We start from the raw sequence: 71,630 nt of genomic DNA, 5'->3' as shown, positions 1-71,630 counted from the left end.
TGTAGAGGGTATTTTATGCTTGAAAGGGTACCAGGAAACTCATTTAGATTTTACTCTCTTATGCCTTTTTTGTTTTTGGATGTTATTTATGCCTTAAATATTTGTCACCTTAAAGCTATAGCTACAATCCAGTTTCTCCGCCTCCACAAATCTGGGTGCCAGTTCTCTGGCATTCAGTGTCCAAAAAGTAAGCAAGAAACAATTTGTGTGTTTTCCTGATCTTTGCTTCTGCGGTATGCTGAGTGGGTGAAGCCAGTAATAAACTATACAGGTTGACGCAGCACCTTTGTTTTCTGCAAACGGTGCTGTTGCAAAATTATTAACAATATTAACAGGATAATGTGATATAGTATCAATCAAATTTTTTATTTTATGTATTCTAGCATAATTATTATATATTACTGAATAATTACTATGTATTACATTTCTTAATTTACAATGTTATTATATATAAATTATAATAACAGAAATAAGAACAAAGATCTTCTCGATTCTGATTCCCTGCTGATCTTCCCATACTTCTCCTAGGTGTATTCTGAATCTACTTCTATTTTCACTTGTATTCATTGGTACTAATTTAGGCCATAGTTCAAACTTCTACTGTTTAGGCACATGAAATGTACACAGTCTGTACAGGCCTCAAGTTGTCATTGCAAGTAGAGGCTTGTCTTAAAAGTTTCTTGTCTTAAAATTTTCGTTTGTCTCCTTATCCAGCATATTGTCAAATGGAGGGAAAAAAGTCAGAAATGGGGAGATGGTAGAATTAAAGCAAAAAGTACAAACTCTTCCCTCTTAATCATTTATATGAGTCTTTCATTAAATTCTCACAAACTACTCTCTTACAGAAATTCTGTTTTATTCAGGGCTCTGGGTGGATGCTGTTCACATGAAAAGCAGGTATTGAATATTTGGTTTTATCTGCAGGCAGTATCTTACTTACTGCCTTAATTGCTCAATGCTCTATTTGAAGCACAGTGGTCAAGTTCAGACCAGAAAGAATAACACTTAATTTCTTGAGTCTTTTCTGTTTTGATTATCATTATGACATTTGATTTGAAAACATTACTGGGTATTACAAGTATTACATGTTTCAAAACCACAGAAATCTGAAAGGATATTCCTATTTTAGAAGAGCGTATCTGGCAATGTGTACTGTCTGACAAATTTCTGCTGCACAACTCCAGCCTTACCATGGGGTGCACAAGTGACCTCTTGGCCCAGCTTTGGCTGACCCCTCACCATGGACCTGCTCAGTGATCCCTGGGCTTGATCCTCACCTGATGGTGAACCTGCGGACTGACTCGGCGCTGACATCTGCCCTACGCCATCACCATGTTGTTGCCATATGGTCTGCACAGGGGGTTGGATCTGCCACCCTCTCTGGGCCTGCCCTTCCTGTCTCACGTAGGGTCCTGTGGACCTGGGTGCTGGCCCTGTGCTACCAGGCCTCTTACACCTCCACTCCCATTGCAGCAGAGAAGCCATCCCTCCCTTTTCCCCTAATGAAAGAATGACCCTAGCTGAAAACATCTTTGGAAGTGACTTTGGAAGTTACTTTACCCAGCAACTTGCTAGCAGAGCCAGATCCAGCTCTCCAGCAGAAGCAGCAGAAGCTGTGTCAGCTCTTGTTTCTCTTCCTGCATGCCCATGGCTATTTTGCTGAGCATTTTCTGTAAAAATGAAACCAATGAAACTGATCATATATATCTTCACTGCATAGCATAACTTCATCCTAAAAGCACTTCCAAAGCAAAACATGAATCTAGTGTTTGCCTGAGAAACTCCTAATTCCTGAAATCCTGGCCTGCAAGGATTCGCTGCAATACTTGCAGCATATTTAGTATCTTTCTGTGTGTATGTGTTACGTGATACCCTAATCTTGAAAGAGGTTAGGAAACAAGTTCCAAAACGCAGCATCACATTACATTGGGCTGATCACTGGGAGGGTGAGAATAGGTTCTATCACTTGAGTTACCGAATGAATTAATTCACGTTGTATTTCCTCATTTTTATGTGGAGTGGCTGTGGGCACAGATTCAGTGCATTTTGCCAGTGCTTCCCACAAACATATCCTGGCAGCAGAGGAACAGTGTGACCGATGGATCCTTTTCAGACTCTGGAGGGAGGTGTGTTTCAGTGGGCTTTTTTGTATGTCACCTACCATCAGGTTCTTGAACTCTTCACATCTGTCCCTGTCTGCTCTCCATACTCCAGGTACATGCTTATCTGCTCTTATTTTCCATTCCACAAGTTTACTGTAAAGGATTGGTCATGGTTAGTTGCTCTGTGGAGTGGCAGCGTGCACCGTTCATTCATCATTAGCAGACTGAATCAGTAAACAAAGTAGCAGTTAAACCCCACTGAGCCTCTCCTGAGAATGACCAAATGTGATCCCTCATTTGGAATGTTTGAGACAGTCTTTACTTGCCTGAGGCAGACAGATAGCCAGCACGAAAAGTCATGTCCAGAAGATTCCAACAAAATAGCTAGCTAGTCAGAGGTTACACTTCATCCTCTCATAAAAGGGAAAGAGGAGAGAAACCAAATGTTTTGTTTTGAATTGAAAAGACTGTTTTGGCAATTTTGTATATTTGTTTGTCAGGACAATATTGCAATATTTGTTGATCTGAAGAGTTCTTTCTATGTTTCTGTTTAGACAACCAGTTCAAATAGATTTAAGTATTTTGCTGCCCATTCTGATTTATTTTGTTTACAGTTTAATGTTTTGCCACTGTCTAATTTCTTCTAACTGTGAAATTATGTAAATTAAAAAGTTGTCAATTTATGACATAACTCTGTGAGGAAATTCTCTTTTTACTTTAAGTGACATAGAATGAATATCTGACTGACCACAGAATGAAGCATTTTTCAGTGTTATTGTCCTGCATAATAGGAACATATGCATGTTTATAATATCAAGTTAGGAAACAACCCTGAACTACTGACTAGGTCTTGCTACTTTACTCATTATGTTGCATATGATGAATGCAAGTGTATTGCATTTAATGGTCTCTAGTTGCCTTTCTGTATTTTTAGCCTTGTCTCCCTAACTCTGTCAATTAAAACTATTTTAAATTACATTTAATTGAAGTTATTTATGTTTCTGTGCAGAGTAAAAATCGGGGAAGGAAGGCAACAAGCAAAACAGTTAAATTCAATAAGCCAGATTCTCCACTGCTTCATACTCTGTATTTGTTCAGAACAGATAGAAAATGCTGCTAAGTCATAATGATAATATTTGGACCATTTTTCATTCACTTTTGTATTGACTCTATAACCTCTCTGGACAGCCTGGATCAGTGTGTCCCAATGTGCCAAAAGAATATGTGATTGAAAAAGCTAGAGGCCTGCATCCATTTCAGCATAGGGAGGATATGCTCATCTGCTTAGTAATGTATCTGGATGTTCCTAGCCAGGAAACTGGCCCAGAGGAATTCAAATAAAACAGTTCACTTTCTGATGCACATGCCTTACAACTGCAAAAATAGCATTGCTAATCATAGATATGTAAAAATGATGGATATGAAAATCCTAAAAATTTCCCCTACTTTCTGCCTAGTCTGTTTTTTTTTTTTTTTTGATTTCCAGTCTTCTGAAATAAGATTGAAATTTGTATCAATAATGCTTATCAGCAGCCCAGCACAGGGCGTGGAGCAGAGTTTGGCCGCGCGGTCTTCACCCCGCTCCATCCTCCGTTACTCCCCTTTGCAGCTGTGAGGAGGGCAGGTTGTGCTGCCCAGGGAGCCGTGGAGGAGCTGAGTCCGTGCGCACCAGCCATCCTGGAAGTGACAACTGTGTTATCACCCCAAGCAGGCCTCTGTAATGCCAAAACTTCTGTTAGGCCCTAGTTTTTCTCAAAGTTCCCCATTTTCAAGCAGTTTTCAAGCAATTCTTCCACAAGGTGGCTTGGCTGGACATAGGGCGTAAAACCATGAACTTCTAACAGGAATTTTGAAGAGAGTAATGGGCTTGAGCAGGTTTAAACCCATGTATTCCCTCTCAGCAACTGGGGACACCCATCATCATGACAGTGAACATATAAAGACCAGCAATGGCAATCACATTGGTACCATGATTGAACTGTACAGGTGTTTACACTTGTGCTGTGATTTCAGTGCATAGCTGAATCATGCTGCCGAATTAAAAATCCGATCTTAACATCAGATATCTTAATATAAAAACAAACTTTTGTATTAAACTTTACACTCTCCTTTTGCTTGGAACCTGATCAGAGAGCACTGGACTGACATAGGGTTAAGTGCTCAGTTTTCTGATTGTCTTGCAAAGATCTGGTTATAAATGTGTCTTAGGAGAAATAATCGACAGTCACTGATTCCTAAACATAAGTGTTTTTGTGTATATAATTTTTACATATATACACGTGTATATATATATATATCCTTTTGCATTCTGTTTGCTGTTCTGAAGATTTCATTCTTCACAAGCAGACCTTGGACTTGCCTGAACAAGGTCTGAACAATCTCAGACCTTGAGATTATAAAATACTGTATTAAAAGAAAACAATCCTATTCAGAAACCCTGCTAGCTTCAGGTTACATTCCCAATTAGACCACTTTTCCACAAGATGGTGTAGTAACATTAACAACAGGCGTGTGTTTTGCTGGCAAATTTCTTCCAGACCAGAGGAATGAGAAAAAATCCTTTCCACTCTGTGCAAAAAGATAATTTTTACACTCCGTGATTTCGATACCTAGTACAAGACATAGCAAGTCATAGAAATGGAAAAGATAGTGATAAAGCAAGTCATATCCCTGAACTTGTAGTAATCCACTGGGCTACATATGGCATCCCAGAAATTTCCTTTTCATGTATTGCATCAATATTCCGATCATAGAACTTTGCCCAAGATTTTTTAATTCCTGTGTATAAAAATATCAGATTTTCAGAATAATATGTTTAAAATCAGTGAATAAATCAATCGTTCAAAGAAGTCTAAGCATATAGATGTGTTTATATATATACCTATTTAAATTATTAAATCTATTAAATGGATAAATATAAGTTTTAGGACTCAATACTGTGCTTAGCATTAAACTTATACTTAACACATTTGTTGGTTTAAGGCCAACAGATTTTAAAATAATCTCCATTTTGCCTCTTCATGGTTTGCTGAAATGTGGGATTGTTAGTTTCATACTTAGAGAAGATCATTTCTAGTGATGTTTGTTTTAAAATCTCATTGTTAGCTAACAGTAATTGAACAGCATGAAGTTGAATGTGTTCTTCATCTCTGTGCCTTTTAATCTCTTTCTAAACAGTATTTTAGACAATTAAAAAAAAATTTCTGTAAGTCAGGTTTTACTTCATAAGTGTTTTCTGCTGAAGCATACAAAATCTTGAAATGTTTGAATAATATGGAAAATAAAAAAAAAATGAGACTATCTCACTTAATGTTGGCACGGATGTTCACTCTCTGTTAGTGACATTTTGTGGTGGGTGCTATGCAGCCACCATCCTTCACAGCACTCTCAGGTGGTTGATGTTGGGCAAATAAGTTGGCTATAAGTTGAGGCAGGCTGTGGGCACGTCTGAACTTCGTAGCCAAGCAGCTGAGAACTACCCTGGAGCTGTGATTGGAGTTACAGTAATGTGAGCACACACACAGCGGGTGATGGCTGCAATAGTTCCCGTAATGTCTGCTGCAAATAGGTGATAAAAATTTGCATTAATATTTTCCTTTATAATCCAAGTATTATTCCATTTTATTGTATGTGTGGAAAAGTTTATAACTGTTATACTCACTCTAGTAAAGTCAGTGAGTCACATAAATTCCTGAAGTTGGATATTTCTAGATGGAGAAATGAAGTGAAATAAGGATATCCCAGTAAAGATGACCATCTCCTTACTAATCATTAAAATTCAGAATTCAAAGTTATTCTGCAACAGAAATGTGAGATTGTCCCCTGCCTCTGCTGTCTTCCAGTCGTGAAAGGATCTCGCTGCAGACACATAAAACTAACTAGAAAATGAATTCCATACTAATATGCTTTCTGAAGCTGCTATGTATGAATACTTTTCTTAGTTACAGTTTTTGAAGCTAATAAAAACAATTCAAGTTCTTTCTGGGTTAGCTAACTTGGGTTATTAGCACAGCAAAGAATTGGTATAGACTTAGCATAAATAATCAGAAGTAACTTTCTGTTTTTTTTTTTTTTTTTAAAATAGAATGGGTAATGCACTGGGATTAAGAAAGCAAATAAATACTCTTCAGGAAGGTAAAAGCTACTGTGCTGAGCAACTGTAATATCCATTTAGTCATCACTGGTAGCTTTCCCTGCCCAACTTGAACACCGCAAAGAAGACTTCTTCCTGATATCTGGAGTGGTATACATGGCAGAGGTGCTCCAAGATTATCCTCTGTCTTAGATTTCTTTTGACAGCAGTTTTGGGCAATCTGTGAACAAGAGAAAACAAATCTCTAATGAAAATTGAGAGGAAATTAACCTAAAGTGTATGTGATTCAGCATTTTTTGTTACATACAGAAAGTAATTTTAAAATTATTAAAAGACATCATTAGTCTGTGCATTTTTATTGCATAGTCAAGCTGGGGTGTTATTTATATTTTAATACTTTAAAACAGAGGCTGTTTTTCATCTTTTAATGAGATAGTCATGTCCTCCATTTATTTAACTGGAAAGTTAAAATCCAAGATTCTTCATATTTCATGGAAGAAGAATGAGGACTTGTGTGACTAAAAATTATCAGAACTCCAGAATATAGCTGCATAGATTATATGAATCATTTAATCTGAATGCTGTACTAGTTTTCTATTCTTCAGTAATATATCTTGAAAATAACTTCTTGATATTTTGGCATTTTGTATTGAGTTTAGATATAATAAGCCAAATGCTCTTGCTCCAATAAATCAGTTGGCAGCAGGACCTATTCTGAAACAAATCCAGCTAGAAAACTAAGCTCCAGATTGCTCTACGTGAACATTAAAAAAGGACAGGATAGAAACATGCATGATAATACTGCATGATACAAAACGTTGTGCGAAAATATTAGAAGCTGTAATTGTCATGGTTCTACTGGATTCAAACATCATTGCTTCACTTGTGTCTCTTTTGATCAGACACTTTAACAGTGTCTAGATTAGAAGAGATGCCCTATCTGAGACAGCACTTCGAAAAACAGGGAAAATGAGTTTTGAATCAGTACCTTGCCTCTGGGTCTAGCTGTTGCTACAGTATTTCACAGCATATGCCTTTCCAACTGACTGTTTTAGCGGTAATTCATAGCTATTCAGTGAGTATTGATATAAAGCTACAAGCTCTCAGTGAGCAACGTGCCTAAGCTGGCAGTAGTTGGCAATAGTTTATTCTGGCTCAAAGGTCACTTTCCTGTTCAAATTCTCACTCACACTTGTATGGGTAGGAGGAATACTATACGGGTTGCAGTTTTGTTTAGCAGAACCTTTAATTGCTTTTATCACTATCACTTTCTGGTTTGTTTGTTTGTTTGTTTTAGGGTGTAGTTTGCCTATTAATCATGTTAAATAATATTATTGTTGTGGTCATGATTTGCAACAACTGTTTCTATTTTTACTGCATTTTTTACTTGCAAAAAAACCCTAAAGACATGGTAAGTGATGGATTTGCTACTCATGTTCCTTGCAAAAAGTAAATGAACTGAAACATTAGCAAGGCAAGAAAGATGATGACAGATCATTTCTAAAGAAACACATTTCAAGAGAAGTACAAAGAAATCACAAGATTTCTGTGATTTATGGGCCTTGATCTTTTTCCTAGAATCCAAATGTTCTTGGAATTCGAGGCTGTTCAGTATTGTACATTGTGGAAATGTTTCAAATTCAAATATATTTTCAAAACAAAACATGTTAAAATCTGGTGCTTAAGCTTTGTAGCTCAGATACGAAGTTCTCAAAACACATGATTTCATCTCAAACGTGTTTATAGTACTTATATTTGCCAAACAGTGAGTGAAATCTTAGACACCTTCTTTCAAGATGTTTAATGCATCCAACTTCTATTGTTTTCTTTCACTTTCTCTTTATCACATTAGATAATCTATAAACATAAACACTTGTAAATAAAAAATCCTGAATAAAAAATACAACATTTACTTTTTCACTTTCCCATAGTATTTACTCCAGGAAAGATTATTTTTACTTAATTCCTCCCTACATTCCTGCTGTAAGAGTCCACAAAGAAATCATGGAGACAACATTTAACTTGGAATGACAAGAGGTTTTAAAATATCTATTTGCCTTGTCCTTTGTTGGGTCAAGGACAGTGAAAGAACAAGACATATACTTAAAATTATGACTATACTCACACTTTTTTTTTTCCCCTATGGTGTATATTTTAATATTGTGATCTTAAAAGAGAAGGAGCTTCTTGAATAATGCACCTACTGAACGCCTGTGGTTCTGGGTCTCTTGGCTGACTGGCAGTCCTTGACCAAGAAGTCAGCAGCTGGGACTGTGTCTTTCTCTTCAACCAGAACACTAGATGAGTTCTGTGTCTTCTATCCAGCAGCCTTTACAATATCTGTATAAACCTACTGCAGGAAGTCACTGTGCTTCTGGCAATTTCAATGAGCTGAATTTGAGGAGGAAAGTACAAATCGCTCATGTGTAGAGGACATGATTACATACACCTTGTTTTGATAGGAGAACAAAGTCAATTTTAAGTAATAATATATTATATGAAAATGATATTTCAATTATATTTTCCCTCCCTCCCCCAAAATGTAAAGGTTTGTAATAATATGAAATCCTGGTTGATATTACAGTCATAACTAAACACATGTTATCTTAAACATTTTTATTCCTTGAAATAAGAAACACGACTGAACCTGAGCTTATTTACCTGTACGATTTATTCCTTAGTTAGAAAATAATGGCAGTCACATCAGATAGTTTTTTTATATGTATCCACCCACTTAGTGTATTGTAACCAAAATTTCTCACAATGAGTACTACATGATATAAACATTATTTCAAATGCATCACAAAAACATTTTTCAGCTTCTAAGAACTCATTTGCATTTCTCCACTGTAAGAATTAGGGATCTTGAGGTGCACATGAGGCAGCGAGCCGGTGAGCCAGGATTAGTTGCACGGCATAAGTTAGTACATGAACCTTCGTCATTTTCTTGGAAGAGAAAATGTAAGGATTTCTTATGTATTTTAGGGTTATGTAATTGCTTTCTGTTCTGTGATTCTGTATCTTTCGTGATTTGTTAGTTGTAGGGTGAGCCTATCTGCAGTGTGCATGGAACATTGAAGAGATCATCTCTAAACAGAGAAAAAAAAAGTACTTTTTTATTTTATTTTATTTACTAGAGTCCTAGATTTCTGATAGACCACAATGGTAGGTTTTAGGTTCATATCTGGCTGAGATCCATAAGCTGAACACAAAAGCATTCAGTAGCATTGAGTATCTACATAATTGATATAATTATATATTCAACACACAGGATGGAAGGGATGAGGGAAAAAATGAAAACCTTCAATTATGGAAAAAAAACGATCTCTCCTACCCTTCTTGTACCTCTTTCCCAGGCCAGGTGCAGAGCTGACTCAGCCTGTCAACATCTCAGCCTGATCTTGAACCCACCTCAGTACCAGGTCTGGTGCGGTGAACACCCCCGCTGCTGTCCTGGTCCTGTTCTGCCATCAGCCTGCCCCACTGTCACCCTTGCCTCCCGCTGCCCCATTATAATGTCTTCTTGTCTCTGTTTTATTTCCAAAGTGTATTTGTTGCTGTAAGGGACAGTTCTGCAATTTAAGAGCAAGCTGGAAAGGTCAGGAATCCTATAAGGAAAGCATATCTCTCATCTCATTTCCATTATTCCATTATTTGTTCCTGTACTGGAAATTTATTCTACTTCTTCATGCTGCAGTAGAATACATTCACTCACTATCTTGGAAAAATAAAATCTTTACTTTGAAACCTCTTTGGATCTCTCAAGTTATGTGTACTTGCTTGACTTTGAAATATTGGTATAAAGCTTAAGAAATAAGTCGTTAAAACATTAATTTTGTGAGATCTACTGTGAGCAGGTTAGGTGCTCCTCTGAAGGGTCATTGCTCTTTCAAGTGAACTTCAGAGGCTCAGATTAACAATTGGATCCTAGAGATGATATTCAAAAGCTGACGTTTGTGTGTGTTTTTTTAATTCTCCATAGCTTAAGGCTGTACATATTCCCTCTTTGTCAAGAAAAATGTACTGTGTTGTGAAAAAAATGCATGCCCTTTTTTTGAGCTGCAAGTTAGAAAGTGTTTTGTTGCTTTGTGTTCGAGTAGAATTAAAATATCTATACAGATTTAAAAGAAAAAAAAGTCATGTCATTTATTAGTCACAGAAACTGCTTTCTAACTAATAATTCTGTCTGTGTTATGAAGCACATTTTCATCTTTAGGGCAAGAAAACAGGGAACAAGCCGCAGTCTAATAAATTTTTGTACTGATGTTTGTTGCTAGTCTACAGTATGAAAAATTAATTTGATAATGCTTACTCATCTTCACAAAGGACTTTGAATTATGTGAATGAAAAACACCACAGAAATCAACCATAATATTTCATAAAACCCTTTCTCTATATGCTCTGCTGTTTTCTAATTGTTAGTTTAACCAAGAGCAAATTGAGCTTGTTTAACTCTTCTGGAAAGGCAATGCTGTGTTTTTTTTGTTGTTTTTGAAAACTTCAGTTGCATTTTTTAATACAAGGGTATTTCGGATAGCTATTTTCCTTAATATAAAACTTACATGTTGAAATATATTTCCAGGAGAGCATTCATAGGATTTTAGTGTAGTCAGAGAGAAAGCCAAGGATAAGGAATATGGAAAGATCCTGTATAAAATAATCTCAGATTGGTTTTTGCAATTTCTTGTGGTTCAGGAGAAACTACTGTGAAATGTGAAGCATTAAATAGAGAAGAATATTAGTTCTCTGCCATCTCTCACCCCCTCCCGTACAAATATCACACTGTGCAATGTACCCATCTTTTCGGCTTCCCTTAGGCATTTTTGTGATTTATTTCTTATACATTTCTTATGGATAGACCAGAAATTTCTGAGTAATGAATTACCGCTTCCATTGTTCATTAATTTTGTTTTTTAGTTTCTTGAGGTGTTAGTTGTTTTTAAGTTTTTTTTAGATTTTCATATTTAAGAAATTGTGCTGAATATGATTTTACACTTACATTACTGAGGTGATGTCTCTTTTTTGAAGATACTATTGTCTTATGAGCTGATGAAATGTTGGAATACTTAAAAAGCAAATGATTTCTAAGTAGACTGTACTTGCATTGCAGCCAGATGTTATCAGTGAAGTAGATCTTTTATAGCAGATTGCTATAAAATTTTCTACAGCTTATATTTCATCAGATGTATTTTTGTGACTCAGCAGTTCAAGTGGGTCCTGAAATACCTCAATAAATGAGTTACTGCATTTCACAGTGAATTTAAACACACAGTATATGGGCCTGGCCCCCCTCAGTTAACCCTCCGATCCCTTTATAACATTTTATCAAATGAAATAGTATTGAAGCACCAGTCAAGTTGCTCACTTCAGTGACTGTCAATAGTGTCATACATGTCCAGATAATCTCAAGTCCTGGATAATAAGCCATTTTTGTGCCAGCATAGTATGTTGGAAGAGGAGAAAGTGAACATACGCAGCCTGCTGGCAGTAATCCAGCAGTGTTTAGCTGCACTGAATACCTTCAGAACTGAAAGGAATGAGCACTGAGCAACGTCCGTGGATTCTGCTATACTTGCAGGGATCCTGGGGTGCTGTGCAGTTGAATAGATTTTTTCTTTCACAGGCTCAAAATTTACTTTGTTAACATTTCAGAGGAGCACAGCTCTCTCTGTCTTGAGGTGCTTGTCCTCCTTAGTGCACAATCTGCTAACATAATCTAGGTGTTGTTTCAAAAGGATATATGCTGTTTCACTCATTAAATGCCTTAAACCAAATCAGAGTGAGGAGAAACTGCTGATAATAATAAGCTAGAACAAATGGCTTCTATCATGCCATTTGAATGTGCTGATTCTAGACAAAAGGATTCCATGCAGATGTATTCCATGCAACTCATATATTATTAGTAGGATATTACCACTCTTGTGTGTCACAGGGTTTTCATTAGTGTCAGTTTCTATTTTTTGCTGTACCTATTCACATGCGGATACTTTTAGGTGCAATTTATTTGCTTAGGGCCAGATTCTCCCCTTGGTTGCACTTTCTGTTTAGTTATTCAGATGAATGCAGAGCTTGTACAAAAGGTCTTGGTTCTGGTTGCTTGCTTTTTAGCAGTGCAGATGACAATGAAGAACACTACTTTTCCAGACCTTTATTTTTTTGCATGGAATCTGAAATGTTGCTGTGCATTTTGTACCAGATTAATAAAGTGACAGAGTCTTTGCTTGACAGGGCTTGACAATTTAGATCCTTCTTGTATATGGAAGAACGTTGTTTATTCTACCTCAACTTCATTATTAAAGAAGATACTAACTTGTTTTATGTATTATTTCCTCCTTTTTTTATACAATTCTCATAATATATTCCAAACTGTAGCAATTATTTTTTATTTGTCCTTTAAAATGTCTTCAGCACTTTAAAGTAATAATCTCATCTAAATGAGTTTAGTATCTGTTGCCTCAGTATTGTAAACTATGTCCACAAGGATATATAAGTAATAAAAAGGATTCAATTTGTATTTCATTGCTTTCTTGAATAAAAACAGTAAACACAGAAGTCTAACAACCTTTATAATCATTGTTGTCAACTGTAGGCATGAATATATTCCTGTCAGAAATTTGCACGTTGTTTAAATGATCGTAGTACTATTATTTTTCATTTAATTACAAGCCTTAAGCCAAATTGTTTTTTCCACCTGAGGTCTTATTCTATGGAGTATTGAGAGGCTTTTATGTCCTCAAAATGGTATTTGTAGCAGCAGGTATTCTTTATCAATGCAGACTGGGACAACTGTTCTGAAAATGCAATTCGGTTATGCAGTGGTTCTGCGCTTTCTGATGATTCAAAAGGGCTGGAGAGTCACATTTGAGAGCTACATTATTTTGTACTGATGAGTCCTCAGCGCTTGAGGAAATCTGGCAACTAGAACATTTTAGCAAGTTGTATCTATACCTACTTGCTGCTTCGCTTTTCTAAATTCAGGTGTTTAAATGTCTTTAATGATTTCCCTAGAGAGAGACTAACGATCGAGACAGACAAACCGTAGCAATAACAACTGTGCCCTGTGCTGTGGGTGTCCCTGCTGGAGCAGAGGGTTGGACTAGATGATCTCCAGAGGTACCTTCTGACCTTTGGGGAATATTTGCTATATAACCATCTAAAACTCAATTACAAATTTAAATTTTGTTTTATACTGTATACATGTATCTTGGGGAGAAGAGATGAGAAAATAATGTAGCAGAGAGACACAGTAAGTAGAACACCTGCTTCATGCTTCTACCCTCCAGCATCAGCAAAGAAATATGCTGTTACCTTCAGGCTGTTTCCATATTTTACTCTATCCATTTTGTATGAATGAATCTTATATTAGAAGGCCTTTCGAACTATAATACTGCCCTTACACAAAAGTTACATGTTTTTTATTGCACGTTTTGTATGCCATTTATCATCCGGTGGCAATACATGAGCAAAATCAGGAATCACTGGTAATATCAAGAGTGGTAACTGAGTCAACAGATTTGGAAATCTGTCTTGCTCGTTCTAGGATAATAGTTGTTAAGGAATATACTTTAGTGTAAATGGGAAAAGGGGAAAAAAAAAGCCCTTAAGACCATCTGGAGACAGCTAAGGCTTTTGTAGATTTATCTCTGGAAGTGCTGAGCATTTACAGATGCAGCTTTTAATTGTTGTGGAAAATAACCTAGTAACTTAAAAATCAGAGAAGAATTCCATCACCACTTTTTAATTAACTCCTTTAATTCATACCCCCCTTGTACTTACCGTTTAGCTGATTTCTAGTAAGTTTTCTTTCGTGCATTTGACTGCTCTAGTCAAAAGCAAGTAACTAAGTGATATGTCCTTTACTTTTCTTCAATGTGATGTAATCTATTGTACATCAAAAACAACTTGGTGGTGTTAAATTATTTGATAAAATTATTCTGTCATTTCATCTGCTTAGTTGGACTAGATGATCTCTAGAGGTCCCTACCAATCTTAATGATTCTGTGATCTGCTTTTATTGAGATCTGTGAGATAGTAAAATATTTTCCTTGCGATGCAATGCCGTATGCTCTAAATTTCCAGCAAAACTTACAAATTGAGAAGAAAAAAGAGAAGTACTGTGTATAACCTTCGCCACAAATCTTAATTTAACATGGGGAAGCTCTCTTACCTTTTCTGATTCATCAGTCGGTCTTGAGTCAGTGAAGCACATTGTTCACTCTGTTGTATTCTTGGCATATGCTAATGTATGATAAACCTTGACAAGTTGTCTTTTTTTTTCTTCAAATAAAAAAGGGAATACTGTATAGATAATACATTTACATGTACAGATAATAGAGTATACAGCAGGACTTTCTGTCTAGCTGTGGGAATAGCAATATTATCATACCATAAGCAGAGTTTCTTTTTGAATCTTTAGACCACAACCAGATTTATGCATTGCGTAATTTAGAGAATGGACAAAATCCAAGGGAGTTGAAGGTAGGAGATGGAGAAAGTCTGGCATAAGGAAAGCAGAAAGCGGGCAACAATAATAAGTAACCTCCAGTGATCCCCTATTCAGAAATATCCATTGCTAGACAAGTATCAAAAGTCTCAGTCAGACACCCTCCCAATTCTATACAAGAACATGTGCCAGAATTTGAATTTGAAATAAAATAAAATGACCTTTTTCATGGTGACATAGATTTCAATAGCAAACAGTATTTATCAGTCTAAGAAAGAAGCAGTGAGCTTGAATATTTTCTCCTCCTTTTCTTTTCTTTATTTGGTGAACTCTCAAAAAATCACCAGAAACTCTGTTACATGAGTTCAAATACATTCCAAGAAAAGAGAAGCAAACAAACTCTTGAGACAAGGAAGTGATTCTTCAACTCTTAATTGCAAAAGATAGGTAAAAAGTTTTGGAAATAAAAAAAAATGAGAAAGAAGGAGACCGAGGAGAGTAAAGGGGTAAAGGAATGTAGAACCTGAATAAAGCTGTAGGATGATGCCTATTAGTATAGCGCAATAGGTTACAGTAGGATCCTATTTTCAGTGGTAAATCTTTGTCTTTCATTGGAGCAGATGGCTACTTAAAAGTATAAAAGGCACCTTAATCATATCTTGCACCTGAAATGAAGACTGACTGACGAACCAGAAAAAGTAAGAGAGCTTTTTGACACCGTCCCTCACAACATCCTCCTGGGCAAGCTCCGAAGTGTGGGATAGATGAGTGCACAGTGAGGTGGATTAGGAACTGGCTGGATGGCAGAGCTCAGAGGGTGGTGATCAGCGGTGCAGAGTCTAGTTGGAGGCCTGTGGCTAGTGAGGTCCCCCAGGGGTCAGTCCTTGGTCCAGTCCTGTTCAATTTATTCATCAGTGACCTGGATGAAGGCACAGAGTGCTCCCTCAGCAAGTTTGCTGATGATACCAAACTGGGAGGAGTAGCTGATATCCCAGAGGGCTGCGCTGCCATCCAGAGGGACCTGGACAGACTGGACAACTGGGCAGTGAAAAACCTCATGCAATTCAACCAGGCCAAGTGCAAGGTCCTGCACCTGGGGAGGAATAACCCTAGACACCAGTACAGGCTGGGGACCGACCTTCTGGAGAGCAGCTCTGCAGAGAGGGACCTGGGCGTTGTGGTGGACGGACAAGTTGACCATGAGGCAGCAGTGTGCCCTCGTGGCCAAGAAGGCCAATGGGATCCTGGGCTGCATTAAGAAGAGCGTCTCCAGCAGGTCGAGGGAGGTGATCCTGCCCCTCTACTCAGCCCTGGTGAGGCCGCATCTGGAGTATTGTGTCCAGTTCTGGGCTCCACAGTAGAAGAGGGATGTGGAGCTGCTGGAGAGAGTCCAGCGCAGGGCCACAAGGATGATCAGGGGCCTGGAACATCTGCCCTATGAGGAGAGGCTGAGGGAGCTGGGCCTGTTCAGCCTGGAGAAGAGAAGGCTGAGAGGGGACCTGATCAGTGCCTCAAGGGAGGCAGTGAGGAGGATGGTGCTGGCCTCTTTTCAGTGGTGGCCACTGACAGAGCTAGAGGAAATGGCCACAAACTGAAGCACCAAAATTTCCAGAGGAACTTACGGAAAAATTTCTTGACAGTGAGGGGTGACAGAGCACTGGAACAGGCTGCCCAGAGAGGTTGTGGAGTCTCCTTCTCTGGAGATCTTCCAAACCCGCCCGGATGCAGTCCTGTGCCACGTGCTCTAGGTGACCCTGCGTGTGCAGGGGGGTTGGACTAGATGATCTCTAGCAGTCTCTTCCAACCTTAAGCATTCTATGATTCTATGGTTCTATGATTCCCCATGTTAAATTAAGATGTGTAGCTAACGTTATACACAGTACTACTATTTTTTCTTCTGAATTTGTAAGTTTTGCTGGAAATTTAGAGCATACAGCATTGCATCATAGAGAAATATTTTACTATCTTCTAGATCCCAATAAAAGCAGATGAAATGACAGAATAATTTTATCAAATAATTTAACAGCACTAAGTCATTTTTGATGTAACAATAGGTTACCTGATATTGAAGAAAAGTAAAGGACATCATCAACTGAGTCTACAAAGATAGCAAGTATTTTTCTGAGATTACAGAGGGAACACCTTGAGTTAGGAAAGAACTGTGATATTGATGAGACATGAGTCTTACAAAATTCTGCTTGATCCGTACAACTGATCTAAAAAATTCACTGAAATACTGTTTCATTTTTTATGTATTCAGTAAATAGTGTGAGCAGAATGCCGTGAGGATCTTCCAAGAGTGTAATAAATGAATATCATAGATACAACTTAGGCTGATTTTGTTACTGGGACTTGTACTGGCCAATAATCTAGGAAAAATAGGCATGGCACATCATTTCCTACACGTAATACATAGAGCTGTCTCAAAACCCACTTTTTATAAATACTGTCATGATCAGTAAAGTAATACGTGTTTTTACAGAACAGGTAGTGCATCATCATGCTAACATTCCATTTGGTGAGCCTGAAGGATAGCTATGATAGAGTGCATGCTGTTATCTCACCTTTCACATCTGCTTAGAAAATGAAATTTTCTTGAGATTCTCCTGTTTAGGGAACAGTTGCATTCATTCAATGCATAAGCTGAATATGAAAACATAAATCAAACTGACATCAGTCAAACATGAAAACATAAATCAAGCTGACGTGAATTAAGTTACAATACATATATATGCAGCCTCAGACTGATTGTAATTCTTCACTGTTCTTTTCTAAATAACGGGATTCAAGGTGACATGGCAACATAGAAAATTTCAGTCGGCAGCAAACACAGATTTTTCCCTATAGTATTTTCTCTCCACAGATACTTGTTTTTTATAGTGGCTCATGGCAGTATCTCCAAGTGCTCATATATTCCTTCTTTAGATTACATTCATAGATACCCAGGTTTAAAACAAGCTGAAATGGGAACCTGGAACCCTTAGCTCCCAGAGTTTGTATCATGAGAATCCTTTCTTAGTTCCCAAAGATTAGATTTGGCTGTATGTTACTTCTTGTTTAAAAGGCAAGAACACTGTCAAAGTCACTAGAGTTGTCTCTATTTATAGTAACAGTAAAATTACCTAAAAAAAAATCTCTTAAAAAATAATTAGTTCTTGCACTCTTCTGTTATTGTGCGTGTTTACTTTTGGCTCCATCCTATCTGTGACATCTTTTTTTTAAGATGGATCAAAAAATACCAAGCATTTTAAAAGATATCTAAATATTTAGAATTGCTGTTTGCAAAATAATTGATATTCATCAGTAAGTATGATCTTATTAATATGTTAGTGTTGAAATCTTTAAATATTTGATCATTCAAACTATCATTTTTATGTTAGGAGGTTGGGTAGTTAGGACCATATGTAGACAGCATGGTTCAATGTGTGAAGTAGAGTAAAAAAGCCCTGGGCATTTCAGGTTTCAGTGTTATCTGAATGAGTCAGAGGACTCATTTAACTTAGAGGATTGGCCAGCTCCTTTTTTGTCAGTTCCTACTTTCACATTCTGGCTGCCTTACCTGTTTCTATTTTAAAATCTTTGGTGTATAGACTGTCTCTTAATACTCCTAATCTCAGTTGAAAAAAACAACATAATAATATGGCATGGTAAGGCTTTTAGGCCAGTGTATCGATTACATAGTCTGAATGGATAGTTTATGATTAATAGCTACAAAGAGACCCAGGAAAATCATGTCTGCAATGGGAAAGTGGTCTCTTGATTTCTTTATATCTGTGTTACAGAAGGACATGATCACTCAGGTGTCTTTTGCTTACTTTCTCTGGCAAGTATTTTTACATTTCCGTACTCAGGTAAAACTTATTTCAATAACTTAGTAGAGTGTGCTTTGGCTTAGACTCAGAAGAATATTTTTAGGGAGAGGAGGAATTTGTTTTGTGCACAAGGCCTAAGTGTCTTGAAATCTGCGTATCTACAGAATGGATGGTCTTACTAGATTTATAACAATTGTTTTTGTTTTCCCCCTCAATAAAGACTGAAATTTATTCTCTCTGACATGCTTTGATTTTAGGAAAACTCCTAACTTGACAATATCTGGGCAAAGCACATCCTTTATTTGAGCTAGGCTGAAGGAAGCAGACAAAATACATGCATAAAAAGTATGCTCAGAGAGTCTCAGATTGCTTTTTTATGATAAAGAACTTAGCTATTATCTCACAGTAAACTAAGAATTCAATTTTAAAATACTAAGAGAGGGAAAGAAATTACACGAAGTGAACAGAGTGTAAATAAATAAAGATAGTAAAGAAAGGTGCAGTGAAGATGTATGGTGAATACTACTTTGTCATTTACAAATTGGAGTATAGAAAAGTAACAAAACCAAAAACGATCAAAAATATCATTCACCTCATATGAAAATGTGAATTACATGGTAGGTGGTACATGTGCATAATACAAGTCTGGTTTATTCTAATACTGAACCATCGGGAGCCCAGCCGTCTTCAAGTGCTTTAAGTTTTGTTTTGCCTTTCCATCCCAAAATAAATAATTTAGAATTAGCAAAAGTACTTCCTCAGAAACGCAGAGTACAGGAGCAACTCTCTTGCTCTCATAATAATTTGCTGTCCAAATTTAGCCTTTAAGTGTAGGTTAAAGGGTCCCCAGGGCAAGTAGTTAGATTACTGGAAACTGTGAGCAGAGCTGAGAAATACTTGCAGCTTATGAGTGAAGGTGATAAGGAATATGAAAGGCCCGGACATTAAAAGATGTACGTTATCTACGAGGCTTTCAGAGTGGAAAGCATGGGGAATATCAGCTTGCCTGTGTCATGGGAGATTTCCTGAGCTTTTCGCTTCCTGACACTAAATAAAGCGCTTGTAGCCTAGTGGATAACGTTCACTCTATTCTTTTCTGATTTTTTTGTAGACATTAGTATTGATGTAGAGGCAGAGGTCTTAGTGATATATTTTGGAGCAGAAAAAATGAGGAAGTATTTTTGGTGGAGAAAGTGTCTTTATGGTAAGTTTAGTTATGTTAAACTTAATTTTTCACATTGCAGATGGGGTGCATTCAGAAGAGTGTTGATGGGGGTTGATGGAGGTGATAGTTCTGGTGAATTATGTGTTTTAAGGATAATAACTTCAAAGGGAAAAATAACTTTTTAGCAACTAAAAAAGATGCTATACATCTATATCAAAATCAAACTAATATGATTGCTTTCATTATCTGTGTATTAAAGCTGTTTGTAAATGTATTGAGATCCTACGATTACTTTTAGTGTGCTCAGATGGCATTTGTTAAATGGAGAAAATAAAAGTGTGATTAGAAAGTTGGTAGATTTGAGATGCTTCAGTGAGGTCCTGTTGTATCACGTAGAACACTTCCATAGACAGGTCACATTGCATTGCCTGCATCCAGCCATGCTGCTTTTCCAGCAACTATCAGAGTGGCTAAAATCCCTCATAAATACTAGGACCTTCAGTCATGAGGCTTTGTCTACTTCCTTTCTTGATCAAGCAGGCTACAGCGGATGCCGGCACTCATTTCGGTGTGTCCCCACATTCTTACCCATACGTTCCTGACTGACTTGTCACTTCCTTTAAGAGTGATTACCCTTATCTTTAAGTCACACCACTCCTTTGCACAGAGCTTATCCGCTCTTTTGCCTCGCAGTCTGTTTCCCATGCAGAACCTGTATCCATCCATTTCAGCAGTCAGATATTCCCAGCACAGCTCTGTAATTGAAATAAGATCATACTTCTGCAACTAGTTGTAATTCCTCCTCCTTGATTCTTATGCTCTTCCCTTTGTGCGTGGGCACTCGAGATGAACCTTCTATCCTGCTGCCTTCTCAAGGGCAGAGCAAGACTCCCTCCATCGTGTTTCCCTCCCATCCAGACATTTCCTCACCACACTTGCGCATTCATTTACATTCATTTTACTCATTTCTGTAGTGTGGGGACAGAGCAGAACACCGAAGTGTAAGGAGACCAGTCCTTTCCTAAGCATTGGTAACTGGTAGTTTTGTAGATTACTCTTGATGTTATCTGGTGGCACCCTTTTCACTTAGTTTGAACAGTGCTTTCAGACGAGTGAGATCCTCACTGGTGTGAATGCTTCCAAGCCTTCACAGCTTATCAATTGAACAACTGTTTTGAAGGAAAAAGGTGAACTGTCAACAGAAAGACACAGAGTTACAAAAACATTTCGAATAACACCTTAGTGTATATAATGAGTTTATACACAGAACAATATTCTTCATTAGTAAGTATGTCAGAACTGTACTTGCAGTAGACATTTTTGAGACTTCTTGATAATATTAAAACATTTTATTTAGTATGTACCTAGGGCTCATAAAGAATGTGCAAATGGTCTTTTGCCATCCTCAGTGAAGATAATATTATCTTGTAAATAATTGCCATTTAACTACCTAACAGGTCCGTTCTAGTATATTTGTTGACAATGTGTGTCTGATGAATAAGATCTTATTATGTACATTCCCGTCTTTTCTGAGTGTGTGAGCATAAGTATTCAAAATGGAATACTGTTTTTACACAAGAAGAGAAAAAAAACAAAAGGACATCAATGGTGAATCTATTTTAGTTATACCTTTGATAATAAAAGTCTGACATAAAAGAGATGCTATGTTCTGTGTTAATTCTGTACAGAAGTCCTCTTAACTTAAGGACTTTTAGGTCGTAATTTGTCAGGTAGCAGTAAGGACAGACAGCTCCCTAAGAGACGGAGCGGTGAGTGTGATAACACAGCCAGTAGGACAGACCTGAAGATCTGGTTCAAATTCCAGATCCCCAAGGAGTTTGTGGAGATGAGGCAGATCCATGTTCAAGCTGTTCAAGGCAAGCCATAAGTCAGGATCTGATCCAGTGATGAAAACCAAGGTCAGATGCAACTCTGCATCTGTGGTGGTAGGCCTGTGGTGACCACTCAGGTCCAGAATCATGCCAGAACATGAGACTGTAGTCTGTATCCAGACTAAGGAGGTCATAGGCAAGCTAGAGGCCAACAGTCCTGCTGTATGTCCAGGAATGATATTAAAGGAAGCCCCTGTCTCTGGGTCCATGGAAAAGAGAGGGTGTGGGTCGAGATCCCGAGTACAACAAGTGTGGGCCACTAAGGGTTATCTGTCTGCTCAGGGCCCTGACTTAATCCCTGGGGTTAATAATGGTAAATTGTGGAGGAGTGGCATGAAGTCAGTATGTAAAGAGCAGTCATTCTTTTTTTCCTTCCGCTACAAAAACTCAAGGGCGGCAGTTGCTTTCTTGGGGAAGATCATCCTTCCCCATCCTCCAAGAGGTTAGAGTTTCAGATGAAGGATTGCTGCTTTGCCTGATAGGTAGGAGTGAGCTGCTGTCCAATGAGGGAAGGTGAGAAGGAGCCAAGGGTGACAACGAGACAGCGGCTTTGTTGCTAACGGACAAAGTCCCATGTGATCCAAACAAGAAGAGCAAAGTGGTCTGGTGGCACTCATCATGGTCAGGCAACAGTCCAGCAGCCACCACACAAGCCTGTAGTGAGGAGCCAACGGGTCAGGTCCAGATCTGGTCAACAAGGTTGCACATTATCAGCAAATGCCCAGCCGCGGCATAGCGCAGGGCCAGGGCAATGCACCGGCTGAAGAGCAGTTCCTGAATGAGGTGGCATAAGGCCCTGGGCTCTCACAGCTCTTTCTTAGCCAGCACTCTCCTTCCAGGCCCCCTAGCTGCATCAGTATGAATTTAGCTTCAGTACAGGCAGATAATCCTCAATTACAGGACCCCAGCAAACTTACTCTTAATTTTTTTTTTTTTTTTTGCTGTGAATAGTTACAGATGCTTGGATTTGTTCTAAAAATATCTGACATTTTCTGTAGTAAGTCTGAGTGCTGCTAGCTGTAGCCATTAGTCAGGGTCCAGTAGTCTCCCTCTGAGTGAATACATGTAAGAATTTTCATTTACATGGGCCCTAATCTTGTTTTCATTTATACAGTGTCTGTTCTATGTTTGAGACATGATGTGAGACTCTGTAGTCCTTCTTTGTAAAAAAAGGCTGATTGATTGCTTTTATTTTTTGCTGTTATTTGGAAAAATATATTACTGTTAAGGTAAGCTCTGTAAAAGGTCAGTCTTTCCATTTTATGTAAATTTGAAAGTGTCATTTTTTTAAAAAATTAAATAAAAAGCTATTTAAAATGTTACAGAACTGCAGACAGAGAAAGTGACATTCTTCGTTTCTTTAGTTATATCTTGTTTTCCATGTGTGCAGTATTTTGAAGTATTTTCTGATATTGTACTACCTATGGATTGAATAATCAGGGTAGTAATCTGTCTTTTGCTTTTTATACACAGTTATGCACTGTGAAACTATAAAAAAAAACAAACAGTGAATTAGTTACAAATAGAACTTTAAAGGGGTTTTATGACTATTTGTTTTAAATAACATTTATACCCTGGGTGACTTCATAGTATAAAAATTCTTATAAATTCTTATTCTAATAAAATAGCTTATATTCATTTACATCTTATCACATAAGATTGCCAATAAAAGCAATACTGAAGTAGACTTTTAGACTATTATAGGTACAGAGATGGCTTTTTTTTTAAAAAAACAGAAAGTGGATCTCTCATATCTGTGTCCAGAAGAGCCCTTTGGAGAGGAGTAAGCCACCAGGAATTCAATGAGCAAATCCTGGAATATTTTTGGAGAGCAGATGAGTACATATTATATGGCAATTTATAAATTAAAGAAGATTTATAAAAGAAACTTAATGAAATTTATATCTTTATAAGCTATATAACATAATAACTATATAATGTATGAGAGAAACACACATTTATGTATAGGGGATTTTGTTAAATTTCAGTAGACACAGCAGCCAAATAAAGGTCCAGTTAATACTTCTTCCATGAAGCTATGATAGTGGTGCATGAGCTGTAATCACGTATACTTGCTATGAAAGTGTGTATTATCTTTGTATGTAAACTTTATTTTAAATTTAATTAATTCTGATATGAACGGAATCCGTAGCATGTATAAAAGTTGTAAATCATCTCTTCTGATACAAATCATAATTTCAGTCCCATTGTGAGGAGCTGACAAAGCTGTATTTGCGTGTTTGGCAAAGGATAATCAGAAACGCTTCACTAAGTGCTGAGAGACATGTAAAAGTGCCTGAAGTGTCAGAAAAACTTTCTCCTATTCTTTTTCCTTCAGAAATGTGCCCTTATTGGGATAGACAGACTTTTGTTTAAGTCTTAAAATGCTATTTTCTGTGATAGGTGGTGGTGTTGTAAAATGTCAGCTTTGTACACCTGTATCTGAACCAAGTGCTTGTCTCTGATCCAAAGGAATCCTGGCAAGCAAGAGTGGTGCAAAATTCAGATTTTGCTGTTTACTGCCTGGGTCTGCAAAGGAGTAAATCATCAATGACTGCAAAAGTAGCATTCTGTAAAGGCAAGAATAGTGAAAGAACATTTGAACTTGTGTTATTTTTGTTGCTTTTATGTATTCTGATGGTTAAAAGAGTAGAGACATGTAACACATGCTCTGCAGCGCAGATTTTTTTGTTTCTAGGTTGCCATTGAAGCTATTACACTAGCAAATGTCAACTATGGGAAGAAGCATTGCTCGTATAGTTCTGAAGTGCTGTATTACAGAGGGGATCAATAATTTTTAAATGCTGCTTTTAAGGCCTCTCTGCATCACTTCCCCCTCATCCAAATACACAAGCAGTTTTATAACATTTTCCATCCTGATCAAATACTTTGATTTTCTTCATGAAAATACACAGTTCGAGCAATTTTGCTCCAAGAGAAGAAGTCTAAAATTTAATTTATATAAAATTAAGTTAAACCTGCATTGTGGAAATGGTTTTACTAATCATTTAAAAATAGCATTACCGTGAGACTCATTAATGAAAAAGGTTATGTTTTCATACGGAGTCTTACAATACGTATTTTTGCTCGTCTTTATGTGTAATGGACTTCTGAGGTAGCATTTTGCCTCTTAATATATACTTCTCCAATTTGCAGAGTTTTCTACTCAGTTTTTAAGTTCTGTAATTTCTAGGGAAATCAGGCAGTTACAAGTGAGTTGCTTGCCCTCTGAGGTTCTCATTTATACTGATCTGTTACTAAGCAAAACTTGGAAATGGCCCCTGTTGCAGTAGAGGCTTTTAGCAGTTCGAGTTTAATGACATAAATAATTAAGAAATGTAAACTAGAGAAAAGGAGTCTTTTTGTGTATGTGAGGAAGTGTTGTTTATTTCTTGACATTTCATGTGTAATTTGAAATTAATGGATCCTCTGAAAAGGAGTTAAGGAGATTTGAGAACTGTTAAATATTTGATCTTCAGGTAAGGAATCTGGGTGCAGAAGCTGTTTGGAATGTTATGTGATGGAATTTTTCCAATGAATCCAAGTATAACGAAATGAAATTAAAAAAAAATTAACTTCAAAATAATGTTAAATGGAAATTCACTCTAACAATTTGATCAATTTGTTTAAACATGTAAGATATTAATGATTACTTAATGATCTGCAATCATGTAAAATCTTAAAAACATTATTGTCGAAAGAGATACCAATAAAAATACTTGAGTTGTAGTCAAAAGTGTTGAGTCCCCAGCCGAAGATTATATGACTACTTTCATTTGCACTTCTAAAACATTAATTCTTATCCAGCACATGGCGTTTGATCCCAGAACCAATGGGAGCAGTTTTCAGAATAAACTAAAATATTCACAGTCTTTTGGCATTCTCCCTCTTCTTCGTATCTTTTACTTCCCCTCTCCGTTGTAGAGAGCTTAGCTTTAGTTGCAGTAGCTGACTCAGGGAGAACCTGCAGAATGGGGCAGAGCTGCAGTGTTGAGGGCAGCGGTGTGAGGCGCTGAACATGCGCGATCCCTTCTGTGACAAGTGCAGCTTGCTGGCAGTGGCTCAGTGCTGGTAACAACATGCCTCAGACAGGATTTTCTGCTAGATGCTTTGCAATTCTTTGGGGTTCATTAATACATTTTGGATAACTGAAAGATCTGAAAAAGTTCCTATTTAGATGATTAGAGTGTCTGCATATTTTAGTGCTAAAGGCTTTGAGATGAACTCCTCCTGTTTTTGTTTGGGTATCTTTCAGTTCAGGCAGAAGAAGAGAGAGGGAGAAGAGAAGAAGAAGAAAGGTAGGGAAGGAAGACTGGGTATCATGGCAGTGGCATATGTTTGTTATTGTACGTATGATGAATCTCTTTGAAAATTAATAACATGAAAAAACAGTGAAGAAGTTATTCTTTGTAATCATTATTGTGATTTCAAGATAGTTTGTGTAGGTGAGACTGTCTTGTTTCAGTAACAAATGATAAATATTAGAATGAAGGCTTAACCACCACTAGTAAAATGTACTGAATATAGAATAAGGTACCTTTTAAAGTTTTTAAAGCTTACATTTAGGAAAACTTCAGGGAAGTGTGCAAGATACTCTCACACTGTTACAAATGGGCGTTTCACAGTATTGACCAGTTAATATGATTGCAGGCCTGTTTTGGGCAAGCTGCCCAAAATATGCTGCCAAATGAAGTGGCTTTTTTAAAACCGTGTTTAAAACTCATTAGACTGCACAATGACTTCTGTAGTTGGTCTGTTAAAAGTTAAACATGAACTGGGAATGAGCTTGGTCCATAAATTAGAGAGAAAATAGGAAGTAGGTGATTTGAATGTTATTGATGGATTTATCATTCACACTTTGATGTTTCGGTTTTGGACTTTATTTCCTATGTCCTCTAGTGTTCAAATGGAGTTAAGTGATGGTAAGTTTTGAGAGAATCTCTTAATATGTTTACTGAGGGTAAGTACATTACACTGGTTTTTGTGTTTTTCTAAATTTATTTTTGCATGGACTTAAGTTAAATAGGCAGAAGAAGATACAGGAGTGAGTGAAAGAAGGAAAAAATGTAGAGTTTGTCCTGCGGGAATATTCTGTTTCAAAGAACTTGATCTGAGTTCAAACCCAAATTCAATTTCAAACATTTTAAAACTGAAAGTAGCTATATGTTAACACAAGTCCAATTGTCTTATAAACGTTTTCTTGACGTCTACAATAACAGTGGTTCTCTAGGTCTTCCGTAAGATGCTGTCTTTCCAAAAGTTAGAGCAATTACTTCTGTAAAGAATTAATATTAGGAAAACCTCTCATATATTTTAAACTGTCTTTTACTGTATTTAAGAAATGAGCGTGATCTTCTGATGAGCTAGTTCACAGCAGATCATTCTTTGTCTCTATAGCCTATTAATGCTCTACTGACTGTCCTTAAAAAGTAATTTTAGGGTCAAGCTTTCTGATGGTTAAAAATCATTATCCTTCAAAATACTTTGTGCAGTTTCCCGCTTCTCCAAGAAGAGATAATACATTTGCATTTATTTTGTCAGCTTATTTTTTTTTCCTTTAGAGTAGGTAAGAAAAACACATAATGGTTCCATAAGATGTTGGATGTTGTACCCAGAAAGCCTGCCAGCATAATGTGCCTTTTTAGCAAGAAGGCTGTTATGTTGGAGCTTCATTGACTGCAAGTATCTCTCCAGGTCACTGCATATACCTTTTTCAATATTGAGTTTTATCAGAGATAAGTTACTTATAAAAGCTACTTAAAACCAGTATGCTTGAATATAATTTAGTGCATTATTTTACCACAGGGATGACAAATCCCTTAGGAACAATAGAAACATTTCTTCAAAGAAAAAAATGATTTGTCTTTTTCCTTTCATGAAATGTTTGTAATTAGTTTCATTATTTGCTTTAAGTTGAAATGATATAACATCAGTTTTCAAGTCTATGTATTTTCAGGTCTATTTATGTTACAAAAGGAAAAATACTTTAAAGCGAGTATTTGTTGTAAAGAAAACCATTTGATATTAACTGAAAGAGAAATGCAAAGATGCCCAGTTAAAATCATTTTAAAGAAAGAAATACGGGCATTTTAGAACAATTTACAGTAAAGCACTAATAATTTTTTTTATTTTAGTGCCTGTAATACAGGTAACTTTTGATCGTAGAGTTTAAGGATGATTTTTAGAATGTTATCAGTTATATTAGCAGACCAAATATCTAAAATCATGTATATTAGATCTTTACTTCAGAAATAGAGATGTTTTGGTTTTAGATGTTTATGGCATATACAATTCCTTTTGAAGTCAGTGCACGTTGTTTGTCTACATCTGTGAATAATTTGTTCAGTCTTGTCACCTTGTCTCACAAAAAATCAATCTACTGAAAAATATTCTTGATATACTTCGATTTTTGTGAAATTTCTTCTTGAGCTAAAAAAAAATGTCTTATTTATCAAAGTAGTTTTTTAAAATTAAAATATCCCAATGTCGGGAATATATGGTTAATATATGGTTAGGAAACTTTTTCATTGTATTAAGTGTTTTAAACTGATAACTCGTTACAAGTTCACCTGTACATTGTTTCCAAAGTTAGCTCTTGCAGCAGAGCAAATTAGTTAATGTTGAGCCTAATACAGCTGCACAGAGTTTGTAGAAGTAGTCTTGTCAGAATACTTAAAGCTAGTTTTGACATATCTAGAATATACTGCAGCAACTTTGGAGTACCTTTAGCCTTATGTTAAAATATGTTCTGTAAATTATTACATTTAATATATGAAAATATTAATAGTATATAACTAAGCTGTATGAATATAATTTTGAGGCTCTCACATAGTGAACTCTCTGTAACAATTGATTCCTGTTAAGTAAAATACTTTATTTCAGAAAAATCATAATTTTCTTCCTCTAAAAAATTCCCAGTCCAACTTCACTGTGGTTATTCCTGTAGTGTTTTAAAAAAGGTGTTTGGAGAAATGTTTAATGACTCTGTGCTGTGCATACCACCTCCCGCATCTTCACGTCTTGTACAAGAACCTTGTTGTTGATGTAACAACCTGTGTTGTTGATGTAAATGGGAGAAGGTTGGTTTTTTCCTACCTCTTGTCTTCTGCCTGAAAGAAAATGAGAGATGAGATGCAGTTCTTTCAATTCCTGTGTATAAGATTGAATTTTGTTGTGCTGAGATACTAAGTCACTAAGCTGAAGAACTAGAAAAAATGCAAGAGGATAAAGCATTCTTTGGGAAGACTTTTGTAATGATTTAAATGCTATGCGATAAAGTGGAATACTAGGTATTTCTGAGATATATTTCTTAAGCTGTACTCTCTTAAAAGGAAACCCTCTAACCCTCTTAAAGCCTTCTGTAATATTAACAACGTATGGTAGAATATCTTGTTATTTTAATTGATAGAAATTGATAGACATGTGAGATAATCATTTTTTTCCATTTTCATTTTTTTCCATTTTTTGTAGTTCTGTGATAGCCTGACTTGTTGGCAGTTGTTCTGCTTGGTTTTGTTAGTTTAGGATTTTTTCTTCTTTGGAAGCTTAATTTTTGTACACAAGGAAATGCTGCACAAAGTCACAGGAAGAGTGAGCTGCTGCCTGAAGAGAGAAGGAAGCTCAGAAAACTAAAACAATTTTTCTCAAGTGCTCTTTCTTCCTGAGAGAGGGATGAAAATTGAATGGTTTTAGAAGTTACCATTCCCCTAAAGTTGTCTATCCTGCTTTTCTTCTCAAGTGTTCTAGAATGCTGGGGTGAAGTTTTGGTATGAGAAATAAGGCCCTGAGGAGTGGAAGGAGATGCAGGAGAAACATACTGCTGTATTGCCTGATCTGCGTGAGAGGGGGCAGGGGTGGAGAGCTGTAAGTTGTAGCTTTCTCAGCTATTTTATCACAGCTACACTCATGAACTTGAGCTTGTTTACTTCCTTAGTGAATGGGTTTGTTGTCATTTAACTTGTAGTGTTCATGTGCTCTTTACAAGATCTTATCCAGCTTTCAACTATTCTGGCTTCCATGTGAGTTATGTTATTTGTAATACATGAATAAACTTTAATACTTCTGTAGGTAAAAAATAATTCTTGAGGATGAAATTATATGTTAAGTGTCTTGAATGGTAACTAAAACTACAAAAAGATATTCGAAAGAGACTGATGCTTTGAGTGTTTATACTTTCCTAGTTGCTAACACATGTCTTAGAAATTATGCGTTTAATAGCTGAGATAATGGATTGTGTTTCAAAACTGTCTGCCAGTGAACACTGTGGGGAGATTGTGTTCCAAAGTGTAAGGTAGTCTGTTGTCTTCTGAATTAGTTCTTTAATCACTAAACTAAAGGTGCTAAGTACAGGTATGTCCGTGTGTATGCCAGAGTGGCTGCTGATAATTGATCAAGTCGTCAGATGTCTTACTTGCCAGTGTAACACCTTAAATCAGAATTTGTCTTTAGTCTTTAAAAGGCTGCTTTAAAGCATCACATCATGAGTGTGTTGTAACTAAATTAAACAGTAAGAAAAACTCTCCTCAAGCAAGTCAGTCCCTCATCCATAGGTCTTCCTGAGTGCTGAGCCTTACCAAGGAGTGAAGCAATAGAATTCTTTCCCATTACTGTTGTGATGGGTTTGGGTGTATGTAGAGGCACATACTTCGTTATGATTTACAAAAACTTCACAAGCACTTTAGGTCAATGCTACAATAGAAAGCAGTAACCCTTGCCTTTTCGTGTCTGCCATCTACACTGCCTCTTCTCTATGTCTATGCGATTAAATGATTAATTCAGTCAGGCGGAGGAAGCAGGACACATTAAGAATATCTTATCCTCCCACAGCTTTAATTCATCTCAGTGCAGCTAATACTTGCAAACTGGCTTATCAGCTGATCTCAAAAATCCTGTCACAAGATGGAAAAAGAGAAAGAATCCAGTGTGAAAAGACCTGGAGATAGAACAGGTCTACTATTTCTGGTGGTAGGAGTTTCCACATGGTTGGTATTTTTAAGATGATGGGGAACTGTAGTTTAGTAATGTTCCATAAATAAGCTGTTAACCTCTTGCTGCCATCTGAGATCAGAGACATTTTGGTTGCAGGTGTTTATTGCTGTATGGTTTGGGTGCCCTGATACAAAAGATGCAGAAGAGGCAGAGTTACTGCATGCCTTCCTTGCTTCAGTCTTTACTAAGGCCAGGGAAGAGTGTTGCCAGCAGCTCTGCTCAGCCCTGATGGGGCCACCTGTGTCCAGTTCTGGGCTCCACAGTACAAGAGGGACATAGAGCTACTGGAGAGAGTCCAGCATAGAGCTACAGTGATGATCAGGAGTCTGGAACATCTCTCCTATGAAGAGAGGCTGAGAGAGTGGGGCCTGTTCAGCCTAAAGAAGAGAAGGCTGAGAGGGAACCTTATCAATGGCTACAAATATCTTAAGGGAGGGTGTCATGAGGATGGGACCGGACTCTTTTCAGTAGTGGCCAGCAACAATACAAGAGGCCATGACCACAAACTGGAACATAGTAAGTTCTGCTTGAATTTGAGTAAAACCTTCTTGACTGTGAGGGTGACAGAGCATTAGAACCCCAGAGAGGTTGTGGAATCTCCTTCTCTGGAGATATTGGAAACCTGCCTGGGTGCAATCCTGTGCAATGTGCTGTCAGTGACCCTGCTTGAGCAGAGGGGTTAGACAAGATGATTTCCGAAGATCCCTTCCAACCTTAATCATTCTGTGATTCTGTGACTGTAGCACAAAAGAGCTAGAGCTAGCACTAGTGCACCAAAATAAATATCCTTTTTATTCATGTATGCCCTGATACTTCAGAATGAAGGCAGCCCATTCCAGTAATAATGAAAGCTTGATAGGAGTCTGCTAGGAATAAGAAAGATGATAATCAGTGGAAATCTTCCGCTTCATCAATGCTGCTTTCTTTGATGTTCTAAAATCAGAGATCATAATATTCAACATCATTAAAACATCATTAAAACCTGGAGGCAATGCATGTTTTGTTTTTGTTCATATATATGTACTTTTATATATATATATATATGCGCTTTTTGTTGTGATTTGATAAATTTCTAAACTTCCCTTTTTAGGACAACTTAAAATGTTATCATTTTTATGACAACTAAGGGTGATAACTGTGTTGCTAATTTGACGCTAATGCAAATAATTCATTTCATCATAGACTGAGAGGGTGATGTGATCTGCAGAAGGTAGTGCAAGTGGATCTGTGCCTTTGCATACATGAGCATAGCACTTACCGCATGAAAATGTCTTACCATTTTGACATTATGCCTTCCTGCTGAAGCCTTTTTGTAGTTCCTGATTCTTTCTCCTAAAAGCTTGTGAGTTTTTTTTTTTTTAATGTGAAAGTCCCATGTTACAAATGGCAGTGACTTGCACTTAGGCCTGTCCTGAACTTGCAGAAGTTCGTGGGGATGATCACCAATGAAAGGGCTTCCCTATGTGAGCTGCTCTGCGCAGACAGTCTTACGTGTTTCTGTGAACTCTAGGGCTAGAGTGGGCCACAGGATTTTGTTTGTGGGCTAGGGGAATAGTCAACATGTGCAAAGTGGTGATGTTTGCCTTGCTAAGAGTTTTAAGACTGCATAGTAGCCACTGTGCCACTCTGTTTTAAGCAGTGACAGCATGCAAACATTTAGAGCTAAGAGTAAGTAAAGATATTATGATTAATAGAACCACCAGGAAAATTCAGTTCCCTGAACTGAATTACTGAATTAATTACTGAATGATTTCAGTAACTAAATTGGTATTTGTATAGGTTTTGTGGCTAATGCACATATGTAATTTTTCACACATTGTATATATTGATCTGTTTGAAGATTACTGCTGAAATGCCATGCCCAAGCACAAAAGATTTCTGCAATGATGGAGTTGAGATGGCAAGTGAAATAAGAAAAGCAGGTGATTAAGCTTCTATTGCAGTTTTGCCAGCAGCTTTCATAAATAACCACGTCATTAGCAATATTGTGGCTTTTTTGACTTGTTCTTTTCCAAAAAATCAAAGGTAAGCTAGATCATTATGTTTTGATCAGATGTGTAGTCATTTGGGAGAGATAACTTATCTTGGCATGTTGCTGATATATATGGTGCTGATTCATTACTATTAGGAGTGAGCTTACAGAGAGCTCATTGAGCTAGTAAGTTGTATGAATTAAACATCACAGCAGAGTTGCAGGAAAAAAAATGATCCATCATATTATTGGCCCCAGATTAACATTATGGAGCTGTGAACCACGCCTCAAATGGAGAGGGTAAATGTAGCTTTACGGGAGAAGTGAATGGAAGAGAAAAGGATAGAGTCTGTCTGCTACTGTTGTCTGAGGCTTTTAGGTACTTCACATGTCATCACACGGTGGTAGCCTCACTACTGAGCAGATCCCTGCCATCACTACTGTACAGCTGGCTCTACAGACGGTCCTATAGGTATGCTGGTTGACCTTTGTGTCTTATGTTCTTCACGACAGTTACAAAACAAAGGATGGAGCTCGGTTGTGCCAAGTAGTGTGCAAGGACAAGCCTTTCTTACATATACCGTATATACTTTATTATGGCTTGATCCACAGAAATTAATGAAATGCTTTCTGTCTGAGAAAAAAAGTTTGATCTTGGCATGGTAAATAACTATCTCTCTGAATGCTTAAGATACAGGGGTTGGGGAATGTGAGGGTTGGAGAAAACAGGAGAGAAATCTGGGAGACTTGGGAAGGAAGAGATAAGAAAGTGGAAAAGATAAGAAATGTAAGATAAGACTGTGTTCATATTTGTAACTTAAACATAACTATTCAAGATCTTTCTTTAAAAAGATCCAATAAGCTGTGAGCCCTGGATTTTCTGCTAATGGAAGCTTTGATCTGTAAGCTGTTTGGTCATGCTTTATTCATCAGCATATATAATTGTCAATTGAATAAAACTGGTTAAATGGTTCTTTTGCTGTAACAGTTGTTTGGTTTATGCTTAAAATTAATTTGCTGCTTTTTCCTTAATTAGCAAAGAAAAAATATTAGTTACATGTTTATGCCTGAATTCCTTAGTAATGCAGAATACAATTGAGTGCAAGACTTCCTGTAAAGAACAATTAAAGATAGAGTATTGACTCAGTGCTACACTGAGTCAAAAACATCAAGTAGGTAGTAATAGTGTTTAGACTTTGAGGTCAGTCAAATATGGTAGGATGACAAAGAAAAGGCTGTAGTTATGAGAGTATGCCAATCAGTGTTCAAGAAGCGTTAGGAAGCCTGTTACAAAAAAGACAGTGGATTGGAGACATGCAATCAAAAAAGTGTCTCTTCATTGACTGAATGATAGTTACAGCTGATGATTAGACCAATGAATCCAAAGAAAAAGTCACATAAGAGTCTTTTCCAGCTTCCAAGTATGGTTGCTAGAACATCAAAGTTTGGCTAGGGAACAAACATTTGCTGGGAAATAACTATAAACTTACATAAGGTTGCAGTTATTAGGCTATTGTACTTGAGGACAGCAAAAATGCTTATTGCATTATCCTCTTAATCTTCTTCTCTGGTATACAACAGTACTTTTTTTTTTAATTGCAATTTTCTGTGGCTTAACTTATTTTTAATTTCATCTCATTTTTTTTTCCCACTAAGAAACACTATCTTTAGATAATGAGTAAGACATGCACTGTGCAGTGACTTTGCTATGCTACTTGAAGGAATTGACAATGTTTATGCTTATTGGATCTATTTGTTTCCTCATGTAACTTTTAATTAATGCTGTTACGTTTTTTGACCTGTATACTTTAAAAACTGCTGCAGAGTTGAGGAGGGAATAAAGTCATGTGACAAAGATGACTTGGCAGTTTTATAAACTGGTAATTGGAAATCAATGTACTTTAAGCTGTGGGCAGAAAATGTAATAAACAATCGAGTCTAGAGGGACAAAGAATTATTTGTTAATAGTATAAAAAGGTCAGTGCTACAGTAATTAAATTAAACCTACAAGGCATTCTAAGCAATACCTCTGAATTGTAATGTCGCAGAAGGAAATGAGGTACTTGTCAATCGTTCTATTGAATCTACCATGGGTCATGCCCTATAGAAATGAACATGTTTAAACAACCTTCTGTTTTAACACTTGATCCTAAATTTACAATGTTTGTTCTGATAATATGCAATACTGAAAGGGACCAGCTTGCAGCTCCCTACATAGTTGGTGAAAATATTGTTCGTATTTCAGTAACACACGCTTTGCCTACCTACTACACAAACACATTAAAAAGCGAATGAGCATTGTGCCTTAGGTAGAACTGCTGAGCATCAGTGGGCATTCAGGATGGCTTTTGCTGGAATTAAACTAGATGTGTTGTGCTGTCCTGAACTGAAAATTTGTTATGAAGTATTGCTTGAGCACTTGAAGCTTTTGCGGAGCTTGGAGTTTACTTTATCTGCTACTAATATACATGTGATAAGCAAGTAACTTAATGAACTGTAATGCTGGTAGTGAGGAGTTAAAGGTTTTTTTCTCCTTTTCCATCATTCATTGTACACTTGTTGTAAAGCTGCATAGGTCTGCAGTTTAGCCATAGAAATATTTAAATGTAGCTTTATAGTTTCTGAAACTCAAAAAAAGCACTTCAGGAAATAGATATAATTTGCAGTAAGGACTGTGTGAGATCACTCATTTACTTTTAATTAGTTGTCTCCTAGTTAACTTATCACTGCTGACTGCTCTAAGTTAATGAAGTCTGTTACCATAAATAAAATGAGAATGCATTTTTAACTGGCCAGTCCAAAAAGATAAAAGAGCACACCTACAAATGATGCATGTTTCAAGTCTTGGGGGTTTTCTTACTGGCAATGGGAGAGCTCAGACAGGGTTTTACATTTTTTCTCATTATATAATGGATTGGGTATGTTCTGTAAACTACACAGTGCTACAGGGTTTCTGAAAGCTTCCCCGATTGAACAACTACAGCATTCTACCAGTCTCTTATACAGTGCATTTGGGTTTTGTTGACACAGAGGGAGCATGCTGAGAGGGATCCGATTTATGCTTTTCCAGTTTTCTAAGACTGAGCAGTGAAAGGTCCTCCCAAGTTCTGTGTTAGAGAGTTGTCCTCTGGAGTGTTTTTTTCTTCGTTTTCTTTTACAGTAATAGGAGTAAAAATTCTTGCCTTACTCTTTGTTAGAGATTAATGGAGAGAAGATGGAGGGAGGAAAAGGTGCTAAATAAAATTAGCTGTTGCTGCTATCAAACTTGATCTCTCATTTGTTTAATTGTTTTCAGTTAAGCAAATGAGCTTTTGAGTTAATTGCGTGTTATTGAGGATCTTGCAGTACCTATATGAGATTTGTTGCACCGTTCGGAAGACTTCAATGCCTTTTTTTATTAACTTATTTTCTCTGATGTATTTTGCTAACTTAAAAGTGCATTACCATTATAGTAATTGTGACAGATGTTTAGGAAAATACCAGTCAAGGACAGATTCTTAACTGTGTGCTCAGATTTCTGCCACCCGGACTTCGAATTTGTTAAAGCATCCAAGGACTTCCTACTCAGTAGGATTTAAGTCTATGAGAGTGAAGAGAAAAGCAGCTCAAAAATGCACATTTAATGAAATTTTGAATGTTTTTACTTAGTCTTGATATGTAATAGTATATCACTTCTTCTGTGCCAAAACACTTTGTAAATATTGGAGCTGAAGTTCATCCTTTTCCTTGTATGAAAGGAAACATTTAGACATAAGCATAGCATAATGCTGAGGTCGCTTTCACTTCCGGTTTAGTCCCTTTCAGTCCTTGCTGCTGAAGCCTACAGAGAATGATTGGATTGTGTGTTGTTCACAGTTTGAAGAAATGCTATGCAGAAGCTGTAAGCATGGCATAGCCATGTAGTGCCAGAGTAATATTCCTAATGTAAAGTACAGTATTGTGGATAACTTTCGTTTTATTTTGTTCTCATATTTTTATATTTTTTCTCTATTTCTGTCAAAAAAGAACAAGAGATCAAGAGCAAATGAAAATGCTGAATCTAATGACAAGGAGATGGAGCTGAAACTGGTTTACTTGAGAATCCAAAGAAGCTTTTAAGTGTCAGGTATAAATTACTTTCTTATGAATTAGATAATTTGTCTTCTATAAATCGGTATGGTATATGATTGCTGTGTTTAGGATAGTTTATGATGGTTTTGATATAATATCATGCTTACAATACATACTTAAAATCTAGTAAATAGAATGAAACAAGAAATATTAACATCATTCAGATTATTTAAGGTTGCACTATGATGTTTGCTAGACTGAACTTTATAATGTGATCTCAGAGACCCGATTTTTACAAAGTTTTCTATAATAAATGGAAATATTTTTACAATTTACAAAAGGAAAAGCTGTCACTTCCAATTCTAAAATTATTTCCCAGTCTGGATAACATTAAACCTTCTTGATTTGTTAATATTACATTTTTAAAGATTTCAAGAAAAATGTGATGTGCTCATTCTGCTAAACTGCAGTGACAGACCAGGCTGCAAGATAAACTATTCAGGGCTAACCTCTCTGCAGATAAAGCTACTGTTTTCCTTTTGGGAGCTATCAAGTTCATTCTCTGTGCTACACTGAAACAATTTGGTGGAGGCAGCAGGAGGAATAGTGAGTTAATATATGTTGAGCCTAAATGTTACACGGAAACAAATGCATGTAGGAGGATGGAAAAAAATAAGTTTTCTTTCACCTAGGATATGGCTCTGTTATTCTGTGATTTAAACTGCGTGCGCCAAAATTTATATTGAAGCTACTGGCTTCTGATATGCTTTTTGATTGTGAATTAATGAGACTGTGGGTTCGAATCCCACCTCGGGTGACGCCTCCTTTTTCCTTTCTGCCAGGGGGAGCCTGTGCCGGGGCCCCCCCTCTCCTCTTGTGGCCACAGCAGCCAGACAGCTCAGGAAGCGGGGCACGCGCCTCCCTTGGCCGGCGCCTTGACGCCTTGGCCAGCCTGCTTGGGAGGCCTTGAAACCAGGCGGGATGGGGCAAAGGGAGAGGCAGGCTAGTGTGGGCAAAGAGCGGCCATGCCCTGACTACGGAGGGCCCTTCTGCAGCCCTCGTGGGGAACGGCTGCGCTCCATGGCCTCCCCAAAAGGCCTGGACACCAAAGCACGCAGCATGGGGAAGAAGCAGGAGGAACTGGACATGTGTGGGTGGGCACAGGGCCGTGATCTTTTTGCAGCGGCGGAGACATGGTGGCAGAGCCGCCGTGCCATGGCGGGAGTGCTCTCACGGGTGGCTACTTGCTTCTGAGGAAAGACAGGCCGGCTGGGGGAATTGCCTTTACGGGAGAGAGCAAGAGGAAGGTGGGATTGGGCTCTGCCTCGGCGTGCGTGAAGAACGAGTGCAGAGCTTAGGCGTGAGGCCTAAGGGGCAGGCTGACATGGAGGACGCTGTCGTGGGGCTTTCCTGCAGGCCACCTCAGGAGGAAGAGGAAGTCCAAGAGGCCTTCTGCGGACGGCTGGAAGTAGCCTCACAATCACAGGCCTGCTTCTCGTGGGAGACTTGCAGCATGGCTTCCCTTCTTGGTGGGGATGTGTATGTGTTCATGTGTGTGTGTGTCCTCCATATGAGTCCCATGCAATGGCCTTTTCTGCATCATCCCTTCTGTCTTTCTTGGAGTGAGGGTGGGGAGGGAGAGAAGCAGTGGAGCTCACAGTGTAGCAGACCAGAATGCTGCCTGGCTCTTTTCTAGCATCAGTCTTTGCTTTGCACTAGTCAGGCGTTATTTCCTGCAGTTCTTTCTTGAGAAGACGGAAGAGAATTCTGTCTGATACCTAGTCCACATATTCTACGCAGCAGCATAAATTTAGCTTCTTTGTTTAATTCTTCTTGTATTTTTTTTTTCATTGTTCAGGTGTAAGTCCTCCAGAGCAGCTATTTCATTGGGAAAGCTAACCCGACAGAGCACCGAAAGCACAGCAGGAAGTGTCCGGTCGGGACTGGTTTCCAAGAGCTCATCACTTGGATTTACTCCTACCGCTTGGGCTTAGCAGCTACAAGGTAGGGCAGGTGTTTCTTTTGTTAACCAACGCTTTTGCACCTGCAGTCACATCTCCTATGCAGTGGTCCTCTCTGCGTTTGGCTTTTTTCCCCTTGTTTTCTTGTAAGGAAAAGTATAAAGAGCAACTAGTGTAATGGCTCTTGGAGTTACGTTAACGTGGAAGCAATGTCATGTTGTGTGCAGGTCATTTGGGCTGAGGAAGTGTTCCTGTGCTGCACCTTGCTGTTGGAGATAGGGGATGCTCCCTAGCAAAGAGGGGACTTACTGCATTTTGCATTTCTTTCCACTGTAAAGAGCAGAGACCCGATGGCAGAAGGCATCTGCAAAGGCCTGCAGAGGTCTCCGCGTGCTTCTCCTTCCATTTGAGATCTCAAACGAGTCTTCAATGTCGTTTGGTACCTTTGGTCTTTTGGCTCACTCCTTTGCTTTCTTCTCTACACTAAGGCTCCGCCAGCCAAAGGTCAGGTCCCGCAGAAGCGCAGAAGGCTTTTCCTTTTGTGCTGCCTCGTGCTCACGCCCACGCGCCCCTTTTCCCACGCTTTCTAGCTAGCATCTCTTTCCTCCTTAGGCCGCTCCAAGTATTCCATCAGTTGAGAAACCTCAGGCAGCAGGTAAGATGAGATGAGGTGTCCATCTCCCGCCATTCCCTCCTTTCTCCTGGCTCCCTCCTCAGTGACATGGTAACTCTTAGTCCCGCATGGCTTAGAGTAGCTCGAGAGTTCCTTGCCTAGCCTGCCGTGCTGCTGCTTGCGATTGAATCATCCTGACTCCGTACAAGCCATCAGATCCAAGCAGGAGGACTTGAAATCCTAATCCTTATGGTTAAATTCCGTACAATCCTTGCATTTCCGTTCAGCGCAAGGCCCCAAATGTTTTCTCCGGGAAGTCCAAGCTGTGTGTCTAGCTTGGCATTTTTGGGAGTGAAGAGGCGCAGGCTAATCCCACCATGCTCCCCATGTGCTCTCCTAGAGAAAGCAGATGGTTTCAGAGTGGAAGCTTCCTTGTGACCCCAGTGCCAGTCTGTGCTTCTGCTGGTGAGCTTCATGCCCTGCAGTAGAGTCCCTGCAGATGCAGACCTTTGGTGTGACCTCTGAGGCTGCCACGAACACCACACTTCATGGAGGCTCCCGCTCTACGTGGGGAAGGCATTACCAGGGCAAACACCAAGCCAGCCACAGTCCAGTGGCCCCAGCCATGTGAGTAAGGAACGTCTGCTGCTCTCTCTGATTTTCTGCAGGAGGTAGACGTGCCCAAAGTCACAGGTCTGAGAAGTAAGGAGCTCTTTTCCTGACGTCTGTAAGGCACTGCCCACGTTAGGAGGCTGCTGTCCACACTCCGGTAGGGTCCACATGTCCCCAGATGTGTGACTGCCTAGGTGGGCCATACCTGCTGCTATGTAAATCACTGCATTTCTGTTGGGGCCCTGTGATGTCTCCTCTCCCAGTCAGTGCCTTGATGTGAGACTGCAGGCCTGCAGTGGCCTCCTTGTGTGCCCTTCCCTCCTAGAGTGCATCCTAGGGTGCAGGTGTTGTCGTGACTGTGGCCGAAGGGACAGATGGCCTCCAGATGGGGGAGTCCTGGCATGCGTTTGCTGGCGAAACCTGCGAGTTGGAGATGAAACAGGTTCCCTAGCGGGGCTCAGCGGGTGTTGGAAAAAGCATGCGTAGGGCCCCCGCCTGGTAGCCGTAGCTGTGAGAAGAGTTTGGGCCGCCTCACTGAAGCTGCCGATGTGCGCTGCGAGAGGCGCCGCTTTTATCCCGGAGGCCGCAGTTGTGAGCAAGCTTTGCGGCAGCGCAGGGTGTCCCTGCGAGCGCTGGCTGTGCCTCTAAAGGCCACGGGGAGCAGCAGTGGCGAGTGTGAAGCTGGAGCCGGTTCCTGGCTGTGGGCGGAGCTCTGGGGGAGAGGGGGCGGGGATAAGGGGCCCCTGGAGCGCCCCCGTGTGGGCGTCACCCCCGTGGCCGAGGGGTTAAGGTGTGGCCCCCCTGTAGCCTGGGGGCGTGGGTTCGAATCCCACCTCGGGTGACGCCGCCTTTTTCCTTTCTGCCAGGGGGAGCCTGTGCCGGGGCCCCCCCTCTCCTCTTGTGGCCACAGCAGCCAGACAGCTCAGGAAGCGGGGCACGCGCCTCCCTTGGCCGGCGCCTTGACGCCTTGGCCAGCCTGCTTGGGAGGCCTTGAAACCAGGCGGGATGGGGCAACGGGAGAGGCAGGCTAGTGTGGGCAAAGAGCGGCCATGCCCTGACTACGGAGGGCCCTTCTGCAGCCCTCGTGGGGAACGGCTGCGCTCCATGGCCTCCCCAAAAGGCCTGGACACCAAAGCACGCAGCATGGGGAAGAAGCAGGAGGAACTGGACATGTGTGGGTGGGCACAGGGCCGTGATCTCTTTGCAGCGGCGGAGACATGGTGGCAGAGCCGCCGTGCCATGGCGGGAGTGCTCTCACGGGTGGCTACTTGCTTGTGAGGAAAGACAGGCCGGCTGGGGGAATTGCCTTTACGGGAGAGAGCAAGAGGAAGGTGGGATTGGGCTGTACCTCGGCGTGCGTGAAGAACGAGTGCAGAGCTTAGGCGTGAGGCCTAAGGGGCAGGCTGACATGGAGGACGCTGTCGTGGGGCTTTCCTGCAGGCCACCTCAGGAGGAAGAGGAAGTCCAAGAGGCCTTCTGCGGACGGCTGGAAGTAGCCTCACAATCACAGGCCTGCTTCTCGTGGGAGACTTGCAGCATGGCTTCCCTTCTTGGTGGGGATGTGTATGTGTTCATGCGTGTGTGTGTCCTCCATATGTGTCCCCATGCAATGGCCTTTTCTGCATCATCCCTTCTGTCTTTCTTGGGGTGAGGGTGGGGAGGAAGAGAAGCAGTGGAGCTCACAGTGTAGCAGACCAGAATGCTGCCTGGCTATTTTCTAGCATCAGTCTTTGCTTTGCACTAGTCAGGCGTTATTTCCTGCAGTTCTTTCTTGAGAAGACGGAAGAGCATTCTGTCTGATACCTAGTCCACATATTCTACGCAGCAGCATAAATTTAGCTTCTTTGTTTAATTCTTCTTGTATTTTTTTTTCATTGTTCAGGTGTTAAGTCCTCCAGAGCAGGAATTTCATTGGGAAAGCTAACCCGACAGAGCACCGAAAGCACAGCAGGAAGTGTCCGGTCGGGACTGGTTTCCAAGAGCTCATCACTTGGATTTACTCCTACCGCTTGGGCTTAGCAGCTACAAGGTAGGGCAGGTGTTTCTTTTGTTAACCAACGCTTTTGCACCTGCAGTCACATCTACTATGCAGTGGTCCTCTCTGCGTTTGGCTTTTTTCCCCTTGTTTTCTTGTAAGGAAAAGTATGAAGAGCAACTAGTGTAATGGCTCTTGGAGTTACGTTGACGTGGAAGCAATGTCATGTTGTGTGCAGGTCATTTGGGCTGGGGAAGTGTTCCTGTGCTGCGCCTGCTGTTGGAGATAGGGGATGCTCCCTAGCAAAGAGGGGACTTACTGCATTTTGCATTTCTTTCCACTGTAAAGAGCAGAGACCCGATGGCAGAAGGCATCTGCAAAGGCGTGCAGAGGTCTCCACGTGCTTCTCCTTGCATTTGAAATCTCAAATGAGTCTTCAATGTCGTTTGGTACCTTTGGTCTTTTGGCTCACTCCTTTGCTTTCTTCTCTACACTAAGGCTCCGCCAGCCAAAGGTCAGGTCCCGCAGAAGCGCAGAAGGCTTTTCCTTTTGTGCTGCCTCGTGCTCACGCCCACGCACCCCTTTTCCCACGCTTTCTAGCTAGCATCTCTTTCCTCCTTAGGCCGCTCCAAGTATTCCATCAGTTGAGAAACCTCAGGCAGCAGGTAAGATGAGATGAGGTGTCCATCTCCCGCCATTCCCTCCTTTCTCCTGGCTCCCTCCTCAGTGACATGGTAACTCTTAGTCTCGCATGGCTTAGAGAAGCTCGAGAGTTCCTTGCCTAGCCTGCCGTGCTGCTGCTTGCGATTGAATCATCCTGACTCCGTACAAGCCATCAGATCCAAGCAGGAGGACTTGAAATCCTAATCCTTACGGTTAAATTCCATACAATCCTTGCATTTCCGCTCAGCGCAAGGCCCCAAATATTTTCTCTGGGAAGTCCAAGCTGTGTGTCTAGCTTGGCATTTTTGGGAGTGAAGAGGCGCAGGCTAATCCCACCATGCTCCCCATGTGCTCTCCTAGAGAAAGCAGATGGTTTCAGAGTGGAAGCTTCCTTGTGACCCCAGTGCCAGTCTGTGCTTCTGCTGGTGAGCTTCATGCCCTGCAGTAGAGTCCCTGCAGATGCAGACCTTTGGTGTGACCTCTGAGGCTGCCACGAACACCAGACTTCATGGAGGCTCCCGCTCTACGTGGGGAAGGCATTACCAGGGCAAACACCAAGCCAGCCACAGTCCAGTGGCCCCAGCCATGTGTGTAAGGAACGTCTGCTGCTCTCTCTGATTTTCTGCAGGAGGTAGACGTGCCCAAAGTCGCAGGTCTGAGAAGTAAGGAGCTCTTTTCCTGTCAGCTGTAAGGCACTGCCCACGTTAGGAGGCTGCTGTCCACACTCCGGTAGGGTCCACATGTCCCCAGATGTGTGACTGCCTAGGTGGGCCATACCTGCTGCTATGTAAATCACTGCATTTCTGTTGGGGCCCTGTGATGTCTCCTCTCCCAGTCAATGGCTTGATGTGAGACTGCAGGCCTGCAGTGGCCTCCTTGTGTGCCCTTCCCTCCTAGAGTGCATCCTAGGGTGCAGGTGTTGTCGTGACTGTGGCCGAAGGGACAGATGGCCTCCAGATGGGGGAGTCCTGGCATGCGTTTGCTGGCGAAACCTGCGAGTTGGAGATGAAAAAGGTTCCCTAGCGGGGCTCAGCGGGTGTTGGAAAAAGCATGCGTAGGGCCCCCGCCTGGTAGCCGTAGCTGTGAGAAGAGTTTGGGCCGCCTCACTGAAGCTGCCGATGTGCGCTGCGAGAGGCGCCGCTTTTATCCCGGAGGCCGCAGTTGTGAGCAAGCTTTGCGGCAGCGCAGGGTGTCCCTGCGAGCGCTGGCTGTGCCTCTAAAGGCCACGGGGAGCAGCAGTGGCGAGTGTGAAGCTGGAGCCGGTTCCTGGCTGTGGGCGGAGCTCTGGGGGAGAGGGGGCGGGGATAAGGGGCCCCTGGAGCGCCCCCGTGTGGGCGTCACCCCCGTGGCCGAGGGGTTAAGGTGTGGCCCCCCTGTAGCCTGGGGGCGTGGGTTCGAATCCCACCTCGGGTGACGCCTCCTTTTTCCTTTCTGCCAGGGGGAGCCTGTGCCGGGGCCCCCCCTCTCCTCTTGTGGCCACAGCAGCCAGACAGCTCAGGAAGCGGGGCACGCGCCTCCCTTGGCCGGCGCCTTGACGCCTTGGCCAGCCTGCTTGGGAGGCCTTGAAACCAGGCGGGATGGGGCAAAGGGAGAGGCAGGCTAGTGTGGGCAAAGAGCGGCCATGCCCTGACTACGGAGGGCCCTTCTGCAGCCCTCGTGGGGAACGGCTGCGCTCCATGGCCTCCCCAAAAGGCCTGGACACCAAAGCACGCAGCATGGGGAAGAAGCAGGAGGAACTGGACATGTGTGGGTGGGCACAGGGCCGTGATCTCTTTGCAGCGGCGGAGACATGGTGGCAGAGCCGCCGTGCCATGGTGGGAGTGCTCTCACGGGTGGCTACTTGCTTGTGAGGAAAGACAGGCCGGCTGGGGGAATTGCCTTTACGGGAGAGAGCAAGAGGAAGGTGGGATTGGGCTGTACCTCGGCGTGCGTGAAGAACGAGTGCAGAGCTTAGGCGTGAGGCCTAAGGGGCAGGCTGACATGGAGGACGCTGTCGTGGGGCTTTCCTGCAGGCCACCTCAGGAGGAAGAGGAAGTCCAAGAGGCCTTCTGCGGACGGCTGGAAGTAGCCTCACAATCACAGGCCTGCTTCTCGTGGGAGACTTGCAGCATGGCTTCCCTTCTTGGTGGGGATGTGTATGTGTTCATGCGTGTGTGTGTCCTCCATATGTGTCCCCATGCAATGGCCTTTTCTGCATCATCCCTTCTGTCTTTCTTGGGGTGAGGGTGGGGAGGAAGAGAAGCAGTGGAGCTCACAGTGTAGCAGACCAGAATGCTGCCTGGCTATTTTCTAGCATCAGTCTTTGCTTTGCACTAGTCAGGCGTTATTTCCTGCAGTTCTTTCTTGAGAAGACGGAAGAGCATTCTGTCTGATACCTAGTCCACATATTCTACGCAGCAGCATAAATTTAGCTTCTTTGTTTAATTCTTCTTGTATTTTTTTTTCATTGTTCAGGTGTTAAGTCCTCCAGAGCAGGAATTTCATTGGGAAAGCTAACCCGACAGAGCACCGAAAGCACAGCAGGAAGTGTCCGGTCGGGACTGGTTTCCAAGAGCTCATCACTTGGATTTACTCCTACCGCTTGGGCTTAGCAGCTACAAGGTAGGGCAGGTGTTTCTTTTGTTAACCAACGCTTTTGCACCTGCAGTCACATCTACTATGCAGTGGTCCTCTCTGCGTTTGGCTTTTTTCCCCTTGTTTTCTTGTAAGGAAAAGTATGAAGAGCAACTAGTGTAATGGCTCTTGGAGTTACGTTGACGTGGAAGCAATGTCATGTTGTGTGCAGGTCATTTGGGCTGGGGAAGTGTTCCTGTGCTGCGCCTGCTGTTGGAGATAGGGGATGCTCCCTAGCAAAGAAGGGACTTACTGCATTTTGCATTTCTTTCCACTGTAAAGAGCAGAGACCCGATGGCAGAAGGCATCTGCAAAGGCGTGCAGAGGTCTCCACGTGCTTCTCCTTGCATTTGAAATCTCAAATGAGTCTTCAATGTCGTTTGGTACCTTTGGTCTTTTGGCTCACTCCTTTGCTTTCTTCTCTACACTAAGGCTCCGCCAGCCAAAGGTCAGGTCCCGCAGAAGCGCAGAAGGCTTTTCCTTTTGTGCTGCCTCGTGCTCACGCCCACGCACCCCTTTTCCCACGCTTTCTAGCTAGCATCTCTTTCCTCCTTAGGCCGCTCCAAGTATTCCATCAGTTGAGAAACCTCAGGCAGCAGGTAAGATGAGATGAGGTGTCCATCTCCCGCCATTCCCTCCTTTCTCCTGGCTCCCTCCTCAGTGACATGGTAACTCTTAGTCCCGCATGGCTTAGAGTAGCTCGAGAGTTCCTTGCCTAGCCTGCCGTGCTGCTGCCTGCGATTGAATCATCCTGACTCCGTACAAGCCATCAGATCCAAGCAGGAGGACTTGAAATCCTAATCCTTACGGTTAAATTCCGTACAATCCTTGCATTTCCGTTCAGCGCAAGGCCCCAAATGTTTTCTCCGGGAAGTCCAAGCTGTGTGTCTAGCTTGGCATTTTTGGGAGTGAAGAGGCGCAGGCTAATCCCACCATGCTCCCCATGTGCTCTCCTAGAGAAAGCAGATGGTTTCAGAGTGGAAGCTTCCTTGTGACCCCAGTGCCAGTCTGTGCTTCTGCTGGTGAGCTTCATGCCCTGCAGTAGAGTCCCTGCAGATGCAGACCTTTGGTGTGACCTCTGAGGCTGCCACGAACACCAGACTTCATGGAGGCTCCCGCTCTACGTGGGGAAGGCATTACCAGGGCAAACACCAAGCCAGCCACAGTCCAGTGGCCCCAGCCATGTGAGTAAGGAACCTCTGCTGCTCTCTCTGATTTTCTGCAGGAGGTAGACGTGCCCAAAGTCACAGGTCTGAGAAGTAAGGAGCTTTTTCCCTGACAGCTGTAAGGCACTGCCCACGTTAGGAGGCTGCTGTCCACACTCCGGTAGGGTCCACATGTCCCCAGATGTGTGACTGCCTAGGTGGGCCATACCTGCTGCTATGTAAATCACTGCATTTCTGTTGGGGCCCTGTGATGTCTCCTCTCCCAGTCAGTGCCTTGATGTGAGACTGCAGGCCTGCAGTGGCCTCCTTGTGTGCCCTTCCCTCCTAGAGTGCATCCTAGGGTGCAGGTGTTGTCGTGACTGTGGCCGAAGGGACAGATGGCCTCCAGATGGGGGAGTCCTGGCATGCGTTTGCTGGCGAAACCTGCGAGTTGGAGATGAAAAAGGTTCCCTAGCGGGGCTCAGCGGGTGTTGGAAAAAGCATGCGTAGGGCCCCCGCCTGGTAGCCGTAGCTGTGAGAAGAGTTTGGGCCGCCTCACTGAAGCTGCCGATGTGCGCTGCGAGAGGCGCCGCTTTTATCCCGGAGGCCGCAGTTGTGAGCAAGCTTTGCGGCAGCGCAGGGTGTCCCTGCGAGCGCTGGCTGTGCCTCTAAAGGCCACGGGGAGCAGCAGTGGCGAGTGTGAAGCTGGAGCCGGTTCCTGGCTGTGGGCGGAGCTCTGGGGGAGAGGGGGCGGGGATAAGGGGCCCCTGGAGCGCCCCCGTGTGGGCGTCACCCCCGTGGCCGAGGGGTTAAGGTGTGGCCCCCCTGTAGCCTGGGGGCGTGGGTTCGAATCCCACCTCGGGTGACGCCTCCTTTTTCCTTTCTGCCAGGGGGAGCCTGTGCCGGGGCCCCCCCTCTCCTCTTGTGGCCACAGCAGCCAGACAGCTCAGGAAGCGGGGCACGCGCCTCCCTTGGCCGGCGCCTTGACGCCTTGGCCAGCCTGCTTGGGAGGCCTTGAAACCAGGCGGGATGGGGCAACGGGAGAGGCAGGCTAGTGTGGGCAAAGAGCGGCCATGCCCTGACTACGGAGGGCCCTTCTGCAGCCCTCGTGGGGAACGGCTGCGCTCCATGGCCTCCCCAAAAGGCCTGGACACCAACGCACGCAGCATGGGGAAGAAGCAGGAGGAACTGGACATGTGTGGGTGGGCACAGGGCCGTGATCTTTTTGCAGCGGCGGAGACATGGTGGCAGAGCCGCCGTGCCATGGCGGGAGTGCTCTCACGGGTGGCTACTTGCTTCTGAGGAAAGACAGGCCGGCTGGGGGAATTGCCTTTACGGGAGAGAGCAAGAGGAAGGTGGGATTGGGCTCTGCCTCGGCGTGCGTGAAGAACGAGTGCAGAGCTTAGGCGTGAGGCCTAAGGGGCAGGCTGACATGGAGGACGCTGTCGTGGGGCTTTCCTGCAGGCCACCTCAGGAGGAAGAGGAAGTCCAAGAGGCCTTCTGCGGACGGCTGGAAGTAGCCTCACAATCACAGGCCTGCTTCTCGTGGGAGACTTGCAGCATGGCTTCCCTTCTTGGTGGGGATGTGTATGTGTTCATGCGTGTGTGTGTCCTCCACATGTGTCCCCATGCAATGGCCTTTTCTGCATCATCCCTTCTGTCTTTCTTGGGGTGAGGGTGGGGAGGGAGAGAAGCAGTGGAGCTCACAGTGTAGCAGACCAGAATGCTGCCTGGCTATTTTCTAGCATCAGTCTTTGCTTTGCACTAGTCAGGCGTTATTTCCTGCAGTTCTTTCTTGAGAAGACGGAAGAGCATTCTGTCTGATACCTAGTCCACATATTCTACGCAGCAGCATAAATTTAGCTTCTTTGTTTAATTCTTCTTGTATTTTTTTTTCATTGTTCAGGTGTAAGTCCTCCAGAGCAGCCATTTCATTGGGAAAGCTAACCCTACAGAGCACCCAAAGCACAGCAGGAAGTGTCCGGTCGGGACTGGTTTCCAAGAGCTCATCACTTGGATTTACTCCTACCGCTTGGGCTTAGCAGCTACAAGGTAGGGCAGGTGTTTCTTTTGTTAACCAACGCTTTTGCACCTGCAGTCACATCTACTATGCAGTGGTCCTCTCTGCGTTTGGCTTTTTTCCCCCTGTTTTCTTGTAAGGAAAATTATGAAGAGCAACTAGCGTAATGGCTTTTGGAATTATGTTGACATGGAAGCAATGTCATGTTGTGTGCAGGTCATTTGGGCTGGGGAAGTGTTCCTGTGCTGCGCCTTGCTGTTGGAGATAGGGGATGCTCCCTAGCAAAGAAGGGACTTACTGCATTTTGCATTTCTTTCCAGTGTAAAGAGCAGAGACCCGATGGCAGAAGGCATCTGCAAAGGCGTGCAGAGGTCTCCACGTGCTTCTCCTTGCATTTGAAATCTCAAATGAGTCTTCAATGTCGTTTGGTACCTTTGGTCTTTTGGCTCACTCCTTTGCTTTCTTCTCTACACTAAGGCTCCGCCAGCCAAAGGTCAGGTCCCGCAGAAGCGCAGAAGGCTTTTCCTTTTGTGCTGCCTCGTGCTCACGCCCACGCACCCCTTTTCCCACGCTTTCTAGCTAGCATCTCTTTCCTCCTTAGGCTGCTCCAAGTATTCCATCAGTTGAGAAACCTCAGGCAGCAGGTAAGATGAGATGAGGTGTCCATCTCCCGCCATTCCCTCCTTTCTCCTGGCTCCCTCCTCAGTGACATGGTAACTCTTAGTCCCGCATGGCTTAGAGTAGCTCGAGAGTTCCTTGCCTAGCCTGCCGTGCTGCTGCCTGCGCTTGAATCATCCTGACTCCGTACAAGCCATCAGATCCAAGCAGGAGGACTTGAAATCCTAATCCTTACGGTTAAATTCCGTACAATCCTTGCATTTCCGTTCAGCGCAATGCCCCAAATATTTTCCCCGGGAAGTCCAAGCTGTGTGTCTAGCTTGGCATTATTGGGAGTGAAGAGGCGCAGGCTAATCCCACCATGCTCCCCATGTGCTCTCCTAGAGAAAGCAGATGGTTTCAGAGTGGAAGCTTCCTTGTGACCCCAGTGCCAGTCTGTGCTTCTGCTGGTGAGCTTCATGGCCTGCAGTAGAGTCCCTGCAGATGCAGACCTTTGGTGTGACCTCTGAGGCTGCCACGAACACCAGACTTCATGGAGGCTCCCGCTCTACGTGGGGAAGGCATTACCAGGGCAAACACCAAGCCAGCCACAGTCCAGTGGCCCCAGCCATGTGAGTAAGGAACGTCTGCTGCTCTCTCTGATTTTCTGCAGGAGGTAGACGTGCCCAAAGTCACAGGTCTGAGAAGTAAGGAGCTCTTTTCCTGACATCTGTAAGGCACTGCCCACGTTAGGAGGCTGCTGTCCACACTCCGGTAGGGTCCACATGTCCCCAGATGTGTGACTGCCTAGGTGGGCCATACCTGCTGCTATGTAAATCACTGCATTTCTGTTGGGGCCCTGTGATGTCTCCTCTCCCAGTCAGTGCCTTGATGTGAGACTGCAGGCCTGCAGTGGCCTCCTTGTGTGCCCTTCCCTCCTAGAGTGCATCCTAGGGTGCAGGTGTTGTCGTGACTGTGGCCGAAGGGACAGATGGCCTCCAGATGGGGGAGTCCTGGCATGCGTTTGCTGGCGAAACCTGCGAGTTGGAGATGAAACAGGTTCCCTAGCGGGGCTCAGCGGGTGTTGGAAAAAGCATGCGTAGGGCCCCCGCCTGGTACCCGTAGCTGTGAGAAGAGTTTGGGCCGCCTCACTGAAGCTGCCGATGTGCGCTGCGAGAGGCGCCACTTTTATCCCGGAGGCCGCAGTTGTGAGCAAGCTTTGCGGCAGCGCAGGGTGTCCCTGCGAGCGCTGGCTGTGCCTCTAAAGGCCACGGGGAGCAGCAGTGGCGAGTGTGAAGCTGGAGCCGGTTCCTGGCTGTGGGCGGAGCTCTGGGGGAGAGGGGGCGGGGATAAGGGGCCCCTGGAGCGCCCCCGTGTGGGCGTCACCCCCGTGGCCGAGGGGTTAAGGTGTGGCCCCCCTGTAGCCTGGGGGCGTGGGTTCGAATCCCACCTCGGGTGACGCCTCCTTTTTCCTTTCTGCCAGGGGGAGCCTGTGCCGGGGCCCCCCCTCTCCTCTTGTGGCCACAGCAGCCAGACAGCTCAGGAAGCGGGGCACGCGCCTCCCTTGGCCGGCGCCTTGACGCCTTGGCCAGCCTGCTTGGGAGGCCTTGAAACCAGGCGGGATGGGGCAAAGGGAGAGGCAGGCTAGTGTGGGCAAAGAGCGGCCATGCCCTGACTACGGAGGGCCCTTCTGCAGCCCTCGTGGGGAACGGCTGCGCTCCATGGCCTCCCCAAAAGGCCTGGACACCAAAGCACGGGGAAGAAGCAGGAGCAGCATGGGGAAGAAGCAGGAGGAACTGGACATGTGTGGGTGGGCACAGGGCCGTGATCTCTTTGCAGCGGCGGAGACATGGTGGCAGAGCCGCCGTGCCATGGCGGGAGTGCTCTCGGGGGTGGCTACTTGCTTGTGAGGAAAGACAGGCCGGCTGGGGGAATTGCCTTTACGGGAGAGAGCAAGAGGAAGGTGGGATTGGGCTGTGCCTCGGCGTGCGTGAAGAACGAGTGCAGAGCTTAGGCGTGAGGCCTAAGGGGCAGGCTGACATGGAGGACGCTGTCGTGGGGCTTTCCTGCAGGCCACCTCAGGAGGAAGAGGAAGTCCAAGAGGCCTTCTGCGGACGGCTGGAAGTAGCCTCACAATCACAGGCCTGCTTCTCGTGGGAGACTTGCTGCATGGCTTCCCTTCTTGGTGGGGATGTGTATGTGTTCATGTGTGTGTGTGTCCTCCATATGTGTCCCCATGCAATGGCCTTTTCTGCATCATCCCTTCTGTCTTTCTTGGGGTGAGGGTGGGGAGGGGGAGAAGCAGTGGAGCTCACAGTGTAGCAGACCAGAATGCTGCCTGGCTATTTTCTAGCATCAGTCTTTGCTTTGCACTAGTCAGGCGTTATTTCCTGCAGTTCTTTCTTGAGAAGACGGAAGAGAATTCTGTCTGATACCTAGTCCACATATTCTACGCAGCAGCATAAATTTAGCTTCTTTGTTTAATTCTTCTTGTATTTTTTTTTCATTGTTCAGGTGTTAAGTCCTCCAGAGCAGGAATTTCATTGGGAAAGCTAACCCGACAGAGCACCGAAAGCACAGCAGGAAGTGTCCGGTCGGGACTGGTTTCCAAGAGCTCATCACTTGGATTTACTCCTACCGCTTGGGCTTAGCAGCTACAAGGTAGGGCAGGTGTTTCTTTTGTTAACCAACGCTTTTGCACCTGCAGTCACATCTACTATGCAGTGGTCCTCTCTGCGTTTGGCTTTTTTCCCCTTGTTTTCTTGTAAGGAAAAGTATGAAGAGCAACTAGTGTAATGGCTCTTGGAGTTACGTTGACGTGGAAGCAATGTCATGTTGTGTGCAGGTCATTTGGGCTGGGGAAGTGTTCCTGTGCTGCGCCTGCTGTTGGAGATAGGGGATGCTCCCTAGCAAAGAGGGGACTTACTGCATTTTGCATTTCTTTCCACTGTAAAGAGCAGAGACCCGATGGCAGAAGGCATCTGCAAAGGCGTGCAGAGGTCTCCACGTGCTTCTCCTTGCATTTGAAATCTCAAATGAGTCTTCAATGTCGTTTGGTACCTTTGGTCTTTTGGCTCACTCCTTTGCTTTCTTCTCTACACTAAGGCTCCGCCAGCCAAAGGTCAGGTCCCGCAGAAGCGCAGAAGGCTTTTCCTTTTGTGCTGCCTCGTGCTCACGCCCACGCACCCCTTTTCCCACGCTTTCTAGCTAGCATCTCTTTCCTCCTTAGGCCGCTCCAAGTATTCCATCAGTTGAGAAACCTCAGGCAGCAGGTAAGATGAGATGAGGTGTCCATCTCCCGCCATTCCCTCCTTTCTCCTGGCTCCCTCCTCAGTGACATGGTAACTCTTAGTCTCGCATGGCTTAGAGTAGCTCGAGAGTTCCTTGCCTAGCCTGCCGTGCTGCTGCTTGCGATTGAATCATCCTGACTCCGTACAAGCCATCAGATCCAAGCAGGAGGACTTGAAATCCTAATCCTTACGGTTAAATTCCATACAATCCTTGCATTTCCGCTCAGCGCAAGGCCCCAAATATTTTCTCTGGGAAGTCCAAGCTGTGTGTCTAGCTTGGCATTTTTGGGAGTGAAGAGGCGCAGGCTAATCCCACCATGCTCCCCATGTGCTCTCCTAGAGAAAGCAGATGGTTTCAGAGTGGAAGCTTCCTTGTGACCCCAGTGCCAGTCTGTGCTTCTGCTGGTGAGCTTCATGCCCTGCAGTAGAGTCCCTGCAGATGCAGACCTTTGGTGTGACCTCTGAGGCTGCCACGAACACCAGACTTCATGGAGGCTCCCGCTCTACGTGGGGAAGGCATTACCAGGGCAAACACCAAGCCAGCCACAGTCCAGTGGCCCCAGCCATGTGTGTAAGGAACGTCTGCTGCTCTCTCTGATTTTCTGCAGGAGGTAGACGTGCCCAAAGTCGCAGGTCTGAGAAGTAAGGAGCTCTTTTCCTGTCAGCTGTAAGGCACTGCCCACGTTAGGAGGCTGCTGTCCACACTCCGGTAGGGTCCACATGTCCCCAGATGTGTGACTGCCTAGGTGGGCCATACCTGCTGCTATGTAAATGACTGCATTTCTGTTGGGGCCCTGTGATGTCTCCTCTCCCAGTCAATGGCTTGATGTGAGACTGCAGGCCTGCAGTGGCCTCCTTGTGTGCCCTTCCCTCCTAGAGTGCATCCTAGGGTGCAGGTGTTGTCGTGACTGTGGCCGAAGGGACAGATGGCCTCCAGATGGGGGAGTCCTGGCATGCGTTTGCTGGCGAAACCTGCGAGTTGGAGATGAAAAAGGTTCCCTAGCGGGGCTCAGCGGGTGTTGGAAAAAGCATGCGTAGGGCCCCCGCCTGGTAGCCGTAGCTGTGAGAAGAGTTTGGGCCGCCTCACTGAAGCTGCCGATGTGCGCTGCGAGAGGCGCCGCTTTTATCCCGGAGGCCGCAGTTGTGAGCAAGCTTTGCGGCAGCGCAGGGTGTCCCTGCGAGCGCTGGCTGTGCCTCTAAAGGCCACGGGGAGCAGCAGTGGCGAGTGTGAAGCTGGAGCCGGTTCCTGGCTGTGGGCGGAGCTCTGGGGGAGAGGGGGCGGGGATAAGGGGCCCCTGGAGCGCCCCCGTGTGGGCGTCACCCCCGTGGCCGAGGGGTTAAGGTGTGGCCCCCCTGTAGCCTGGGGGCGTGGGTTCGAATCCCACCTCGGGTGACGCCTCCTTTTTCCTTTCTGCCAGGGGGAGCCTGTGCCGGGGCCCCCCCTCTCCTCTTGTGGCCACAGCAGCCAGACAGCTCAGGAAGCGGGGCACGCGCCGCCCCTGGCCGGCGCCTTGACGCCTTGGCCAGCCTGCTTGGGAGGCCTTGAAACCAGGCGGGATGGGGCAACGGGAGAGGCAGGCTAGTGTGGGCAAAGAGCGGCCATGCCCTGACTACGGAGGGCCCTTCTGCAGCCCTCGTGGGGAACGGCTGCGCTCCATGGCCTCCCCAAAAGGCCTGGACACCAACGCACGCAGCATGGGGAAGAAGCAGGAGGAACTGGACATGTGTGGGTGGGCACAGGGCCGTGATCTTTTTGCAGCGGCGGAGACATGGTGGCAGAGCCGCCGTGCCATGGCGGGAGTGCTCTCACGGGTGGCTACTTGCTTCTGAGGAAAGACAGGCCGGCTGGGGGAATTGCCTTTACGGGAGAGAGCAAGAGGAAGGTGGGATTGGGCTCTGCCTCGGCGTGCGTGAAGAACGAGTGCAGAGCTTAGGCGTGAGGCCTAAGGGGCAGGCTGACATGGAGGACGCTGTCGTGGGGCTTTCCTGCAGGCCACCTCAGGAGGAAGAGGAAGTCCAAGAGGCCTTCTGCGGACGGCTGGAAGTAGCCTCACAATCACAGGCCTGCTTCTCGTGGGAGACTTGCAGCATGGCTTCCCTTCTTGGTGGGGATGTGTATGTGTTCATGCGTGTGTGTGTCCTCCACATGTGTCCCCATGCAATGGCCTTTTCTGCATCATCCCTTCTGTCTTTCTTGGGGTGAGGGTGGGGAGGGAGAGAAGCAGTGGAGCTCACAGTGTAGCAGACCAGAATGCTGCCTGGCTATTTTCTAGCATCAGTCTTTGCTTTGCACTAGTCAGGCGTTATTTCCTGCAGTTCTTTCTTGAGAAGACGGAAGAGCATTCTGTCTGATACCTAGTCCACATATTCTACGCAGCAGCATAAATTTAGCTTCTTTGTTTAATTCTTCTTGTATTTTTTTTTCATTGTTCAGGTGTAAGTCCTCCAGAGCAGCCATTTCATTGGGAAAGCTAACCCTACAGAGCACCCAAAGCACAGCAGGAAGTGTCCGGTCGGGACTGGTTTCCAAGAGCTCATCACTTGGATTTACTCCTACCGCTTGGGCTTAGCAGCTACAAGGTAGGGCAGGTGTTTCTTTTGTTAACCAACGCTTTTGCACCTGCAGTCACATCTACTATGCAGTGGTCCTCTCTGCGTTTGGCTTTTTTCCCCCTGTTTTCTTGTAAGGAAAACTATGAAGAGCAACTAGCGTAATGGCTTTTGGAATTATGTTGACATGGAAGCAATGTCATGTTGTGTGCAGGTCATTTGGGCTGGGGAAGTGTTCCTGTGCTGCGCCTTGCTGTTGGAGATAGGGGATGCTCCCTAGCAAAGAAGGGACTTACTGCATTTTGCATTTCTTTCCAGTGTAAAGAGCAGAGACCCGATGGCAGAAGGCATCTGCAAAGGCGTGCAGAGGTCTCCACGTGCTTCTCCTTGCATTTGAAATCTCAAATGAGTCTTCAATGTCGTTTGGTACCTTTGGTCTTTTGGCTCACTCCTTTGCTTTCTTCTCTACACTAAGGCTCCGCCAGCCAAAGGTCAGGTCCCGCAGAAGCGCAGAAGGCTTTTCCTTTTGTGCTGCCTCGTGCTCACGCCCACGCACCCCTTTTCCCACGCTTTCTAGCTAGCATCTCTTTCCTCCTTAGGCTGCTCCAAGTATTCCATCAGTTGAGAAACCTCAGGCAGCAGGTAAGATGAGATGAGGTGTCCATCTCCCGCCATTCCCTCCTTTCTCCTGGCTCCCTCCTCAGTGACATGGTAACTCTTAGTCCCGCATGGCTTAGAGTAGCTCGAGAGTTCCTTGCCTAGCCTGCCGTGCTGCTGCCTGCGCTTGAATCATCCTGACTCCGTACAAGCCATCAGATCCAAGCAGGAGGACTTGAAATCCTAATCCTTACGGTTAAATTCCGTACAATCCTTGCATTTCCGTTCAGCGCAATGCCCCAAATATTTTCCCCGGGAAGTCCAAGCTGTGTGTCTAGCTTGGCATTATTGGGAGTGAAGAGGCACAGGCTAATCCCACCATGCTCCCCATGTGCTCTCCTAGAGAAAGCAGATGGTTTCAGAGTGGAAGCTTCCTTGTGACCCCAGTGCCAGTCTGTGCTTCTGCTGGTGAGCTTCATGGCCTGCAGTAGAGTCCCTGCAGATGCAGACCTTTGGTGTGACCTCTGAGGCTGCCACGAACACCAGACTTCATGGAGGCTCCCGCTCTACGTGGGGAAGGCATTACCAGGGCAAACACCAAGCCAGCCACAGTCCAGTGGCCCCAGCCATGTGAGTAAGGAACGTCTGCTGCTCTCTCTGATTTTCTGCAGGAGGTAGACGTGCCCAAAGTCACAGGTCTGAGAAGTAAGGAGCTCTTTTCCTGACATCTGTAAGGCACTGCCCACGTTAGGAGGCTGCTGTCCACACTCCGGTAGGGTCCACATGTCCCCAGATGTGTGACTGCCTAGGTGGGCCATACCTGCTGCTATGTAAATCACTGCATTTCTGTTGGGGCCCTGTGATGTCTCCTCTCCCAGTCAGTGCCTTGATGTGAGACTGCAGGCCTGCAGTGGCCTCCTTGTGTGCCCTTCCCTCCTAGAGTGCATCCTAGGGTGCAGGTGTCGTGACTGTGGCCGAAGGGACAGATGGCCTCCAGATGGGGGAGTCCTGGCATGCGTTTGCTGGCGAAACCTGCGAGTTGGAGATGAAACAGGTTCCCTAGCGGGGCTCAGCGGGTGTTGGAAAAAGCATGCGTAGGGCCCCCGCCTGGTAGCCGTAGCTGTGAGAAGAGTTTGGGCCGCCTCACTGAAGCTGCCGATGTGCGCTGCGAGAGGCGCCGCTTTTATCCCGGAGGCCGCAGTTGTGAGCAAGCTTTGCGGCAGCGCAGGGTGTCCCTGCGAGCGCTGGCTGTGCCTCTAAAGGCCACGGGGAGCAGCAGTGGCGAGTGTGAAGCTGGAGCCGGTTCCTGGCTGTGGGCGGAGCTCTGGGGGAGAGGGGGCGGGGATAAGGGGCCCCTGGAGCGCCCCCGTGTGGGCGTCACCCCCGTGGCCGAGGGGTTAAGGTGTGGCCCCCCTGTAGCCTGGGGGCGTGGGTTCGAATCCCACCTCGGGTGACGCCTCCTTTTTCCTTTCTGCCAGGGGGAGCCTGTGCCGGGGCCCCCCCTCTCCTCTTGTGGCCACAGCAGCCAGACAGCTCAGGAAGCGGGGCACGCGCCTCCCTTGGCCGGCGCCTTGACGCCTTGGCCAGCCTGCTTGGGAGGCCTTGAAACCAGGCGGGATGGGGCAAAGGGAGAGGCAGGCTAGTGTGGGCAAAGAGCGGCCATGCCCTGACTACGGAGGGCCCTTCTGCAGCCCTCGTGGGGAACGGCTGCGCTCCATGGCCTCCCCAAAAGGCCTGGACACCAAAGCACGGGGAAGAAGCAGGAGCAGCATGGGGAAGAAGCAGGAGGAACTGGACATGTGTGGGTGGGCACAGGGCCGTGATCTCTTTGCAGCGGCGGAGACATGGTGGCAGAGCCGCCGTGCCATGGCGGGAGTGCTCTCGGGGGTGGCTACTTGCTTGTGAGGAAAGACAGGCCGGCTGGGGGAATTGCCTTTACGGGAGAGAGCAAGAGGAAGGTGGGATTGGGCTGTGCCTCGGCGTGCGTGAAGAACGAGTGCAGAGCTTAGGCGTGAGGCCTAAGGGGCAGGCTGACATGGAGGACGCTGTCGTGGGGCTTTCCTGCAGGCCACCTCAGGAGGAAGAGGAAGTCCAAGAGGCCTTCTGCGGACGGCTGGAAGTAGCCTCACAATCACAGGCCTGCTTCTCGTGGGAGACTTGCTGCATGGCTTCCCTTCTTGGTGGGGATGTGTATGTGTTCATGTGTGTGTGTGTCCTCCATATGTGTCCCCATGCAATGGCCTTTTCTGCATCATCCCTTCTGTCTTTCTTGGGGTGAGGGTGGGGAGGGGGAGAAGCAGTGGAGCTCACAGTGTAGCAGACCAGAATGCTGCCTGGCTATTTTCTAGCATCAGTCTTTGCTTTGCACTAGTCAGGCGTTATTTCCTGCAGTTCTTTCTTGAGAAGACGGAAGAGAATTCTGTCTGATACCTAGTCCACATATTCTACGCAGCAGCATAAATTTAGCTTCTTTGTTTAATTCTTCTTGTATTTTTTTTTCATTGTTCAGGTGTTAAGTCCTCCAGAGCAGGAATTTCATTGGGAAAGCTAACCCGACAGAGCACCGAAAGCACAGCAGGAAGTGTCCGGTCGGGACTGGTTTCCAAGAGCTCATCACTTGGATTTACTCCTACCGCTTGGGCTTAGCAGCTACAAGGTAGGGCAGGTGTTTCTTTTGTTAACCAACGCTTTTGCACCTGCAGTCACATCTACTATGCAGTGGTCCTCTCTGCGTTTGGCTTTTTTCCCCTTGTTTTCTTGTAAGGAAAAGTATGAAGAGCAACTAGTGTAATGGCTCTTGGAGTTACGTTGACGTGGAAGCAATGTCATGTTGTGTGCAGGTCATTTGGGCTGGGGAAGTGTTCCTGTGCTGCGCCTGCTGTTGGAGATAGGGGATGCTCCCTAGCAAAGAGGGGACTTACTGCATTTTGCATTTCTTTCCACTGTAAAGAGTAGAGACCCGATGGCAGAAGGCATCTGCAAAGGCGTGCAGAGGTCTCCACGTGCTTCTCCTTGCATTTGAAATCTCAAATGAGTCTTCAATGTCGTTTGGTACCTTTGGTCTTTTGGCTCACTCCTTTGCTTTCTTCTCTACACTAAGGCTCCGCCAGCCAAAGGTCAGGTCCCGCAGAAGCGCAGAAGGCTTTTCCTTTTGTGCTGCCTCGTGCTCACGCCTACGCGCCCCTTTTCCCACGCTTTCTAGCTAGCATCTCTTTCCTCCTTAGGCCGCTCCAAGTATTCCATCAGTTGAGAAACCTCAGGCAGCAGGTAAGATGAGATGAGGTGTCCATCTCCCGCCATTCCCTCCTTTCTCCTGGCTCCCTCCTCAGTGACATGGTAACTCTTAGTCTCGCATGGCTTAGAGTAGCTCGAGAGTTCCTTGCCTAGCCTGCCGTGCTGCTTCCTGCGACTGAATCATCCTGACTCCGTACAAGCCATCAGATCCAAGAAGGAGGACTTGAAATCCTAATCCTTACGGTTAAATTCCGTACAATCCTTGCATTTCCGCTCAGCGCAAGGCCCCCAATATTTTCCCCGGGAAGTCCAAGCTGTGTGTCTAGCTTGGCATTTTTGGGAGTGAAGAGGCGCAGGCTAATCCCACCATGCTCCCCATGTGCTCTCCTAGAGAAAGCAGATGGTTTCAGAGTGGAAGCTTCCTTGTGACCCCAGTGCCAGTCTGTGCTTCTGCTGGTGAGCTTCATGCCCTGCAGTAGAGTCCCTGCAGATGCAGACCTTTGGTGTGACCTCTGAGGCTGCCACGAACACCAGACTTCATGGAGGCTCCCGCTCTACGTGGGGAAGGCATTACCAGGGCAAACACCAAGCCAGCCACAGTCCAGTGGCCCCAGCCATGTGTGTAAGGAACGTCTGCTGCTCTCTCTGATTTTCTGCAGGAGGTAGACGTGCCCAAAGTCGCAGGTCTGAGAAGTAAGGAGCTCTTTTCCTGACAGCTGTAAGGCACTGCCCACGTTAGGAGGCTGCTGTCCACACTCCGGTAGGGTCCACATGTCCCCAGATGTGTGACTGCCTAGGTGGGCCATACCTGCTGCTATGTAAATCACTGCATTTCTGTTGGGGCCCTGTGATGTCTCCTCTCCCAGTCAATGGCTTGATGTGAGACTGCAGGCCTGCAGTGGCCTCCTTGTGTGCCCTTCCCTCCTAGAGTGCATCCTAGGGTGCAGGTGTTGTCGTGACTGTGGCCGAAGGGACAGATGGCCTCCAGATGGGGGAGTCCTGGCATGCGTTTGCTGGCGAAAGCTGCGAGTTGGAGATGAAAAAGGTTCCCTAGCGGGGCTCAGCGGGTGTTGGAAAAAGCATGCGTAGGGCCCCCGCCTGGTAGCCGTAGCTGTGAGAAGAGTTTGGGCCGCCTCACTGAAGCTGCCGATGTGCGGTGCGAGAGGCGCCGCTTTTATCCCGGAGGCCGCAGTTGTGAGCAAGCTTTGCGGCAGCGCAGGGTGTCCCTGCGAGCGCTGGCTGTGCCTCTAAAGGCCACGGGGAGCAGCAGTGGCGAGTGTGAAGCTGGAGCCGGTTCCTGGCTGTGGGCGGAGCTCTGGGGGAGAGGGGGCGGGGATAAGGGGCCCCTGGAGCGCCCCCGTGTGGGCGTCACCCCCGTGGCCGAGGGGTTAAGGTGTGGCCCCCCTGTAGCCTGGGGGCGTGGGTTCGAATCCCACCTCGGGTGACGCCTCCTTTTTCCTTTCTGCCAGGGGGAGCCTGTGCCGGGGCCCCCCCTCTCCTCTTGTGGCCACAGCAGCCAGACAGCTCAGGAAGCGGGGCACGCGCCTCCCTTGGCCGGCGCCTTGACGCCTTGGCCAGCCTGCTTGGGAGGCCTTGAAACCAGGCGGGATGGGGCAAAGGGAGAGGCAGGCTAGTGTGGGCAAAGAGCCTCCATGCCCTGACTACGGAGGGCCCTTCTGCAGCCCTCGTGGGGAACGGCTGCGCTCCATGGCCTCCCCAAAAGGCCTGGACACCAAAGCACGCAGCATGGGGAAGAAGCAGGAGGAACTGGACATGTGTGGGTAGGCACAGGGCCGTGATCTTTTTGCAGCGGCGGAGACATGGTGGCAGAGCCGCCGTGCCATGGCGGGAGTGCTCTCACGGGTGGCTACTTGCTTGTGAGGAAAGACAGGCCGGCTGGGGGAATTGCCTTTACGGGAGAGAGCAAGAGGAAGGTGGGATTGGGCTCTGCCTCGGCGTGCGTGAAGAACGAGTGCAGAGCTTAGGCGTGAGGCCTAAGGGGCAGGCTGACATGGAGGACGCTGTCGTGGGGCTTTCCTGCAGGCCACCTCAGGAGGAAGAGGAAGTCCAAGAGGCCTTCTGCGGACGGCTGGAAGTAGCCTCACAATCACAGGCCTGCTTCTCGTGGGAGACTTGCAGCATGGCTTCCCTTCTTGGTGGGGATGTGTATGTGTTCATGCGTGTGTGTGTCCTCCATATGTGTCCCCATGCAATGGCCTTTTCTGCATCATCCCTTCTGTCTTTCTTGGGGTGAGGGTGGGGAGGGAGAGAAGCAGTGGAGCTCACAGTGTAGCAGACCAGAATGCTGCCTGGCTATTTTCTAGCATCAGTCTTTGCTTTGCACTAGTCAGGCGTTATTTCCTGCAGTTCTTTCTTGAGAAGACGGAAGAGCATTCTGTCTGATACCTAGTCCACATATTCTACGCAGCAGCATAAATTTAGCTTCTTTGTTTAATTCTTCTTGTATTTTTTTTTTCATTGTTCAGGTGTAAGTCCTCTAGAGCAGGAATTTCATTGGGAAAGCTAACCCGACAGAGCACCGAAAGCACAGCAGGAAGTGTCCGGTCGGGACTGGTTTCCAAGAGCTCATCACTTGGATTTACTCCTACCACTTGGGCTTAGCAGCTACAAGGTAGGGCAGGTGTTTCTTTTGTTAACGTTAAAAGCGTTGTTAAAAGCGTTGGCTTTTGCACCTGCAGTCACATCTCCTATGCAGTGGTCCTCTCTGCGTTTGGCTTTTTTCCCCCTGTTTTCTTGTAAGGAAAACTATGAAGAGCACCTAGTGTAATGGCTCTTGGAGTTACGTTGACATGGAAGCAATGTCATGTTGTGTGCAGGTCATTTGGGCTGGGGAAGTGTTCCTGTGCTGCGCCTTGCTGTTGGAGATAGGGGATGCTCCTTAGCAAAGAGGGGACTTACTGCATTTTGCATTTCTTTCCAGTGTAAAGAGCAGAGACCCGATGGCAGAAGGCATCTGCAAAGGCCTGCAGAGGTCTCCACGTGCTTCTCCTTCCATTTGAGATCTCAGACGAGTCTTCAATGTCGTTTGGTACCTTTGGTCTTTTGGCTCACTGCTTTGCTTTCTTCTCCACACTAAGGCTCCGCCAGCCAAAGCTCAGGTCCCGCAGAAGCGCAGAAGGCTTTTCCTTTTGTGCTGCCTCGTGCTCACTCCCACGCGCCCCTTTTCCCACGCTTTCTAGCTAGCATCTCTTTCCTCCTTAGGCCGCTCCAAGTATTCCATCAGTTGAGAAACCTCAGGCAGCAGGTAAGATGAGATGAGGTGTCCATCTCCCGCCATTCCCTCCTTTCTCCTGGCTCCCTCCTCAGTGACATGGTAACTCTTAGTCCCGCATGGCTTAGAGTAGCTCGAGAGTTCCTTGCCTAGCCTGCCGTGCTGCTGCCTGCGATTGAATCATCCTGACTCCGTACAAGCCATCAGATCCAAGAAGGAGGACTTGAAATCCTAATCCTTACGGTTAAATTCCGTACAATCCTTGCATTTCCGCTCAGCGCAAGGCCCCAAATGTTTTCTCCGGGAAGTCCAAGCTGTGTGTCTAGCTTGGCATTGTTGGGAGTGAAGAGGCGCAGGCTAATCCCACCATGCTCCCCATGTGCTCTCCTAGAGAAAGCAGATGGTTTCAGAGTGGAAGCTTCCTTGTGACCCCAGTGCCAGTCTGTGCTTCTGCTGGTGAGCTTCATGCCCTGCAGTAGAGTCCCTGCAGATGCAGACCTTTGGTGTGACCTCTGAGGCTGCCACGAACACCAGACTTCATGGAGGCTCCCGCTCTACGTGGGGAAGGCATTACCAGGGCAAACACCAAGCCAGCCACAGTCCAGTGGCCCCAGCCATGTGAGTAAGGAACGTCTGCTGCTCTCTCTGATTTTCTGCAGGAGGTAGACGTGCCCAAAGTCACAGGTCTGAGAAGTAAGGAGCTCTTTTCCTGACAGCTGTAAGGCACTGCCCACGTTAGGAGGCTGCTGTCCACACTCCGGTAGGGTCCACATGTCCCCAGATGTGTGACTGCCTAGGTGGGCCATACCTGCTGCTATGTAAATCACTGCATTTCTGTTGGGGCCCTGTGATGTCTCCTGTCCCAGTCAATGGCTTGATGTGAGACTGCAAGCCTGCAGTGGCCTCCTTGTGTGCCCTTCCCTCCTAGAGTGCATCCTAGGGTGCAGGTGTTGTCGTGACTGTGGCCGAAGGGACAGATGGCCTCCAGATGGGGGAGTCCTGGCATGCGTTTGCTGGCGAAAGCTGCGAGTTGGAGATGCAAAAGGTTCCCTAGCGGGGCTCAGCGGGTGTTGGAAAAAGCATGCGTAGGGCCCCCGCCTGGTACCCGTAGCTGTGAGAAGAGCTTGGGCCGCCTCACTGAAGCTGCCGATGTGCGCTGCGAGAGGCGCCGCTTTTATCCCGGAGGCCGCAGTTGTGAGCAAGCTTTGCGGCAGCGCAGGGTGTCCCTGCGAGCGCTGGCTGTGCCTCTAAAGGCCACGGGGAGCAGCAGTGGCGAGTGTGAAGCTGGAGCCGGTTCCTGGCTGTGGGCGGAGCTCTGGGGGAGAGGGGGCGGGGATAAGGGGCCCCTGGAGCGCCCCCGTGTGGGCGTCACCCCCGTGGCCGAGGGGTTAAGGTGTGGCCCCCCTGTAGCCTGGGGGCGTGGGTTCGAATCCCACCTCGGGTGACGCCTCCTTTTTCCTTTCTGCCAGGGGGAGCCTGTGCCAGGGCCCCCCCTCTCCTCTTGTGGCCACAGCAGCCAGACAGCTCAGGAAGCGGGGCACGCGCCTCCCTTGGCCGGCGCCTTGACGCCTTGGCCAGCCTGCTTGGGAGGCCTTGAAACCAGGCGGGATGGGGCAAAGGGAGAGGCAGGCTAGTGTGGGCAAAGAGCGGCCATGCCCTGACTACGGAGGGCCCTTCTGCAGCCCTCGTGGGGAACGGCTGCGCTCCATGGCCTCCCCAAAAGGCCTGGACACCAAAGCACGCAGCATGGGGAAGAAGCAGGAGGAACTGGACATGTGTGGGTGGGCACAGGGCCGTGATCTCTTTGCAGCGGCGGAGACATGGTGGCAGAGCCGCCGTGCCATGGTGGGAGTGCTCTCACGGGTGGCTACTTGCTTCTGAGGAAAGACAGGCCGGCTGGGGGAATTGCCTTTACGGGAGAGAGCAAGAGGAAGGTGGGATTGGGCTCTGCCTCGGCGTGCGTGAAGAACGAGTGCAGAGCTTAGGCGTGAGGCCTAAGGGGCAGGCTGACATGGAGGACGCTGTCGTGGGGCTTTCCTGCAGGCCACCTCAGGAGGAAGAGGAAGTCCAAGAGGCCTTCTGCGGACGGCTGGAAGTAGCCTCACAATCACAGGCCTGCTTCTCGTGGGAGACTTGCAGCATGGCTTCCCTTCTTGGTGGGGATGTGTATGTGTTCATGCGTGTGTGTGTCCTCCACATGTGTCCAAATGCAATGGCCTTTTCTGCATCATCCCTTCTGTCTTTCTTGGGGTGAGGGTGGGGAGGGAGAGAAGCAGTGGAGCTCACAGTGTAGCAGACCAGAATGCTGCCTGGCTATTTTCTAGCATCAGTCTTTGCTTTGCACTAGTCAGGCGTTATTTCCTGCAGTTCTTTCTTGAGAAGACGGAAGAGCATTCTGTCTGATACCTAGTCCACATATTCTACGCAGCAGCATAAATTTAGCTTCTTTGTTTAATTCTTCTTGTATTTTTTTTCATTGTTCAGGTGTCAGTCCTCCAGCTATTTCATTGGGAAAGCTAACCCTACAGAGCACCGAAAGCACAGCAGGAAGTGTCCGGTCGGGACTGGTTTCCAAGAGCTCATCACTTGGATTTACTCCTACCGCTTGGGCTTAGCAGCTACAAGGTAGGGCAGGTGTTTCTTTTGTTAACCAACGCTTTTGCACCTGCAGTCACATCTCCTATGCAGTGGTCCTCTCTGCGTTTGGCTTTTTTCCCCCTGTTTTCTTGTAAGGAAAACTATGAAGACCAACTAGTGTAATGGCTCTTGGAGTTACGTTGACATGGAAGCAATGTCATGTTGTGTGCAGGTCATTTGGGCTGGGGAAGTGTTCCTGTGCTGCGCCTTGCTGTTGGAGATAGGGGATGCTCCCTAGCAAAGAGGGGACTTACTGCATTTTGCATTTCTTTCCACTGTAAAGAGCAGAGACCCGATGGCAGAAGGCATCTGCAAAGGCGTGCAGAGGTCTCCACGTGCTTCTCCTTCCATTTGAGGTCTCAAACGAGTCTTCAATGTCGTTTGGTACCTTTGGTCTTTTGGCTCACTCCTTTGCTTTCTTCTCTACACTAAGGCTCCGCCAGCCAAAGGTCAGGTCCCGCAGAAGCGCAGAAGGCTTTTCCTTTTGTGCTGCCTCGTGCTCACGCCCACGCGCCCCTTTTCCCACGCTTTCTAGCTAGCATCTCTTTCCTCCTTAGGCCGCTCCCAGTATTCCATCAGTTGAGAAACCTCAGGCAGCAGGTAAGATGAGATGAGGTGTCCATCTCCCGCCATTCCCTCCTTTCTCCTGGCTCCCTCCTCAGTGACATGGTAACTCTTAGTCCCGCATGGCTTAGAGTAGCTCGAGAGTTCCTTGCCTAGCCTGCCGTGCTGCTGCTTGCGATTGAATCATCCTGACTCCGTACAAACCATCTGATCCAAGCAGGAGGACTTGAAATCCTAATCCTTACGGTTAAATTCCGTACAATCCTTGCATTTCCGCTCAGCGCAAGGCCCCAAATATTTTCTCTGGGAAGTCCAAGCTGTGTGTCTAGCTTGGCATTTTTGGGAGTGAAGAGGCGCAGGCTAATCCCACCATGCTCCCCATGTGCTCTCCTAGAGAAAGCAGATGGTTTCAGAGTGGAAGCTTCCTTGTGACCCCAGTGCCAGTCTGTGCTTCTGCTGGTGAGCTTCATGCCCTGCAGTAGAGTCCCTGCAGATGCAGACCTTTGGTGTGACCTCTGAGGCTGCCACGAACACCAGACTTCATGGAGGCTCCCGCTCTACGTGGGGAAGGCATTACCAGGGCAAACACCAAGCCAGCCACAGTCCAGTGGCCCCAGCCATGTGAGTAAGGAACGTCTGCTGCTCTCTCTGATTTTCTGCAGGAGGTAGACGTGCCCAAAGTCACAGGTCTGAGAAGTAAGGAGTTCTTTTCCTGACAGCTGTAAGGCACTGCCCACGTTAGGAGGCTGCTGTCCACACTCCGGTAGGGTCCACATGCCCCCAGATGTGTGACTGCCTAGGTGGGCCATACCTGCTGCTATGTAAATGACTGCATTTCTGTTGGGGCCCTGTGATGTCTCCTGTCCCAGTCAATGGCTTGATGTGAGACTGCAGGCCTGCAGTGGCCTCCTTGTGTGCCCTTCCCTCCTAGAGTGCATCCTAGGGTGCAGGTGTTGTCGTGACTGTGGCCGAAGGGACAGATGGCCTCCAGATGGGGGAGTCCTGGCATGCGTTTGCTGGCGAAAGCTGCGAGTTGGAGATGCAAAAGGTTCCCTAGCGGGGCTCAGCGGGTGTTGGAAAAAGCATGCGTAGGGCCCCCGCCTGGTAGCCGTAGCTGTGAGAAGAGTTTGGGCCGCCTCACTGAAGCTGCCGATGTGCGCTGCGAGAGGCGCCGCTTTTATCCCGGAGGCCGCAGTTGTGAGCAAGCTTTGCGGCAGCGCAGGGTGTCCCTGCGAGCGCTGGCTGTGCCTCTAAAGGCCACGGGGAGCAGCAGTGGCGAGTGTGAAGCTGGAGCCGGTTCCTGGCTGTGGGCGGAGCTCTGGGGGAGAGGGGGCGGGGATAAGGGGCCCCTGGAGCGCCCCCGTGTGGGCGTCACCCCCGTGGCCGAGGGGTTAAGGTGTGGCCCCCCTGTAGCCTGGGGGCGTGGGTTCGAATCCCACCTCGGGTGACGCCGCCTTTTTCCTTTCTGCCAGGGGGAGCCTGTGCCGGGGCCCCCCCTCTCCTCTTGTGGCCACAGCAGCCAGACAGCTCAGGAAGCGGGGCACGCGCCTCCCTTGGCCGGCGCCTTGACGCCTTGGCCAGCCTGCTTGGGAGGCCTTGAAACCAGGCGGGATGGGGCAACGGGAGAGGCAGGCTAGTGTGGGCAAAGAGCGGCCATGCCCTGACTACGGAGGGCCCTTCTGCAGCCCTCGTGGGGAACGGCTGCGCTCCATGGCCTCCCCAAAAGGCCTGGACACCAAAGCACGCAGCATGGGGAAGAAGCAGGAGGAACTGGACATGTGTGGGTGGGCACAGGGCCGTGATCTCTTTGCAGCGGCGGAGACATGGTGGCAGAGCCGCCGTGCCATGGCGGGAGTGCTCTCACGGGTGGCTACTTGCTTCTGAGGAAAGACAGGCCGGGTGGGGGAATTGCCTTTACGGGAGAGAGCAAGAGGAAGGTGGGATTGGGCTCTGCCTCGGCGTGCGTGAAGAACGAGTGCAGAGCTTAGGCGTGAGGCCTAAGGGGCAGGCTGACATGGAGGACGCTGTCGTGGGGCTTTCCTGCAGGCCACCTCAGGAGGAAGAGGAAGTCCAAGAGGCCTTCTGCGGACGGCTGGAAGTAGCCTCACAATCACAGGCCTGCTTCTCGTGGGAGACTTGCAGCATGGCTTCCCTTCTTGGTGGGGATGTGTATGTGTTCATGCGTGTGTGTGTCCTCCACATGTGTCCAAATGCAATGGCCTTTTCTGCATCATCCCTTCTGTCTTTCTTGGGGTGAGGGTGGGGAGGGAGAGAAGCAGTGGAGCTCACAGTGTAGCAGACCAGAATGCTGCCTGGCTATTTTCTAGCATCAGTCTTTGCTTTGCACTAGTCAGGCGTTATTTCCTGCAGTTCTTTCTTGAGAAGACGGAAGAGCATTCTGTCTGATACCTAGTCCACATATTCTACGCAGCAGCATAAATTTAGCTTCTTTGTTTAATTCTTCTTGTATTTTTTTTCATTGTTCAGGTGTCAGTCCTCCAGCTATTTCATTGGGAAAGCTAACCCTACAGAGCACCGAAAGCACAGCAGGAAGTGTCCGGTCGGGACTGGTTTCCAAGAGCTCATCACTTGGATTTACTCCTACCGCTTGGGCTTAGCAGCTACAAGGTAGGGCAGGTGTTTCTTTTGTTAACCAACGCTTTTGCACCTGCAGTCACATCTCCTATGCAGTGGTCCTCTCTGCGTTTGGCTTTTTTCCCCCTGTTTTCTTGTAAGGAAAACTATGAAGACCAACTAGTGTAATGGCTCTTGGAGTTACGTTGACATGGAAGCAATGTCATGTTGTGTGCAGGTCATTTGGGCTGGGGAAGTGTTCCTGTGCTGCGCCTTGCTGTTGGAGATAGGGGATGCTCCCTAGCAAAGAGGGGACTTACTGCATTTTGCATTTCTTTCCAGTGTAAAGAGCAGAGACCCGATGGCAGAAGGCATCTGCAAAGGCGTGCAGAGGTCTCCACGTGCTTCTCCTTCCATTTGAAATCTCAAACGAGTCTTCAATGTCGTTTGGTACCTTTGGTCTTTTGGCTCACTCCTTTGCTTTCTTCTCTACACTAAGGCTCCGCCAGCCAAAGGTCAGGTCCCGCAGAAGCGCAGAAGGCTTTTCCTTTTGTGCTGCCTCGTGCTCACGCCCACGCGCCCCTTTTCCCACGCTTTCTAGCTAGCATCTCTTTCCTCCTTAGGCCGCTCCCAGTATTCCATCAGTTGAGAAACCTCAGGCAGCAGGTAAGATGAGATGAGGTGTCCATCTCCCGCCATTCCCTCCTTTCTCCTGGCTCCCTCCTCAGTGACATGGTAACTCTTAGTCTCGCATGGCTTAGAGTAGCTCGAGAGTTCCTTGCCTAGCCTGCCGTGCTGCTGCTTGCGATTGAATCATCCTGACTCCGTACAAACCATCTGATCCAAGCAGGAGGACTTGAAATCCTAATCCTTACGGTTAAATTCCGTACAATCCTTGCATTTCCGCTCAGCGCAAGGCCCCAAATATTTTCTCTGGGAAGTCCAAGCTGTGTGTCTAGCTTGGCATTTTTGGGAGTGAAGAGGCGCAGGCTAATCCCACCATGCTCCCCATGTGCTCTCCTAGAGAAAGCAGATGGTTTCAGAGTGGAAGCTTCCTTGTGACCCCAGTGCCAGTCTGTGCTTCTGCTGGTGAGCTTCATGCCCTGCAGTAGAGTCCCTGCAGATGCAGACCTTTGGTGTGACCTCTGAGGCTGCCACGAACACCAGACTTCATGGAGGCTCCCGCTCTACGTGGGGAAGGCATTACCAGGGCAAACACCAAGCCAGCCACAGTCCAGTGGCCCCAGCCATGTGAGGAAGGAACGTCTGCTGCTCTCTCTGATTTTCTGCAGGAGGTAGACGTGCCCAAAGTCACAGGTCTGAGAAGTAAGGAGCTTTTTCCCTGACAGCTGTAAGGCACTGCCCACGTTAGGAGGCTGCTGTCCACACTCCGGTAGGGTCCACATGCCCCCAGATGTGTGACTGCCTAGGTGGGCCATACCTGCTGCTATGTAAATGACTGCATTTCTGTTGGGGCCCTGTGATGTCTCCTCTCCCAGTCAATGGCTTGATGTGAGACTGCAGGCCTGCAGTGGCCTCCTTGTGTGCCCTTCCCTCCTAGAGTGCATCCTAGGGTGCAGGTGTTGTCGTGACTGTGGCCGAAGGGACAGATGGCCTCCAGATGGGGGAGTCCTGGCATGCGTTTGCTGGCGAAAGCTGCGAGTTGGAGATGAAAAAGGTTCCCTAGCGGAGCTCAGCGGGTGTTGGAAAAAGCATGCGTAGGGCCCCCGCCTGGTACCCGTAGCTGTGAGAAGAGTTTGGGCCGCCTCACTGAAGCTGCCGATGTGCGCTGCGAGAGGCGCCGCTTTTATCCCGGAGGCCGCAGTTGTGAGCAAGCTTTGCGGCAGCGCAGGGTGTCCCTGCGAGCGCTGGCTGTGCCTCTAAAGGCCACGGGGAGCAGCAGTGGCGAGTGTGAAGCTGGAGCCGGTTCCTGGCTGTGGGCGGAGCTCTGGGGGAGAGGGGGCGGGGATAAGGGGCCCCTGGAGCGCCCCCGTGTGGGCGTCACCCCCGTGGCCGAGGGGTTAAGGTGTGGCCCCCCTGTAGCCTGGGGGCGTGGGTTCGAATCCCACCTCGGGTGACGCCTCCTTTTTCCTTTCTGCCAGGGGGAGCCTGTGCCGGGGCCCCCCCTCTCCTCTTGTGGCCACAGCAGCCAGACAGCTCAGGAAGCGGGGCACGCGCCTCCCTTGGCCGGCGCCTTGACGCCTTGGCCAGCCTGCTTGGGAGGCCTTGAAACCAGGCGGGATGGGGCAAAGGGAGAGGCAGGCTAGTGTGGGCAAAGAGCCTCCATGCCCTGACTACGGAGGGCCCTTCTGCAGCCCTCGTGGGGAACGGCTGCGCTCCATGGCCTCCCCAAAAGGCCTGGACACCAAAGCACGCAGCATGGGGAAGAAGCAGGAGGAACTGGACATGTGTGGGTGGGCACAGGGCCGTGATCTCTTTGCAGCGGCGGAGACATGGTGGCAGAGCCGCCGTGCCATGGCGGGAGTGCTCTCACGGGTGGCTACTTGCTTCTGAGGAAAGACAGGCCGGCTGGGGGAATTGCCTTTACGGGAGAGAGCAAGAGGAAGGTGGGATTGGGCTCTGCCTCGGCGTGCGTGAAGAACGAGTGCAGAGCTTAGGCGTGAGGCCTAAGGGGCAGGCTGACATGGAGGACGCTGTCGTGGGGCTTTCCTGCAGGCCACCTCAGGAGGAAGAGGAAGTCCAAGAGGCCTTCTGCGGACGGCTGGAAGTAGCCTCACAATCACAGGCCTGCTTCTCGTGGGAGACTTGCAGCATGGCTTCCCTTCTTGGTGGGGATGTGTATGTGTTCATGCGTGTGTGTGTCCTCCACATGTGTCCAAATGCAATGGCCTTTTCTGCATCATCCCTTCTGTCTTTCTTGGGGTGAGGGTGGGGAGGGAGAGAAGCAGTGGAGCTCACAGTGTAGCAGACCAGAATGCTGCCTGGCTATTTTCTAGCATCAGTCTTTGCTTTGCACTAGTCAGGCGTTATTTCCTGCAGTTCTTTCTTGAGAAGACGGAAGAGCATTCTGTCTGATACCTAGTCCACATATTCTACGCAGCAGCATAAATTTAGCTTCTTTGTTTAATTCTTCTTGTATTTTTTTTCATTGTTCAGGTGTCAGTCCTCCAGCTATTTCATTGGGAAAGCTAACCCTACAGAGCACCGAAAGCACAGCAGGAAGTGTCCGGTCGGGACTGGTTTCCAAGAGCTCATCACTTGGATTTACTCCTACCGCTTGGGCTTAGCAGCTACAAGGTAGGGCAGGTGTTTCTTTTGTTAACCAACGCTTTTGCACCTGCAGTCACATCTCCTATGCAGTGGTCCTCTCTGCGTTTGGCTTTTTTCCCCCTGTTTTCTTGTAAGGAAAACTATGAAGACCAACTAGTGTAATGGCTCTTGGAGTTACGTTGACATGGAAGCAATGTCATGTTGTGTGCAGGTCATTTGGGCTGGGGAAGTGTTCCTGTGCTGCGCCTTGCTGTTGGAGATAGGGGATGCTCCCTAGCAAAGAGGGGACTTACTGCATTTTGCATTTCTTTCCACTGTAAAGAGCAGAGACCCGATGGCAGAAGGCATCTGCAAAGGCGTGCAGAGGTCTCCACGTGCTTCTTCTTCCATTTGAGATCTCAGACGAGTCTTCAATGTCGTTTGGTACCTTTGGTCTTTTGGCTCACTCCTTTGCTTTCTTCTCTACACTAAAGCTCCGCCAGCCAAAGGTCAGGTCCCGCAGAAGCGCAGAAGGCTTTTCCTTTTGTGCTGCCTCGTGCTCACGCCCACGCGCCCCTTTTCCCACGCTTTCTAGCTAGCATCTCTTTCCTCCTTAGGCCGCTCCCAGTATTCCATCAGTTGAGAAACCTCAGGCAGCAGGTAAGATGAGATGAGGTGTCCATCTCCCGCCATTCCCTCCTTTCTCCTGGCTCCCTCCTCAGTGACATGGTAACTCTTAGTCTCGCATGGCTTAGAGTAGCTCGAGAGTTCCTTGCCTAGCCTGCCGTGCTGCTGCTTGCGATTGAATCATCCTGACTCCGTACAAACCATCTGATCCAAGCAGGAGGACTTGAAATCCTAATCCTTACGGTTAAATTCCATACAATCCTTGCATTTCCGCTCAGCGCAAGGCCCCAAATTTTTTCTCCGGGAAGTCCAAGCTGTGTGTCTAGCTTGGCATTTTTGGGAGTGAAGAGGCGCAGGCTAATCCCACCATGCTCCCCATGTGCTCTCCTAGAGAAAGCA

The sequence above is a fragment of the Tinamus guttatus genome, unplaced genomic scaffold (genome assembly GCF_059628265.1).
Source record: "Tinamus guttatus ecotype Peru unplaced genomic scaffold, ASM5962826v1 Tinamus_guttatus_pri_ptg000591l, whole genome shotgun sequence".
In the NCBI taxonomy this organism is placed as follows: domain Eukaryota; kingdom Metazoa; phylum Chordata; class Aves; order Tinamiformes; family Tinamidae; genus Tinamus; species Tinamus guttatus.
The sequence above is the reverse complement of the archived record's forward strand: the minus strand, read 5'-3'. Positions refer to the sequence as shown.